General features: G+C 35.0%; 3 protein-coding genes and 3 non-coding genes across 6 annotated transcripts; 3 read left to right on the top strand and 3 right to left on the bottom strand.

Annotated features, from left to right (window-relative positions):
* Positions 1–47,072: 47,072 nt before the first annotated feature.
* TRNAS-UGA (transfer RNA serine (anticodon UGA)) lies at positions 47,073–47,154 on the top strand. The gene has a single exon. It is a non-coding gene; the product is annotated as a tRNA-Ser (tRNA).
* A 1,117-nt stretch (positions 47,155–48,271) lies between these two features.
* Positions 48,272–50,208, bottom strand: LOC149549565 (uncharacterized). Its single transcript, XM_089794339.1, has 5 exons — positions 49,546–50,208; positions 49,000–49,335; positions 48,770–48,906; positions 48,558–48,610; positions 48,272–48,489 (listed from the first exon to the last, which is right to left on the bottom strand). The coding sequence occupies exons 1-5, from the start codon at positions 50,206–50,208 to the stop codon at positions 48,272–48,274; spliced, it is 1,407 nt and encodes a 468-aa protein (XP_089650465.1).
* A 4,984-nt stretch (positions 50,209–55,192) lies between these two features.
* LOC149549564 (phospholipase A2 homolog 3-like) lies at positions 55,193–55,991 on the top strand. Its single transcript, XM_089794338.1, has 3 exons — positions 55,193–55,243; positions 55,360–55,399; positions 55,639–55,991. The coding sequence occupies exons 1-3, from the start codon at positions 55,193–55,195 to the stop codon at positions 55,989–55,991; spliced, it is 444 nt and encodes a 147-aa protein (XP_089650464.1).
* Positions 55,992–57,574: 1,583 nt separating this feature from the next.
* Positions 57,575–57,656, bottom strand: TRNAS-UGA (transfer RNA serine (anticodon UGA)). The gene has a single exon. It is a non-coding gene; the product is annotated as a tRNA-Ser (tRNA).
* Positions 57,657–59,618: 1,962 nt separating this feature from the next.
* Positions 59,619–60,970, top strand: LOC149549562 (putative phospholipase A2 homolog 2). The gene is made up of 3 exons (XM_089794337.1): positions 59,619–59,705; positions 59,818–59,857; positions 60,621–60,970. The coding sequence occupies exons 1-3, from the start codon at positions 59,619–59,621 to the stop codon at positions 60,968–60,970; spliced, it is 477 nt and encodes a 158-aa protein (XP_089650463.1).
* Positions 60,971–68,375: 7,405 nt separating this feature from the next.
* Positions 68,376–68,457, bottom strand: TRNAS-UGA (transfer RNA serine (anticodon UGA)). Its single transcript has one exon. It is a non-coding gene; the product is annotated as a tRNA-Ser (tRNA).
* Between the last annotated feature and the right edge of the window lie 3,632 nt (positions 68,458–72,089).

Here is a 72,089-nt window from a genome sequence, read left to right as displayed (position 1 = left end):
ACCATATTCAAACTGAACTCCCTAGCCATAGCGACAATATAAATTGAGTTTAATTTGAATATTGAAGACTTCAGTTGTGAGGGATGGATATAGTGACTACGTATCTATTTGATCATAATAGTGGCAGTTGAAACAAGTTGTTGGTAGCATGGTGTCTGCTTATGCTTAAGGAATAGATACAGTGCCCTCAAAGCAATATCACTGAACTGCTACCCACAAACATATCTATTCAAGATTTGGTTGCAGATAAGGTGATGCAAGAAATAGGTTGTATGCTTCTAGAAAACATGGAATCCATACCTAAAAATTTGAGCTCTATAGATATCATAATGAACTAGGGGGCCCTGAAATGAAAAGTAAAGGAGGAAAAGAAGAAAAAATGATTAACTACACATTCTTTGCTTTAATAACATTAAAGACCTGGTCTTGCGAGCTACAAAATAGACTGACTGAATAATTCAAGGCATGTAATTTTAACTACAGTTGAGTGTCATGCATGCAAAAGCATATACTAATCATGGGATCAACATTAAAAAGGTATTCTATTGAAGATAACTAACTTAGGTGCCTATTAATTGTGTGAGATAGATGACAATGCATGAGACAAAAAAATGCATTTATTTTGGAGCATTGCTCCATAGGAGAAGCCTATCGGCTTAATAAAGAGAGTAAAACAAAAAGTTCTATTCATTAATGATAATTAAGTTGATAAAAATATGAGATAAATTAAGGGGTATTTGTTTCTTATCACCTATATTCCAATTTGCATATATTATGGAGTCTATTTAGTCAAACAATTAGCAATGCCATTTGAATTTCATGGGATGTGTGTTAAAATGATAGAATCAAGACATTTGTCTAACTAGAGAGTCTAATTAGTTATTGTTACCCATGTTTTGGCTTTATCCTTTTTATGCCCTTGCCTGTTTTTCATGAAGTCCTTTATCACACTTTGAGCCTTCAACTTGAACCACAAGATTCAAAGTTGCCTCACCCATGTTAGGATGTCTTGGTCATGTTTTAGTCTTGCATTGTGTAATGCCCTGCCCAGAGATCCTTGGAACAAGGGTTCAATACAAGCCAAGATATTAAAAAAAAAATTTAAAAAATTACAACTATGGATGCACATGACAACATCATACAAGGATCACAAAAATCGCAATGGAAGACTTCACCAACAATCCCAACAACCAATAAATCTCCAAATTCCACTACGTAACTGACACAACCGAACTGAAGAATGAAAACCAAAGATGACATTAGGACATAAAAACTCTGATTTGATGAAGCATGAAACCACTAGCATTCCTAACAAGTACTCAAAAGTCCAAATTATGTTCTCCAAAAAATAGTGGAGATGCCTCATGTTTTTTGCATGAGAGAATAACAACTGACAGTCTCAAGTGAGAAAGTACCTCTTCGCGCAAGAAAGTATACTAAGCCATGTGAGGAAATACCATCTCACACAAGAACATGCTTAGCCCAGAAGCCAAAAACACCCAAAATTGGTGTGGGGCTTCGCACAAGGATTCACCATAAGCCACGTGAGGAAACCCAGCACACCACGTGGACATTTGCATTTTTGCATAAGAAAGTACAATTTTGTGTGAGGATACAAATGAGCAAGCCAAAAAATATCAAGGTACAAAGATAGGAAATGAATTTCCTACACACTAGGGAGTATTGAATCCACAAATCGAAGCTTAGGCACTCGAATACCATAATTGCAAGACAGAACTACGTCTAAACATCTAAAAACATGGTAGTAAAAGAACATACTAAAAGCAACATCATAGTATATAGAAGCAACATCGCAATGCACAAGAATAACAAAACTCATGCACAGTTCCTCCCAACCATAATAGCATCATGAGACCTCAAAGGTCCTAGCCATCCCTTGCACATAACATCCCAAACTACTAACTAGATTGTTGGAGTTGTCTTATGAGGATGTCACTACTAAAACATACTACATCATAAGAATAAGAAAATCTAACATGCTAAAAGTAAAGCATTAGATATTCCAATAAATCTACCATATCCTCTATCATATGCTAAACATCATATGGATAGGAAATCTAACATGCTAAACCAATAAGCAATAGATACTCCAACTAAGAAATTTACACCATCTATTCATATGTTAAACATCATAATATAAGAATACTTCAAATAAACTAACATCGTCTAAACATGATAACCAAGCATTCCAACGAAAGCATAAATCACCAGAAAACATACTCCAGAATCGAGGCACCAAGTGAAAATATCCAGCAATGGTTGCACTAGGACAATAGATCGTCTCTATATACTGGTCCCTAGTAGTGGTGAAGGTAGCTATGTAGTGCCTAGCCCTAGTTTACATTATTGCCATTATTGCCAAACTATTTTAGGCCAGTTTTATGCTTAATGATTAGTAGCATTACTTTTGAGATAATCAGATATTGTTTCAGATTTAGCTAATTTATTTTTTTTTTTTTAATTTTATTAGACTGGAGGATTTAGGTGATTTATGATGAGATTACTTGGTACTCGATACTTCATGTATGCATGATGATTATTACAGTGTTTTTAGTTATTGATAATGATTAGTTAGATGGATTATCATATGTGTTTTCTTATGGATACTTACCCCATACTGCATGTATGGTGTATGTGTGTGTGTATTTTCTTTATGTATGGTATTTATGATGTGGTTAGGGAAGGGAGTCGTAGTCACCTGGTAGTCGGGATCTACACAATGCACCACTTTCTTCCATTGTTTGTTTAGCTTAGTATGTTTGTACATGCATGGATTTTATGCAAATTGCAAGTACTGGGTATCGACTTTCTTGAATTGCCAGGATGAGCATACCCTATCACATTATCTCAATGGTAAGAGAGGGGAGACAAATTCTTAAGTCCAAATCCTAAACCTTTAACCCATTTGTCCTAGAAAATTAGGATAAGTATCTAAGTTGATTACCTTCCAAATGTATCGTATGACATTAATTCATGATTATAGCCCTTTAGTTTGATCTTGTATGTGTTTTTCTATGATGGGTTTTCATATTTTGTCCTATGAGTCTTTGGTGATTTTTCTATTAATTAAATCAAATTAAATGATTTAATTTAATAGAAATTTGTTATGATATTTTCAAATTTTAATTATATTTAATTAGTTTGGAGAATTAATTAAATAAAAATAATAAAATTTAAAGATAAAAGTTATAAGTTTAATTTTAGAACATGATAATATTAATTTAATTTAATAATAATATATTTAGAGTTCATTTTTAAATAAATGCTAAATACTATTATTATTTAGGTTAATAAATATTTGATCATTTAACTTTTTGAAAATAAATTTAAAAGTGAAAAAAAGATATTAATTTATTAAAAGTTTTAAGATTGCATAAAGTGTGCTTGAGATTAAAATTTAATAAATTAATTAAAAAGAGAAGTCAAATGAAATTAAATAAAGTAATAAAGTTATTTTATAATTCAATAAATATGCATGAAAAAGATAAAGAAACGATAATAAAGAGTTAAAGACGGATAAGCAAGGAGTCCTCTCGGTGATCGCACATTTAGTGCCCTAATTTTAGGAGAGAAGTCCATATCACAATTAAGGGGTCATTTTGGAAGGGTGGAAAATTTTGGAAGGAGAATTTTCAAAAGAGAGAAGGTTTTGAGAGGAGAAATTTCTCTTACAGATCTTTTTGGGCATTGGGTTGTTAGCATCAAAATCTAGGTAGATTCTTGTGATTGATTCATACAGTTAATTATGCTATTTCTTTTCATGTCTTCTTCATGTTTGTGAAATGGTTATCTGAATAATTCTTTGTGATGAATATTTCAATTTGAAATTACTGGTATGCATGTAGATTTCTTCTACATACGTAGAGATTAAAATATATTAAATTCCCTATTCAGTAATTTGCAAATTAGATATTAAACCCAGTAGGGTTTTAGAATTTAAAAAGGAAAAATTTAAAGAGAAAATTTAACTGGTTGGTCATATTTTCCCTATCAGATTAATGTTGGAATTGTTATTATATATATATACCATTATATATAATATAACGGTGGGGAGGTAGGCCACAAAACCCCACCTCCCACCATGACATACACTGCCACAGTAGTGTACTGCCAACGGCCATTAATGGTTGCACGGCAGGCCACTATCGTGGCAGTGGTTGTAAGCCCGCACTATGGCAGTTGTAGAGTGTTATAAAGTTGGTGGGCTTTTAAATATATGCAGGGGGGTTTAATAAAATTTGTTAACTTTATTTTATATTAAATTTTATTTTATTTAAAGTTTTAATTGTTATGTATTATTAATTTTAAATATTATTTATTAAATAAATTTTATTAACTATTTTAATTTTAATAATTAATTAAAATATAGTTATTTTATATATGTATAATTATAAATTGATATTATTAATTTGTTTAATAATGGAAATTAGTTAATAGGGTTGTGATTTTACTTAATTACTAATAATTTTGATTTTAATAAAATTGTAAATTATTTTATTTAAAATCAATGAGAATTATTTTAATAATTTAAATAAATAAATGATTATCCTTAGAGTATTTTAGGAAGTTGATTTAAAATATAATGGGGCAATTCTATAGTTAATTCAAATAAATGAATAGGTTAATTTGTAGAGTAAAATGAGAATCTCATTTACTTGAAACATACATTGAAAACGAAAACTTAAACCTTACATTTAACTTAATGATATATTTTTAAAAGAAAACCAAACTATGAAACCTACACTTTGTTATATGTATGTTGTTTATGTTTGTGTTTGGGTTGATTGGAGTGTTGACCAGTTTTAAGATGTCTACCAAAGGCTTTGGAGTTCTATGATTGTAGTATTATGTTGATTTGATCTTGATCTTTTTAACTCAACCATGGCAATGTGTTGGTATGCTCTATAATGAGTGTGATTATATTGTTGGTTATTGTTTTCATTGTCATTGTGGGATAGTGAGATGAATGCTATGATATATTTGACTTAACCATTTTGAGTCTTTGATCAATATTTCTGGGATACTTTCCAGTTGCTCATAGAGAGCTGATGAGTATTGTGATTTATCATTTGATTCTTTCTAGTCACTTGTATAGGACTGAGGTGATATTATATGATTCTTTTATTTTTGATTTCATGAGCTTAGGGTAGGTTATCTATACGTAATGTCAGTAAGTGACTTGCAATGGAGGTCGGGCCCTAAGAGGCTACTAGGATAACCCATTGTAAGTTGTTTAATAAGTGAAAACATTACACTAAATGAGTGCTAAATGAAACTAATAAGAGTCTTTATATGTTCTTGCCCATGCCTCGATTGCTAGTACAAACTAGGATGGGAGTGGAGAGAATGCTTGGTTGTGACCACGCATCATTAGCATGCCTTGTCAGTATGAAAGGATACTAGTGCCGCATAGGGTCACTAGGGGGATGGGGTCCTGAGAGACTACTAGGTAACTCTAGCATTGATTCATGCAATGAAACTTGCCTACTTAATAGTTGATTCTTTGTGTCTTTGTGTGCCTCTGGGTCTAGATGTCAATTTATCTTGGAACCTTTGAGTTAGATTACTTTTAGGGTTTCCTAGACTAAGAGATTACTTTTGATATTTGGATTGCTATCCTATTTGGGACTTGAGACTATCTCCTTAGCATAGTGGGAGTGGCCCTTTTTGGGTTACCACGCGGTCGACTGGTAGTGCTTTTTACTCTTACCATTGAGATCCGTCTATTGATACTATGGCTGGAGTTCCTTGTTTGTATTTCATTTCATTCTATCTCTATGTGTTATGATGGATGGTTTTATCATTATGATAGATAGTTATATCTTTATAATGGATGGTTTCATTTATTGTATTATACATTGTATCATGGATCCGAAAGGGATGATGTAATCTATTTTTATAAATGTATATTCTTTTAACCTTTTATACCCTGTGAGATGTATAGTGGATGATTGAGCATTCCAAATTTTATTGCCAAGTGGCATTTGGAAAAAATGTATATTATTTAAATGGACTTCAAACTTTTATTTATTCTTTCATGTGGATCTGGTATTTGTTAGACTTAGTATTAATTAATTCAAGTGTGATTCAACGTCTTGGGATCCTTAAGGAATGTAATCTATTATGTTTGTTTCTATATGATTGTATGTTATTGCTTCTGCTAGTTTATGATTGATGTGTATGTTATTCTTTGTTTAAAAAAAAAAATTTGGTAAACTTAGTAAAACTTTAAGTTAATTATTTTGGATCCCTTGGCAAGGCATCACATCTAGTGCCAGAGCCTGAGTTCTACATTGGGAGCTCTACGTATATTGGAATGCCACTAGTTGTAACTAGTTGAACTAAAATGAAATTTAAACTATTATGTATATCTATTTCAAACTAAAATAGAACTTAAAATTTTAGTTGTATACTTTCAAACTTGAACACTGATACTTCAAAATTGAAATTGTACATAAATCTGAAAATAGGCAAAACTGAAAATTGAACTTATACTGTTTTCAAAACATGTGTCTTTTATCTATGCTTTACAGTAGTATGTTTTATGTTTATTATAGCATCTTGCATCTTGGATCTTATTCTAGGATGGTATTTGGGACAAGATCTTCTGTTATAGGTTGTAGCCTAGGCCATGGTAGACGCCATGGACAAGGCAAAGACAACAGTATACATGAGTCTATCCATGAAGGGCCTATTCAAGAAGGGAATAGGGAAGAGCATGTCATTGAGCATCAGGAAGAGAACCATGGTAGGCTGACTCTAAGAAGGTTGACTTGAGGAAAATGATGAAAACAATCATTGATCACCTACCTTCTACTCATGGCCAGGATAGAGCACATCAAACAGGACCTGAGCATAGACCCAGGTCTAGGAGCCCTCTGAGGGATCAACATAGATCCACAATTGCTACTCAGATGAAGGACCTTCAGAGTTCCAAGGTCAAGCCCTCTAATGGCCATGGTTTTTACTATTCAAAACTTTGACTCTAATGTTAAAGCCAGGTTTTCTATTACCGACTGGGAACTCTTTGGAGTCACTTGGTGGACTATCAAAGAGAAGAAGTTGGGCATAGACATGAACAATGTTACATGGGATTTATTCTTGGAAAACTTTTGTGAGCAATTTCTACCAAAGGAATGGAAGTGGCATAGAACAGATGAGTTTGATAACCTAAGACAGTTCACTATGACTGTAGTAGAGTATGAGTGCAAGTTCTATGAGCTCATGACCTTTTCAAGAATTAGTGATAACCCAACATAGTTGGCATAGCATTTCATTAGAGGCTTGAATAACCATCTATTTGGGGGTGTTAAGCTATTTGAACCTAAAACCCTCAAAGATGTGGTACATTGAACCATCCTTGTAGAGCAAAGTGTCAACCTAGGACATGGGGGTTTTGTGGGAGCTCCTATAGCATCAAGATATAAGGGTAACTGCAACTCAAGTGGTGGTAGGAAACCTCCTTCTGGAGGTAATCAATAGTAGGGAGGATCTTATCCTCCAACTCAGAGTGATGATGGTGGTTCTATCTCTAAGAAGTATCACAATGTGCGGTGCAATAGGTGCAACCAATATGATCGATCATCTCAAAGTATTCATTCTTATCCTAGTGGGGTTAGTGTTCATCAATCTAGTGCACCTAGATTGAAGAGGAGTTTCAATGGAGAGTTTTTCTCATGTAGACAATGTGGATAGAAGTCATCCCATTTCCCTCATGGGAAATCATAATTCTTAGATCAGAGACCTGCAGCTTCAGAACCTACGGTTGGAGACGTGGATAGGTCCCAAAGAGTGTTCTCGGTAGATTCATATCCTCCTATAGGGGGAAAGGGTCTAATGGGATTTGCATGATGAGTTCTTTAGTTTTACCTTTCTTGTAGGCTTCTAGGTGTAAGCATAAGCCTAGGGGGGTGGATGTAGTGCCTGCCTCTAGTTTACATTTTTGCTATTAGTGCCAAACTCTTTTAGGCCAGTCTTATGCTTAATGATTAGTAGCATTTCTTTTGAGATAATCACATATTGTTTTAGATTTAGGTGATTTATGATGAGATTACTTGTTACTCTATACTTCATGTATGCATTATGATTATTACAGTGTTTTTAGTTATTGATGATGATTAGTTAGATGGATTATCATATGTGTTTTCTTAAGTATACTTACCCCATACTACATGTGTATGGTGTGCATGTATGTTTTCTTTATGTATGGCATTTCTGATGTGGTTAAGGAAGGGAGTCATAGTCACATGCTAGTTGGGATCTACATGATGCACCACTTCTTGCCATTGTTTGTTTGGCTTAGTATATATGTGTTTGTACATGAGTGAATTTTATGCAAATTGCAAGTACTGGGTATTGACTTCCCTGAATTGCCAGGATGAGCATATCCTATCGCATTATCTCAATGATAAGAGAGGGGAGATAAATTCTTAAACATTTAACCCATTTGTCTTATAAAATTAGGACAAGTATCTGAGTTGATTGCCTTTTGAATGCATCGTATGATTTTAATTCATGATTATAACCCTTTAGTTTGATCTTGTATGTGTTTTTCTATGATGGGGTTTCGTATTTTGTCCTATAAGTCTTTGGTGATTTTTCTATTAATTATGTCAAATTAAATGATTTAATTTAATGAAAAATTGTTATGATATTTTTAATATTTAATTATATTTAATTAATTTAGATAATTAATCAAATAAAAAGAATTCAATTTAAAGATAAAAGTTATAAGTTTAATTTTAAATGTTATAATATCTATTTAATTTAATAATAATATATTTAGAGTTCATTTTTAAATAAATGCTAAATACTATTATTATTTAAGTTAATAAATATTTTATCATTTAACATTTTGAAAATAAATTAAAAAGTGAAAAAAGATATTAATTTATTAAAAAATTTAAGATTGCATAAAGTGTGCATGAGATTAAAATTTAATAAATTAATTAAAAAGAGAAGTCAAGAAAAATTAAATAAAGTTATTTTATAATTCAATAAATGTGCTTGAAAAAGATAAAGAAACAATAATGAAGAGTTAAAGACTGGTAAGCAAGGATTCCTTTTGGGTGATCACACAATTAGTGCCCCGATTTTAGGAGAGAACTCCATATCACAATTAAGGGTTCATCTTCGAAGGACAACGAATTTTGGAAGGAGAATTTTTGGAAGAGAGCAAGTTTTGAGAGGAGAAATTTCTCTCACAAATCTTTTTGGGCATTACATTATTAGCATCAGAATCCAGATAGATTCTTGTGATTGATTCACATAGTTAATTACACTATTTCTTTTCCTGTCTTCTTTGTCTCTATGAAATGGTTATCTGAATAATTCTTAGTGATGAGCATTTCTATTTGAAATTACTAGTATGCATGTAGATTTCTTCTATATACGTAAAGAAATGGTCCCACAGGAAGCCGCTATCATGATAGTGACTGTAAGCCCTTACTGCGACAGTTGCAGAGTGTTATAAAGCAAGTGAGCTTTTAAATATATGTGGGGGCAGGGGGGGTGGGAGGGGGGGTGTGTTTAATAAAATTTGTTAACTTTATTTTATATTTTATTTTATTTTATTTAAAGTTTTAATTCTTATGTATTATTAAATTTAAATATTGTTTATTAAATAAATTTTATTAACTATTTTAATTTTAATAATTAATTAAAATATAGTTATTTTATATATGTATAATTATTAATTGCTTTAATTAAATATAATATTATTTATTTATTTAATAATGGAAATTAGTTAATAGGGTTGTGGTTTTACTTTATTATTATTAATTCTGATTTTAATAAAATTGCAAATTATTTTATTTAAAATCAATGAGAATTATTTTAATAATTTAAATAAATAAATGATTATCCTTAGAGTATTTTAGGAAATTGACTTAAAATATAACGGGGTAATTATATAGTTAATTTGAATAAATGAATGGGTTAATTTATAGTGTAAATGAAGAATCTCATTTACTTGAAATGTACATTGAAAAAAAAACCTGAAACCTTACATTTAACTCAACGATATGTTTTCAAAATCAAACCAAACTATGAAACCTACACTTTTTTATCTGTCTATTGTTTGTGTTTGGGTTTGGGTTAACTAGAGTGTTGACTAGTTTTAGGACATCTACCAGAGGTTGGGGAGTTCTTTGATTGTAAAATTATGCTGATTTGATCTTGATCTTTTTAACTCAACCACGGTAATATGTTGGTATGCTCTATGATGAGTGTGATTATATTGTTGGTTATTGTTTTCATTTTCATTGTGGGATAACAAGATGAATTCTATCATATATTTGACTTAACCATTTTGAGTCTTTGATCTGTATTTTTTGATACTTTCCAGTTGCTCGTAGAGAGATGATGAATATTGTGATTTATCTTTTGATGCTTTCCAGTCAGGATTGAGGTGATATTATATGATTCTTTGATTTGTGATTTCATGAGCTTAGGGTAGGTTATCTATATGTAATGTTGGAAAGTGGCTTGCAATGGAGGCTGGAGCCCTAAGTGGCTACCAGGGTAACCCATTGCAAGTTGTTTATTAAGTGAAAACACTATGCTAAATGAGAGTAAAATGAACCTAATAAGAGTCTTTGTATGTTCTCACCCATGCCTCAAGTGTTACTACATACTAGGATGGGAGTAGAGAGAACACTTGGTTGTGACCATGCATCCTTAATATGCCTTGTCAGTACGAAAGGATACTAGTGCCACATAGGGTCACTAGGGGGTTGGGGTCCTGAGAGACTACCAGGTAACTCTAGCATTGATTCATATGATGACACTTGCTCACTTACATAGTAGATTCCCTACATGTCTTTGTGTGCCTCTAGGTCTAGATGTCAATTTATTGTGGAACCTTTGAGTTAGATTACTTTTAGGTTTTTCTGGACTTAGAGATTACTTTTGATTTATGGATTACTATCTTGTTTGGGACTTGAGACTATCTCCTTAGCATGGTGGGGTGGACCTTTTTGGGTTACCACATAGTTGAGTGGTAGTGCTTTTTATTCTTAGCATTGAGATCCATCTATTGATACCATGGCTAGATTTCCTTGCGTACTTTTCTTTTCATTCTATCTCTATGTATTATGATGGATGGTCGCATCTTTATGATGGATAGTTATTTCTTTATGATGGATGGTTTCATTTATTGTATTGTACTTTATATCATGGATCTGAAAGGGATGATGTAATCTATTTTTATAAATTTATATTCTTTTAGCCTTTCATACCCTGTGACATATACAATGGATGATTGAGCATTCCAAATTTTATTGCCAAGTGGCATTGACTTAGAGATTACTTTTGATTTATGGATTGCTATCTTGTTTGGGACTTGAGACTATCTCCTTAACATGGTGGGGGTGGACCTTTTTGGGTTACCACATAGTTGAGTGGTAGTGCTTTTTATTCTTAGCATTGAGATCCATCTATTGATACCATGGCTGAATTTCCTTGTCTACTTTTCTTTTCATTCTATCTCTATGTATTATGATGGATGGTCGCATCTTTATGATGGATAGTTATGTCTTTATGATGGATGGTTTCATTTATTGTATTGTACTTTATATCATGGATCTGAAAGGGATGATGTAATCTATTTTTATAAATGTATATTCTTTTAGCCTTTCATACCTTGTGACATATATAATGGATGATTGAGCATTTCGAATTTTATTGCCAAGCGGCATTCGGAACAAATGTATATTATTTAAATGGACTTTGGACTTTTAATTATTCTTTCATGTGGATGTGGTATTTGTTAGACATAGTATTAATTAATTTAAATGTGATTCAACATCTTGGGATCCTTAAGGAATGTAATCTGTTATGTTTTCTTCTATATGATTGCATTTCATTGTTTCTGCTACTTTATGATTGATGTGTATGTTATTCTTTGTTACAAAAAATGCTTAGAAAACTTAGTAAAAATTTAGGTTAATTCTTTTGGATCCCTTGGTAGGACGTCACAAGATATATCTCCCAACCACATGGAACCCATAGGTCCACTCTCACCGTGTTGATGGAGATAATGATCCAACTCCCAAACACACATAAAGCACAACATCCATGGCTAACACTCACACCATATAGTAATGATCAATAAAACCAAGATCATGAGTCAATGAAAGTAGTATAGGTCTTGGTTAGACACTCCATGGGTTACTATATAGGGGGTAACATCATGTAAATTCACTTGGCATTGAAAATCCCAAGCTCAGATCATGTAGATTCAACTCCTCAATAGAAGGCTCTAGCACAAAAAATTTCATTATCTTAAATTTTATTACAACCCAATATTTTTATATTTAATTATCACTTGATTAAAGCTTCATTCCCTTATCAAAGATGCACAAGTCTCTTTGGCCAACTTCCCTGAGAAAAGAGTCAAACTGACCATTCAAGTTGTAAATACCTCAACTATTTATGGGATGATGCTAAGTCAAACCTTTTGTAGGGATATAGGTGGAGAAATAAAATTTGGTTGTTTTGAAGCTACAATACCCATTGGTAGTAAAAAGATCACCCTGAAACCTAAAACCAACTCAAAGTACTCAGTCTTCCTCTCAAAAGATCCCAGGTCTCATATCCTATACCACAAAATTGATTTTTCTAACTATGTTATTTTACCTGAAGAAGATGTAGCAAGATCTAAGGAGTTAGTTGACAAAGGGTTGTGGGTCCTAGATTTTGATGGTAGTTGCACCTTAGTAGTATCTGGAGTAGGAGTTGTGCTTCTCTCACCTTCTGGTAAAATTATCCCACGTGCTTTCAAGAATATGTTTGAAAATACTAACAATATTGTTGAATATGAGGCCTTGCTCTTAGGGATTGAGGAGGCCAAGAGGAGGGGAGTCAAGCTTTTAAAGGAAAAAGGAGATGCTAAATTAGTTTTCAAGCAAGTTAGGAATATTTTTTCAAAGGTTGAAGTATTATAGAAATAGGGTATGGGATGAGCTTGAAGGATTTGAGGCTTTTGAAATAGAAGTGATACCTAGAGAGCTTAATACAAGAGCGTATGCACTAGCAAAGTCAATATCCCTAATGACACCACATCTTTATTTTCCAGAGGATCTCTATACCACAAATGTGATTCATTAGCCTAGTGTCCCCAATAATTCAAAATCCTAGTAGGTTTTCAATGGTGATGCACATATAAATGCATTTCTACAAGGAATCGAGAAGTTTGGGTTTGTCTTCTTTGAAGGCTCTAGTTCAAAGTGTCATGAGTTTTTTTCAAATGCTAAAGGTGAGAACAATGATGGAGTTATTAAATTGAAAGGTAACTATATCCAAAAAGGGGTGGTAGCTTTAAAAACACTATTTGACAAAAAGGATTTCCACCTCAACAAGATTACTAAAGAAAAGGAGAAACAATCTAAAGAATGTGAGAAGATCAACATTGGGACTAAAGATAACCTTAGGCTAATTAACTTGGGAAAATGTTGCATTGAAGTTGTAAAGGAAAGACTCTCTAGATCGCTAAAGGAATTTTGGAATGTATTTGCATGGTCTTATGAAGACTTCAAAGACTTCAGAAGAGGGAAATTCAAACATCAAATCTCATTAAAACCTATGATGACCTCTTTTTGGTAGAAGTTAAGAACTATAACCCAAGAATGGTAGATGCAATTTTCAAAGAGGTTGACAACATGCTTAAAGCCCATATAATATATTTCATCCACCATTCCACTTGGGTGGCTAATATAATCCCAGTATGTAAAAAGAGTGGGGAAATAAAAATCTATGTCGATTTTAGAAATTTGAATCAAGCAAGCCTGAAAGACAACTTTGTTCTACCCCATATGGATCAAATTTTGTAGACCATAACTGGCTTGATGATGATGTCCATGCTTGACAAATTATTTGGATATAATAAGATCAGCATAGCCCCTAAGGATCAGCATAAGAATGCCTTTACTACTCCTTGGATAACTTTTTCCAATAGTTGAATGCCTTTTGGGCTCATAAATGCAGGAGCCACCTTTCAAAGGGTGATGAATTTGGCATTTGGGAAATTCTCAAAAAAAATAATTATCATTTACTTGGATGACATGACTTTTTTCTCTAGGAGAAGAAAGAAGCACCTGTGTGACCTAAGGCTAGTTCTTCAAATATGCAAAGAACACAGAGTACCCCTTACCCTAAAGAAATCCATATTTTATGGCACGAAAGGGAAACTCCTAGGTCATCTAGTGTCAAAAGATGGAATCAAGATTGATCTAGAAAAAATTTGGGCAATTCAGCAGTTATGTCTACCCTCAAACCATAATGGAGTATGATCCTTCTTTAGTCATATCAACTTTTAAAGAAGGTTTGTATCTAAATTTTCTAAAACTAATAGACCTATAACTAATCTTCTAAGTGAGAAATTAACTTTCAAATGTAGAGACAAAGCTATGAAAGCTTTTGAGGGAGTAAAGGCTGCTATTGCACATGCCCCATTTTTAGTTCATTTGGATTATAAGAAGGATTTCATAATCTATTGTTGTGCTAGTGAGCACACCATGTATGTTGTCCCACTAAAAAAGAATGAAGGAGGTGAAGAAGTTCTAATCTCTTTCATGAGTGTGTCATTGGAAAAACATGAGTTAAGGTACTCTCTTACTAAAAAATAAGCTTTCCCAGTGGTGAAGGCAATGAAAAAGTTCCTTTACTATATCATGCACTACCATTCCACACTATTCGCCCCTAATGCCACAATTAAAAGCATCCTTACTTAGCAAGAAGTGGTTGTGAATAACAGAGCAACATGGGTATCAAAGGTGTAGGAATTTGAGCTAGAAATTTACACCAACTAAGCTTGTAAGATGACAAGGCTTATGTAAGTTGTTGGTTAAGAATCAGAAAGAGGTTGCTAAAGAAAAACCATTAGTATTACTGGTAGGTCCAAATGATAGCTGGTTTTCACATTTTTTTATTACCTCACCTATGATGAGTGTTCTAAGCATCTCATTGGTTAGGCAAAAAGGGCCTTGAGGTTGAAATCTGCCAAATATGTGGTTGTTGATGATGTTATGTGCATGAAAGGTTTATATGGCATGTTTCTGATATGTACTGGTAAATACCAACAAGAAAAAGGCTTCATGGATTCCACAATTAAGCATGTGAAGGACATTCCTAATCCATAGTCATAGCTTTAAAGATACTTAGGAGTGGTTTTTATTGGCTTGGTATGTTTGTAGATGTGTATATGTGGGTCAAACAATGTGAAGAAATCAAAATGTTTTGAAGAAAGCCTAAGTTAGCAACACTCCCATTAAGACCTGTAGTGATACAAGAACCCTTCAAGCAATGGGGCCTTGATTTCATTCGACCACTTAACCTAACTTCTAGTGTTGGATACATACATATGTTAACTGCTACTGATTATTTTACCAAATGGGTCGAATGGTGCCTGTCAAGAAAACTACTTCTAAGAATATATGCAACTTCTTGAAGGAGAATGTCTTGGTTAGTTTTGTGGGCCAGAAAAGAGTGTGACGCATAATGCTCAGAAGTTTTGTTCAAGAGAATTCAAGCTCTTTTTCTATGATAATGGGATATGGCTTTCACATTTCTCTTACTATTTCCCACAAGGAAATTCTTAAGTAGAGTCCTCACACAAGAACCTAGTTTCTATCATGAGGGAGTTGGTCAATGAAAAAGTAAGAGACTTGCACAAAATATTGTTTGAATCTTAGTGGGTTGATCAAACAACTCCCAAAAGAGAAATTGGGATGACACCTTTTGAACTAGTGTATGGTGTGGAAGCTCAACTATCATTGCCCCTTGTACTCGTAGCAGCCAAGCTTCAGAAGACATTGGAAGATAAAACTTTCCAAAACACTTCAGAAAAGAGAATTTTTTACCTCATGAGGATAGAAGAGGAGTGAGAGAATGAGAGAAGGTAGTGGATCATATTAGTAAACATCAAGCACAGATCATAAACATTAAAGTAATAAAGTTTTTTCTTATTAATTAAATCATATTGGTTTAATTATTAAGTTCCTTATTATATCTAGTTTACCTAAACTAAACTTTGGGCATATAATAATTAATTCTCTTATTAATTGTTATCATGCAACCTAGGTTAGTTACCTATTAGGGTTTTGATCTCATTTATATGGACAATGTCTCTTTGTAATTATTCAATCATTTTTTATTATAGAAATTTCTCTTTTTGGTCATCAAGAATGTCTCATCTGTGGATCTAGGATTTTAAGCCTCCATACCTTTGCTTCTCTCCTTTTGTGAAAAGTGTTTGCATGAAGGTGACTCTTTGGAGCTCTGGGGTTGATATTTCATCAACTTCAACATGGTATTAGAGCTCCAAATCTTCATACCCATGTTCTATTAATGAGAGGTTTGGCTTGGCTTTCATATCTATATTTTTTCTTTTAGAGGGGTTCATTTTATCAGAATTTTTTTGTATTGAATCTAGAGGGGCACCTTTTTTGCTACACTATGATCCCAAATGGACCTCATCGTTGAGCTTAGAGCACCCAAAAATCCCTATTTTCATATTTAAAAAATTCCAATTTGGACATGGGTGGAAACTATGACAAAAGAAAAAAATTACTCCCTAATTAGACACGTTTCCTGAGGCAGCAATTTTGTGGTTTTTGGCATGGAAATCAATTTTTTTTTGTTTCAAAATTTGAGGTTTTCAAGCATTGAAATCAAGATTTTTCCCTCAAAAATTGAAATTTTTGGTGTAGAAATCAAGATTTTTCGCACACAAGTTGAGATTTTATGGTACACAAATCAAGATTTGTTTCTTGAAAATCAATATTTTTTTGCACATAAATTGAGTTTTTTGTACACAAATCTAGATTTTTTGGCAAGGATCCTAAGATAATTTTGGTATTGTTGGGCATGCTTATTGATGCATTTTTGCATGGATCCTGAGGCAGTGATTTCTTGTTTTGCCCTTCTAGCTCTTTTTTTAACCTATGTGTGATTTTTTTGTCATAACTTGCTCATCTAGACTATGTTATTCGCAAACAAGATATCATCAAAAAATTGATTCTAAGCCCATCATGATGGTGTAGTTTATTTGGAATTTCAATGTTGTTTGGTTGTCAATTTATGCAGTCAAAGTCAAATGTTCTATTTTACACTTCAAGAGACATCTTGAGCATCTGATATCTGATTTGGAAATTCTTTATATTGTTGGAAAGGTCTTTCAAATTTCTTTCTAGTGATGCGTGTTTTTTTTCTATATTCTTCTCCAGGCACATTCTATTCAGTCTTTTGCATTTTTGCATTCTAGTGGATATCTTGGTTGTTTCAGGTCTCGGGATCAATTTCATTACTTTAGATGATTCATCATGGGTTGTACTATCTATCGTATCATCCTTATGACTCTTCTAGTCTATTTAGACATAATTTCTATAAATTATTGCAAATGCACTATGATATTTCATCTATATTTTCATTTCAGTTGGTTTGCCTTGTTTTTCCTTCTTATTCGAGCAGTATCATCTAAGGGTACTCATACAGATTATTGTATTCCTGGGATTCACCATATCTTGTTTCTTATTATGCATGCACTACTCTAATTAAAATGCCATTAGGGGTTGATGTTTTTCCTCTATTTTTCATCTTCCTTTGTCTAGTGAGTGTCCCTTATGTGACATTAGCCTCATGACATGTTTGAGATTGATCACCTCAATACACACATATGTACTCTTTTGTGCATCTTGATCATGGTTCCTTGACATGTAATTATTTTGGCACACTTTTCCAATAGCCTGTCACCTCACCCATGTCTACATTAGGTGGGGTTCTTATATTGGTTCTCATGCTTTCTTGGTTCAAAGTAGTGAGATATATATTCAATATTTGTTCCTATGTACTAGGTGGATGTAGTGGCTAGGTACCTATTACCATTTTTTTCCTCCCGCCAAAATTTGAACTTTAAATGCTTGCCCTGCCCAATGGCTATTTCCCATCTTTTATATTATTTTAATGCCACAAAAATATGAAAATTAAAAAGCATTTAAAATTTATGGTATTTCTTATTTTGTTTCTGTCAGCCTGCAACTTTCTATGCCATCAGATCTTGCCTAGATCTACGATGGGCGCATTCCCGCATTATCAAAACAAGCAATCTTTAAACATTATGGGAAATCCCCTTAGCGATGTGTGGCAGGTGGGTACATGTTCTCTTGTGGACCGTAGGGTGGACAAGGTAGCTGGCTAAGCTGGCAATTCTATTGGTGCCCACTTTCCCACATTCTGAGCTTCATCAGACTTTTTGACAGTGCAGGCAAGCACCTTGGTGACGCGTGTTTGGATGATATCATGACGGATATTTGCAAAGGTTTAGAAGGTACAGGTAAAATAGCAATGTAGATTCAAATCAGATCAACGACTGGCACATACCCACAAGATGAAGATGCAAGAATTTTAAGCAACATGGGTAAGCGCCCTTGCGACACATGGTTGGTATGACCTCATGGGCCCACCCTTCTCAAAGAGTCCTGTAGAGCTTTGATCGTCGTAGATTCGAACGAGACCAGGGGTTGGCAAATGCCCGTAATATGAAGAAGTAAGGACTTTAAGTAATGCGAGCAAGCACCTTGTTGCCACATGTCCTTGTGGGGCTAGGCTGGTTTCATATGATGCCAGGGTGGTACTAGTTGGTTGCCAGATTAGATGCCAAGTGTTTTGTGGGCCCAAGTTTTCATGGACAGGTGTAGTGAATGGAGATTCTTTCCCGATTGTTGATCTTGTGAAAATCGACGATTAGCGCTTGCCCACAATATGGAAGTATGAGGAAGTTAAACATTATGGGGAAGCACCTAAATGACACGTGTCCTTGCGGGCTCGAGGAGATATGTTGTGGCTAGGCATTGACAATTAGAGGTTGGTGGTTACATCTCAGTTAGTTAGAGGATGTGGTCAAACTCATAGAGACTCTACAGAGTGGCACAATAAAAGAAGATCGTTGGTCCACGTGGCTCATCCTGGTGCCAGAGTTAGTTTGACTCACTAATTTAACTGATTCAAGAGCTAGAAATAGGGGATATCAAGGTTTGGTGCGCGTCCTAATCCTTGTGATCAATGCTAACCACTCTTGGATAAATGTTAAACTTAGTGAACGCAAGAAAACACTCCAACATCTCTAATCCGATCCATCTACTTGGTTAGAACTATTTAATGGCACTATTTCTATCTTCTCAGGGCCCTATTCCAACAAGATCAGATATCATTGCATCTAGATATGTACTCAGATCGAATTTTCTTCAGATCTCCATGATTATTCTCTAAAGGGCTTAATGGCAGTGGTCGTAGAGTAATTTTGGTTGGAAAATGTCTCAATTATGCCTGAACTATAAAGGCAGTTTTTGTAAATTTTGTAAAGGTCAACTTTTCTCTGACTTCTCTAATATTGCTTTGCAATTTCATGTGTAAATTCCCTTTGCCTCTAAACTATATGGCATTCGGCCTTATCTCCTTTAGCCATTGATGTAAAGTGCAAGAACTATTTTCCTCCCATTGGTGTATTGTGGATATCTGCAACCTTACATGACTGTATCTCTTTTGGCCTATGAATGGTATATAAGTGAATCTTCTCTTTCCTTGTGTCATTCATTTAGGTTTTATGATCTGAATGTGATTGTCAGATTAAAGCAAGTCTGGATGTGTATATTTTTGGTGTCATGATGGTCCAATAGTACATGTATGGGCAGAGATTAGTTTGAACACTCTATTTTGGTGCATCACTTCCTTAGGTTAGAGTAGGTAGATTTGCTTTCATGCATTTCTTCTCCCTTTTCCTCTCCAAGAGTAGTTAGGTGCACCTTGATGGTAAAGGAAGTTGGCCTTCTCCGAAGACTTAACCTCACAGTTCAAATCCCACAGCTTGGAGGTTGTTTCCATGTTTCACAAGGTTGTCCTTAGGTAAAAAATTTGGACAAGGGTGCAAACCTTCATGACATTAGTACCTATGCATTTTGGTGAGATGGATCATTTACCATATATAGATACTCTTATTTTTGTTCTTACTTTGGTTATAGCCTTCCATGTTCGATCAATCAACTCTTCAAGCTTTGGTTTTTTATGTCATCTATATCTTCAAGTTCAATTGTTTACCTTTGTGTGCCTCTTGATTTGATGCAAGTTATAGTCTCCTCTACTTGGCCAGTAACTATTTTAGTAGAGGTTTTTTAGATGAGAAGTTACTTTTGACAGAGTTTTGTAGCTTCTACATGCTTTATTGGTTTTCTACATGATCATTTTTTATTTCTATCTTATGGGACATTCCCTATTTTGGAGGATTCTTCAGTCCTTCACTAGTTCTTTCAGTATTATTGTCATCTCTTATTTTAGAAGGGTTTTTCCCATATGCTTTTCTCTATTTCTCCTCTTTTCAAAGATTTGGTTGTGCTTGGGTACCTCATCAAACCTTATTGTTGGGACCCAAATTTTCTTTCAGTAGTAGTTTCTAGGTTGTTAACTACTCCCTAATTTTATCTTAAGGGGGGGTGTTAGAGTAATAATTTTTTTCTTATTAATTAAATCATATTGATTTTATTATTAAGTCATTTATCATCTCTAGTTTACTTAAGCTAAATTTTGCGCATAGATTAATTAATTATTTTAAATTAATTTTTATCATGCAACCTATGTTAGTTACTTGTTAGGGTTTTGATCTCTTTTATATGGATGATCTCTCTTTGTAATTATTCATTCACTTTTGATTATAGAAATTTCTCTTTTTTCTCATCAAGAATGTCTCATATGTGGATCTGAGATTTCAAGTCTTCATAGCTTTCACTTCTCTCTTTTTGTGAGAAGTGTTTGGATGCAAATGATTCTTGGGAGCTATGGGTTGATCTTTCATCAACTTCAACAATAAAGATCTTTGATCACAAAGCTAGGCCCAAGAATTTCATGGAGAATGATAAAGTGTTGTTGTGGGACAAAAAGTAGGAACTAAAAGGTGCCCATGGGAAATTTGAATCACTTTGGAAAGGTCCTTTCAAAATCAAAAAAGTGCTTGGACCTAATTCTTTCAGGCTCAAATACTTAGATGGGACTAAATTGCCTCTATCCTACAATGGACAGGATCTAAAGCTTTATTAGTTGTAATGTTCCTTCTCATTTATCTTGTACATAGTGTATATAATCTTTTGTTGTGTCCTAGGTCTTGAGTTCCCCTTTGTTGCCTTCACTTTGTGTTTTGTCTTGTTAGTTTGTGAGTTGTGAAACCAGAAATCTAAATTCCTTTTCAATCCCTTATGGTCCAAATCCCTAGTTAGAGCCAATGTTACCCATATTTTGTCCTTAGCCTTTTTATGTGTTAGGAATCAACAGATCTATAACAATATAAGAATAAATAGTTAAATGCAGAAACAAAAGAAGAAAACCATAAGAACATGGATAACACATAAATTTAATGTGGTTCACCCAAAACTTGGGCTACATCCACCTACACAATCATCCAACCTTTGTTATTATCCAGTGATTATAGTAAAAACTCTTACAGCTCAATGCTATTGCAAGAACAACCTATCTTATTATACATCGCATTACAATAATCCCTAACCCTAAGCTATCTTATATAATATATTCCCACTTTAGGGTTACAATATGCCTATCTAAATAAGGCTCAATAAAATAGGACTTCTCTGATCTGTCACCACAAACTAAATATCTCCTACTTGGGGATTGATCAAAATCCACCCTAGACAACAATCTCCTACTTTGAGATTGATCCTATAGCAATATCGCTATCACACAGGGCTACCACTAGATAAAAGCCTTTGTTGTGTATTAACTCCATGATCATCAGTCAAGAAGCCCAATAGAAGTTGAGCAAGAAACAAACTTCTCCTCGGGGACTATCTTTGTGAACATGTCTGTAGGATTATCACTTGTGTGAATCTTTTCAAGCCATAGTTGGCCATCCTCCAAAATAGACCGTATAAAATGGTGCCTGAGCTATATGTTCTTTGTACTTGAACGAAAAGTAGAATTCTTTGCTAAACAAATGGCACTCTGGATATCACTATACAATGGGTGATCTTCCTACTTTTGACCCAATTCCTCTAGAAAATATTGTAACCAAATCATCTCCTTGCTAGCTTCTGTAGTGGCTACATACTCAGCTTCAATGGTTGAAAGTGCATTAACCATATATAATCTAGAAATCCAACTGACTGTAGTACCTCCTATAGTAAAAACATACTCTATAGTACTCCTTGTATTAGCTTCTCTTTCTAGATCGGAGTCAAAAAATCCACTCAGAGCATAATTAGATCTTGTGAAACATAATGCCTTTGTAGTAGTACCTCTCAAATATCAAAATATCCATTTTATAACACTCCAATGTTCTATACTCGAATTACTCATATACCTGCTAGCAACTCCAACTGCATAAGCAATATCTAGTCATGTGCATACCATTGCATACATCAAACTGCCAACTACTGATGATTACAGGATGTTAGACATTTTATCTACCTCTTCCTATGCCTTTGGGCACATCTCCTTAGTCAATCTAAAATGACTAGCCAAAATTGTACTAACTACTTTTGCATCTTGCATATTAAATATTTTCAACACCTTCTTTATATACTTAGTTTGGGACAAATTCAAGGTTCTATTTTTCTTGTCCCGTGTGATCCTCATACCAAGGATTTTTTTAGCAACACCCAAATCCTTCATATCAAATGAGCTTTTTAATTTCTATTTAAGTTCATTTATCTGTTGCATATTAGACCCAACAACAAGCATGTCATCAACATAGAGTAACAGAATAATGTAACTCCCATTATACAATCTCTTAAAATATACACAGTGATTAGAATGACATATATGGTAACCTTGTTTAGCCATGAAACTATCAAATTTTAAATACCATTTTTGGAGTGTCTACTTTAAGCTATACAAACCCTTCCTTAACTTGCACACTAAATTCTCCTTACCCTTGACCTCATATTCCTCTGGTTGCTACATGTAAATTCCCTCCTCCAAATCTCCATGAAGAAAGGTTGTTTTCACATCTAGCTGTTCAAGATGCAAGTCATTTGTAGCAAAAAGACTTAGTATACTTCTAATTAAAGTCATTTTAAAAATAGGGGAGAATATTTCATCAATATCTATACTTTTTTCCTATGCAAAGCCTTTTAACACAAGTTTGGCCTTATACCTTTTCTTTCCTCCATCTTCCTCCTTTAGCCTATAAACCTATTTGTTAGGCAAGGCTCTTTTTCCTTCATGTAAAGGGACTAAGTCCCAAGCCTTATTTTTCAACAAGGAGTCCATCTCTTCTTTCATGCCCGATTTCCACTATTTTCTAGCATCTACTTGTATTGCCTCTTTATACTCCTTAGGTTCACCAGAATCAATCAATAAAATAGAGTATAAAGAAGGAGAAAATCTTTCAGGAGGTCTACTCAACTAAGTATAACATCTAACACTTACAAGAGTTTTTGGAATAACCTATTGTTGTTGAGCATCAGGTACCAATGGCATTTCTTTTTCCTGAGTCTCATCCAAAACCACACAGTCTTCTTTGACTTGTTCATGCTTTCTTTCCTACAACTGTTCTTTGTACATGATCTTCTTATTGAATATAACATCTTTGCTTCTAATTATTTTTAGATTTTCAAGATCCCATAACTGATAACAATAGTCATCCTATTCCATATTCAATGAAGGTACATTTATGATATTTAGCATCAAGCTTGGTTCTATTTTCTTTATCAATATGGACAAAAGCTTCACAACCAAAAGTTTTCAGAAATGAATAAGTTACCTTTTTACCAATCCATGATTCCTTTGGAATACCACCATCCAAAGGAGTTGAAGGTCCTTTGTTTATCAAATAGTCAGCAACGTTTAGAGCATCTACCCAGAAATGAAGTGGCAGCATAGCATGCAATCTCATGCTCCTTGCACATTCCATGGTTTTCCTATTCATCCTCTCAGACAAACCATTTTCTTGTGGAGTTCCTGGAATAGTCTTCTACCTTCTGATTCCGTTAACAGAACAATAATCTTCAAAGGACTTGTTGTAATACTCACCTCCTATTGGTCTCAGATTGGTTTTGACAATTGAGTGACAACACACTTAAGAAATTGCTAATTTGATACCAAGTATAATATAGATGCCAAGCTACAATATGTGTCAAGCTAGAAGTTTAACAAGTGTCGAGTTATTCAAGTGTTGAGCAAGTTTCAAGTGTTGAGTGACAATTGATGCCAAGCCAGTATATGTGCCAAGTAAAGTATAAGTGTTGAGCAAGAATGAATTACTATATGAGCTAAGCAAGATAGAATTCCTATATGTGCCAAGTATCAACAATCAGTAACTATCAAGTAATACAGAATCAACATAAGAATTTTTTCCCTCACAAACTCAGATGTAAACTATTTTTGAGCCAACTCAAGATGAATCTCAAATGATCTAAAAGATAAGATTGAATCTATTACATTCCCTATGCAATCAGCATGCAACCAATTAGAAAAAATGGAAAGAACATGCAACTAATTAGAAAAATGGAAAGATTCGAGTGGGAAAGATGGATGAATCTCGATCATAGATTCATACCTAACCCAAAGTCTCAAAACCTTTATAAGGAGGTTGAAAGCCCATAATTCAATAGTGTGAAAGAGAAAGTTGTAGACACCTAAAAATCCTTTAGAAAATAAAGTATTTTTATTTTCTAAAAAAAATCTCTGATGACATCATCATTTATTAATTAATTAATTATTTAATTATTTAATTTATTTTTATGCCATTAAATCCCTTTATCTTAATTAAAAATATTTAATTAAGGAATCCCTCCCAAAAATGTTTAAATCTTATTTAAACATTATTTCCTTATTTATTAATTATTTAATTAATAAATTAACCAAAAATCTCAAAATAAATAATTTATTTATTTTTTTGTCCAAAACTTGGCCAATTTCCTTAAGACCACTAACCTCTTCCAAAATCTTCTAAATCCTTCTTTAATTTTGATTAAAGGCTAATCCCATCATTTCCTACCCCTAATCCTCATATTTATTAATATTTCCTCAACCTAAACTCTTGAAATAAATAAAACTTTATTTATTTTCTAAAAAATCTTATTTATCCTCATCCTAAAAGCCTAGACTCTTCTAGAAGATGTCAATTCTAATCCTAATCCCCTCCTAACCTTGTCACATTCCCTAAACAAGGTTAGCCAACTCCTAAGCTAATCCTAATCCCTCTTCTAATCATGTGCACAACTTAAGCAAGGGTTAAGACTTGCTAACCCAAGCCAAAGTCAATAATCTCATCCTCCTCCCAACCACCTCTAAGCCAAAGTCAACAATCTCATCCTCCTTCCAACCATCTTTATTTATGACCCAACCATCTCTATTTGACCCAACCATCCCCATTTATGGCTCAACCTCCCTCATTACTCCTTTGACCAACCCATATCCTACCCTCTCACATCCAATCACCTTGTGACATGTGTCACCTCCTAATTGGCTTTAAACAAGCACAATCCATGTGCTCCCCTTTGAGTGCATCCTAGCCCTCCCTTACCATCTTGCCATCCTTGCATCCTGACTGTCCATCCTTCCACCCCTTGGCCTATAAATAGAAGCCTCTCCCTTCACTAAAATCATCCACTTTTGAAGCAAACTTATAATGCTATTTTGAGAGCCTAAAAACTACCAAAATACTATTATAATGCTGAAAACCCTCCATACCTTCATTGTTGAATCATTCATCCACACTCATATTTGATTATCACTCATCCATTTGGAGCTTGAGCACATCGTGAGCATACATCCACTATCCATCAGGGACATAGCTTCGTCATCATGAGAAGCACTTGAGGAGTTTACCATCTTTGGTCTACTTTCCTCAATTTTGTCTTCTTTGGTCCTATCTTAAGTGTTTATTTGTTTTTTAGTATTGAGAATGCTTTTTATAGATTAGTGTTCATTTTACTCTACTAAAATAGGTGATACAAAAGTATGGTATGGGAATGCAAGGAGAGAATGCTAGAAAAGTTTAAAGGGTGTAAAGACTTAGTGGAAAAACAACATTGTAGAATCAAGTTGGTCAAAATAGAGTATCAGTACTACGAATAGAGTTATATCAAATCAAGAAGGATCAAATCAGATTAGATAGAACAAGGATCTAGAATTAGAAATTGAAGATTGTAAGTCATCCGATCAACACATTCTACTATAGTTTCTAACCATTGTATAAGGAGAATGAAAATCCTATGATGAAAGGTTGGTTTAACAACCATATTGTAAATCCTCAATAGGATGCTAAATCCTTTAACAGGGTAACATTCCAAGTGAATGTTTGTAAATCCTATAGATAGGTCACTTTTAATAGGGTCTAAAGCCTTTAATAGGATAGGCCTTTCACAGGGCAGACCATTGATGATGGTCAAACTTTGTAACCTTGACAAGTTACATATTGCTACACTGATAAGTTGTGGGTGTCATCTTCAACCTAGTTTTACCTTCTCATTTTGGAGGGTTTCTGGGTGATCAAATCTTGTGTTACCAATTTTCATGCATGCCTTTACTTTCATGTTTATTAGAGGTGTTAGATGCATGAATTAATTTCAGTTAAAGGTTTTATAGCTTAGAATATTGGTACTTCTAATTCACCCCATAGAAGTAAATCTTCCCACCTGTAAATTCCAACAATTGGTATCAAAGCCAAGTTCTCATAAAGAGAAGCTTACAACTTGGAGAAAAGATCTAGAAATGGAAGTCTACAAACTTGGGAAGATCATAGAGAACCAAGAGATTGAGATACATCTCATTCTACATTCTCTGGAAGAAGCTAGGGAAAAATTAAGGAAATCCTTAACAAGAAGAAGAGAGATTGCCATAGCTGAAAATGATACACAGTACAGGGAGATTGACACCTCAAAAGTGTTTGCTAATGGAGATTCCAATAAGTTTTATGCAAAAATGGTAGATTTGATGGAAAAGAATAAAGCTCAAGTAGAAGAGATCAGAACTCTCAAGATTGAACAAGAATCTCAAGCCATGATGCTTTGTGAAGTGACTGAATAGAAGAAAAGAGCTATTGAAGATAAGGATATGATAGAAGATGACAAGATAAACCTTGCCAAAAGATTGGAGGAAAAGTAAATTGAACTTGCAAGAATTTCCAACATACAGCTACACACCCTAAGCCAGATTATGAATGCACATCATGAGTTGAATGTCAAGGACATTGAGATCTCCACACTGAAGATGCAAAATGAACAACTGCAAAATGACTTGAGATGAGAGAAGGAAATTTTAGAAAGCTTCAAAAAACCTAATAAAGCCATCAAGTATTTTGAATAGCTACTAAAATCACCAAGATCTAGTAATGACACTTCAGGACTAGGATACACTAGCATTGAAAAAGGAGAGTCATCTAAGACTACAGAAGAAAGAATTGACAAAAGTAAGAATACTAAACCCATTTGTCATTTTTGTGGTAAAAAAGGACATACCTCTAATGTGTGTAGGAGCAAGAATGCAAATCTGCATGGCAAACCTAAAAATATGGGTCACTATCACAAGTGCAACAAACAAGGTCATCAGGCACATGATTGTAAGATAAGAACTGTTAGGTCACCAAGATTTGAAGGTCAGTACTACAATTGCAACAAGTATGGACATAGAGCTTTTGAGTGTAGATCAAAGCCTATGTAGACATCTAACTTACCAGCAATAACCAAAAGTCATGGACATCACTACAATTGGGACTACAACACTAGGCAGAGCTGTCACTACTGTCATGAGTATGGACACATCCCTAAAAATTCCATAAGAACACATTTCAATGGAAACTACAATAGATGATTGAGCCAAACCACATGCTTCAATTGTTTGAAGACTAGACACATCAGCAAAAATTGCCCAACAAGGTCAAAGGCACCCAACTTAGAGTTCAACAAAGGAAAAGGTAAGGCAGATGTTGAACACATCAAAGGAGAGATGAATAAAACATGGAAGAAGAAAGGTGGAGGTAGCACATCTAATGAAGGGATCACTTCAGCTAAAAGGTCAAGTGGTCACACTTTATCCAACAAATAAAAAGAAGGTATGTGGAACTAATATACAAAGCTTTATCATACATCAATTACAATAAATTTTGTGAAAATGGAGTCTTGAAAGAAGAGTTCCAAATCATTGAGAAGAAGGGCTCAACTTGTTCCCTAGATTTTCCTACCGTGTTTAAGACCAAATGGATAAGAATTATGTTTAAGATACATGATGGTAGTTTATGGTTAGAAGATGGGCCAGTCAAAAGCTCAAAAAGGATTATTCATAGGGTAATAGGGTATCCAACCCTAGAACGACCCAAAACACTGAGGAGTGATTCCAAAGAAGCTATTGAGAAGAATATTGGAGCTAAGTGGAACAAGAGAGGCATGACCATTGATACCATTAAGGATCATCTTGTTGATTTTTTTGTTAGAGTCATTTCCCATTAATTCTACCAATATAGTAGGCTCAACAGTGTTCCCTATATTGTAGTGGACATTGGTTACAAACTTGTTAAAAAGGACCATACTTATGATCTAGCACAACTGCAATTACAACTGATCAATGAAAATTTGGGAGCTATAAGAAGAACAAAGGGAGCTCAATGTAAATTTGGAGCAATTTTGATATGTATATTCTTCTATGTACAGAATGAATTCCCCTCTTATGGAAAGAAAGCTGGAAGACAAATAGATTTATAGTAGCCCAGGTAAATGAATACATAGAACAAATGGGAGCCAATTTTGAGACTATCATGACCAGTCATTTTGAATATTTCAAGAAATCAATGAAACAAAGACTTAGGATTCTAGTCTCACTTGTGGAGAAGCATATAAATGACATTTTTTTTCTTTTTGATATTGATTACACCTACATCCAAGCAGCCATACCAAGGGTAAGATGGCTTAGGACACTTGGTTATGAGATAAATATTGATGAGGCATTTGTAGCAATAAGAGCACTGCTTGCAGAAGAAGTAGAAAAAAGTGCCCAACACTTTGGCACATATGATGTTGTTAGATCCAAGGTGGATATGGAATTAAAAATTGCCTCAACACTAAAGAAAAAGGATAAATTAGTGAAGAAGCTTAAAGAAAAATTTGGTGAAGGCACTGCAGAAGAAGAAGATGAAGAAGAAGAAGAAGAAGAATAGGGGCAAGGGCCACTAGGACTAACCCAAGGCATGGGTGAAGATTCTAAAGAATAAGAAGGTGCCAAGGAAGAAGAAGAAGAAGCACCTAAGGCAAAGCCTAAGAAGAGGAAAGCACAAAAATAGCTTGTTGGTCAGCCTAAAGAAAAGAAGAAAGCTAAGCCAAGCCCAGCAAAACCTAACACGAGGATAGATAAAAAAAGCTACAACAAAGGTGGCCAAGGAAAAAAAGAAGAAGAAAGCCACAAAGTAGAGAGGACTAGTAGAGAAGAAACAAAGAAGAAAGTATGTGGAACCTCCAAAGTTAGATGAGGAGAGAGCTAAGTCTGATGATAGCAGCTAGTTATAGTGGTAAGTCGCACCACTAAATCTAATTTAGAGAATACATGTTACAACATTAGGGACAATGTAGACTTTTCAGGCTTAAAGGCATTGATTTCAATAAGTTGACAAGAGAGGAGAAAAACATGGTGGAAGAATCAATATACACCATGATGGCAAAGTTTAAGAATACTCCACTTGAACTAGATAATACTATGCCTAAGGAGTTATATTCCATTATAGAAAAAAATTTGGCATTATTGCCTAAACATGGAAAAGGAAATAAGAGAGTCAACATTGGCTTGTGTGATGCCTGAATTGACAAAAGGCCAAATAAGCAAGGCTAATGAGAAGCATGGGAGAAAATTTTCACCCAACTATACAACATTCAGTATATTGTAGAATAAAATTGAAGATGTTGTGAAAAAGTCCACACAAATGTGGAAATTGATTTATGTGCTGATAACAGTAAAAGAAGAAGAAGGTCCTTTTGAAGGAAGAAACAATGGTGAGGAAGAGGAAAAGGATAAGGAAGAATAAGGAGACAAAGAAGAAGTTATAGTAGAGAAAGACACATAAGCAAGTGAAAAGGCAATTGCTGAGCAACAGCAACAGGAACAAAGTGTGCAAGATGCAAAATTGCCACCACCAAGTCTTCCAAATGGAACACCCACACCTGTAGAGACAGTAATTGTAAAGGATGTTCCTAACACCTTTGGTTAGAACATCAACCCATTAACTGCAAAGGATCTTAAAAAGATCCTTTACTAGGCTACTCTACAATCATAGCTATGTACCAATCCAATCTTCATGAGTGTGGAGAAACTTCATAAAGCTATAGCTAAGATTACAAAGGAGAAGGTGAATCCACAAGAACCACCTTCACATGCTCAAATAGCTACAAGTGGACAACCACAAGAGAAAGCAGCACAAGATGCATCAACTAGGGTTGATTCCACAGTCACAGTGACTTCAACTACCCAGGAGTCAGCAAAGGAGCAAATAGGATAGAAGTATATCTCTACTCCTATAGCACAAGGACAAGGTACACCACCTCAGATCACAATTATTGATCAAGGAAAAATTGAAGAGGACAAGGAGAGCCCTAAGGAGAAAGAACAAAAGGCAATTCAAACATTGATAAACTTTCCTACAACAAGGACTCCCACAGGGACAACATAGAAACTGAGCACTAATGTAGTTCCACTTTGTATATCAACATTAGGCTTGAGCTCTACCCAGGTTGCAAGGGTACTTCACTATGGAGACCCTACTCTTGCTGAGGAGATAGTCACTCCAAGGTATGACTATAAAACTATGAACCTAGACCAAATTAATGAAGTCCAAGAGACACTAGAGAAGAAGAAGAAATAAGAGATACTTAGAGATGAGTATAAAAAAAGGTAAGATTTGATAAAATTAAAGACATCTTTTTAGATGCATTCAGCTTGCAAGTACCTAATGAAACCAAGCCCGTAATGGAGCAATTAGCTAGTCTAGTGGACTAGGTACAAAATGAAGACCTAGACACAAATGCAAAATTGCTAAAATGGTCTAAGAAGAAATTCCAAATGAAGGTGAATGAATGCATATCAAGTGAGATAGAACTATCACAAGTGGAGCTAGCAAAGAAAGTTGAAAAGGTAAAAGCAGTACTTGAGAATATATTCTCATTGTACTACAAACTGTGTGATTCATCAATTTTCACACAAGAGACCAGCCAGAGGATTATGAGCTTGGAGAGGAATTTGAAAGTATCAAGCATGCAGCTACCCAAGGATCCAGCTCAAAGTGAGAATAATTTTGCTACAATGCTTCACACTCAAAATGAATTAGATGTGCTCATAGAAGATGAGGCTAACATAAAGGCCAAGTTAATACAAATATAGTCTACTATAACCCCTCACATGGAAGTTTTGCACAAGGAACTGACCTATGCAGAGAATTTCTTGAAGAAAGATCTCAATCTTTTTACATTGGAAGGCCTAGTACACCTTGTAGCAGAGACAACCGTCTAGCTTAAAGCATTGGAAATTGCATTAGACAATTGGGATGTTGCTCTAGAGATCATAATGGAGGTAAGCAAATCATTTTTTTCTAAGTGCTTAATTAATGCATAGAACCCTTTGACATAAGTGTCAAAAAGGGGGAGATAATAAAAATTTTGAGTTTTGAGGAGATAAAGCCAAAAGGTTGCAAAAACTGCAAGGGAAGATATGAAAAAGGGGGAGTAAAAATAGAGAAGAGAGAAATAGGGCAGACAAGGGAAGGAATGACAAAGCAAAGATAAAGAGTATTAGAATAATCAGTATGAGACAAATCTAGCATAAGGAGTTTTGGATAAAGAAATGGCACATCAGCTCAGGGGGAGTTACAAGTTTTAAGGTATATAGTCTTCTACAAAATTTTGAACAAGTTTTTGAAATTTTGTACATATGTCAAACAAGATTATTAGTTAAGTGTTTTTGACACTCATGTCAAAGGGGGAGATTGTTGGTCTTAGATTGGTTTTGACAATTGAGTGTCAACAAACTTAAGAAATTTCTAAGTTGATGTCAAGTATAATACAAATGTCGAGCTACAGTATGTGCCAAGCCAGAAGTTTAACAGGTGCTGAGTTTTTCAAGTGTCGAGTGACAATTGATGTCGAGCCATTATATGTCCCAAGTAAAGTATAAGTGCCAAGAAAGAATGAATTACTAAAGGAGCCAAGAAAGACATAATTCCCATATGTGCTAAGCATCAACAATCAGTAAGTTTCGAGTAACAAAAAATCAACATAAGAGTCTGTGCCCTCACAAACTTAGATGTAAACCATTTTTTAGCCTACTCAAGATAAATCTTGAAGGATCTAAAAGATAAGATTGAATCTATTACGTTCCCTATGTAATCAACATGCAACCAATTAGAAATATGGAAATATTTGAGAGAGAAAGATGGATGAATCTCGATCATAGATTCATACCTAACCCTAAGTCTCGAAACCTTTATAAGGAGGTCAAAACCCCATAATTCAAGAGTGTGAAGGAGAAAGTATGGTATGGGAATGTAAGGAGAGAATGCTAGAAAAGTTTAAAGGGGTGTAAAGACATAGTTGAAGAACAACATTGTAGAATCAAGTTGGTCAGAACAAAGTATTAGCACTATGAATAGAGTTACATTAGATCAAGAAGGATGATATTAGATTGGACAGAACAAGGATCTGGAATTAGCAATTGAAGATTGTAAGTCATAAAATGAACACATTCTACTATAGTTTCTAACCATTGTATTAGGAGAATGAAAATCCTATGATGATAGGTTGGTTTAATAGCCATAATGTAAATCCTTAATAGGATTTTAAATCCTTTAACAGGGTGATATTCCAAGTGAATGTTTGTAAATCCTTTAGACAAGCCACTTTTAACATGGCGTAAAGTCTTTAATAGGGTAGGCCTTTCACAGGGCAGACCATTGATGATGGTCAAACTTTGTAACCTTGACAAGTTACATATTGTTGTAGTGATAAGTTGTGGGTGCCATCCCCAACCCAGTTTTACCTTCTCATTTTGGAGGGTTTCTCAGTGATCAAATCTTGTGTTATCAATTTTCATGCATGCCTTTACTTTCATCTTTATTAGAGATGTTAGATGCATGAATTAATTTTAGTTAAAGGTTTTATAGCTTAGAATATTGGTACTTTTGATTCATCCCCCACCTCTCAAAAGTAAATCTTCCCACCTATAAATTCCAACACCTCCATTATCTGATCTGAGACACTTTAGCTTCTTTCCTATCTCATTTTCAACCAAAGCTTTCCATTTCTTGAAAGTTTCAAAGACATCAGATTTTTGCTTCAGAAAATACACCCATGTCTTTTGAATCAAGTCATCAATGAAAATAACATAGTAAGGAGAGCCACCAAGAGATAATACCTCAGCCAGTCTCCACACATCTAAGTGTAGTAGCTCCAACTTCTCACTCTTCTTCTCTTTTCCAACTTTGAGAAATCTGACTCTTCTTTGTTTACCATAAACATAATTTTCATAGAATTCTAAATCAGTATTTTTCAATCCTGGAAATAGATTCTTAGAGTGAAGGATTTTCATCCCTTTCTCACTCATGTGCCCAAGCCTATGGTGCCAAACAATTGAATCTTTTCTTGCAACATTTACAGTAGCTTTCACTGCATTATCAATATTAGTAGCAACTAAAGTGGAATAAGTGTTCCCAATACTTAAGTACAATGTGACAACCTTTACATCTTTAGCTACTAAGTTAATGAATCTTTAGTTACCTTTTAGACATTGTCAGTAAACATGACTACATAGCCTTCACTACCCAGTTCTCCTACATAAATTAAATTTCTTCTTAAATTAGGGACATGCCTTACCTCCTGCAGCATCCATTCATTTCCATTTGGCAACTTGATCTTTATTTTTCCTTTTCCAACAATAGGATAGGGTTCATCATCCCCCAAATATACCTATCCAAAATCACCTTGAACATAATCTTGAAAATATTTCCTATGGGGTATAGCATGAAATGAGGCCCCAGAATCTATTACCCAAGAATCATTAGCATTATCTAAACATAATATTAAAGCATCTTGTAAATCATTACTTGTAACATTAGCTTCCTTATTGTCATCATCATTTTTGTCTCCTTGTTTGTTTTTTCGAGACCAACATTGTTTCTTTACGTGACCAAGTTTTTAGCAATCTTTCTTTCCTTTAGACTGAGAACTTCCTTTCTTTGACTTTCCTCATGACTTGTCATGCAAAGGGCCTTTTCCTCTTTGAGTTGTTCTTCCTCCATTCTCCACATTCAATGCAAAACCTGATGAGGTTGAAGTTTCACCTATGCTTTTCTATCACATTTCCTCGCTTAGGTTAACACCAACAACTTCATCAAATTTCAAAGAATTTGAACTAGAGACAAAGTTACTTACAGCCATAACCAAGCTATTCCATCTTTCTAGAAAAAAACATAAAATTAAGAGAGCCTTAACCTCTTCATCGAATGAAATTTTTATGAATGACAATTGATTGGTGACTTTGTTAAACTCATTTAAATGATTTTCTATAGATCCTCCCTCGTCCATTTTCATATTAAATAAATGCTTCATAAGAAATACCTTATTCAAAATTGAGGGTTTCTCGTATAACTTAGCTAGTGTCTCCATCAACTCTACAATCATTTTTTCCTTTAATATATTAAATGTTACAAACGGAGCAAGGAAAAATCGAATAGATCCTAGTGCCTTCCAGTCCAAGATCTCCCAATCTTCCTATGTCATCATTCCTTGTCTCTTAGCTTTCCCTTCTAATGGCTTTCATAGATCCTTCTAATACATTTCTATCTGGATTTTCCATAATTGAATATTCTGGCCATTGAATTTTTTAATCTTGAATTTGGAATCCTCCATTGCTCCCAATCAAATCTAAAAGTCTTATCAATCTATAGCAACAAACCTCACTCTGATACCAATTGTTAGGAATTGATAGATCTAAAATAATATAAGAATAAATAGTTAAATGTAGAAACAAAAGAAGAAAACCATAATAACATAGATAACACACAAATTTAATGTGGTTCACCCAAAACCTTGGCTACGTCTACCTACATAGCCAACCTTTCTTATTATACAATGATTACAATAAAAACTCTTACAGCTCAATACCATCGCAAGAACAACCTATCTCATTATACATTGCATTATAATGATCCCTAACCCTAAGCTATCTTATATAGTATATTCCCACTTTAGGGTTACAATATGCCTATCCAAAGAATTATGAAGTATGTATAGTACTTCTCTAATTAGTCACCACAAACTAACATTATGCCCTTGCTTGTTTTTCATTAAGTCATTTATCATTCTTTGAACCTTGAACTTGAACTACAAGGTTAAAGGTTGAAAGGTTTCAAGTTGCCTCACCCATGTTGGGATGTCTTAGTCAAGTTTTAGTCTTGCATTAATCCCAATCTCAAACTCGAACCATTATTGGGGTACATACCATAAGACAACTCACATTTAATCAAAATTGTTTTCATAGAGAGAGTGGATAAGTTAACACCATGTCAACCAAATGTCCCACATAATAAAGGAAGGACCAATAGGCTGGACAATTTGAAGTAAAAAGCTATTAAAGGAGAATACTCCAAGTGAACCCAAAATTTAGATGGGGGCTTGATCATTTGAGTCACTAAATGAAATGGTTTATTTGAATTGTTCTCAACTTTTCTAAGTTATAATAAAATATATATTAATAAAACTAATTTAATTTAAATTTTAATACCAAAATATTCATTAAAAGAATATACATTTCAAATTAAAGAAATGTGATTGTAGCATATATTATATTTGTCAAAATCAATTGTAGCATTTTATTTTGAACTATATATGATTATTTATGCTTAAGTGTTTAAAAATTTATATTTGATGTAACATAAATATATTTTTATTAATAGTTAAATATGATTAATAATTAGGTTAGGAAACATTTTCTATAAAATAAACTTTATTTCTGTGGGTATTATTGTCAATGATATAAAATTGAATTGTTAAAAAAATTATCCATATTCTAACTAGATAAATGCATGCAGAAATATTTCAATTTAGAATTTGTGAGAAGATTGTTTGATACAAATATAGTTTTAGGAGGTAGATTAATAAAAATATAGATTTTAGTCTAGTAAGAACTTTTTTTAATTTAAAATTTTTCTTTGCAAAAGTTTAAAACTAATTGACAATTATATAAAATAGTTTTTTATTTTTATTTATTTGTAAAATTTATAATAATTTGCACAGAATAAAATCTTTACTTATTTAATTAGTTAATATATATTAATTGTTGGAAGTCTTATTGGGTAACAAGATACTGAGAGGGGGAAGTGAATCAAGATCTATAAAACTTTTCACAAAATAATAGATTAATTGAATTTACTCCTAGTCCATCTCATATCTTAGATCTAATACCATGTACTTATAAACTATAAAATTAAAATGAAATATATCTAAACATAACATCCATCAACCATGAAAATGTAAACACATAACACAAAGATTTTGGGAACTCATAAACCCTCCAAGGTGAAGTTGAAAATGGGGTGGGGATGACACCCACAAATCTTTAGTGCTGCAACAATAAAGTTTGCCTAGTAGGGCTATAATTTGATCACTTTTGATGATCTACCTAGTGAGGGTTATGCTTGGTTAAAAGCATTACAAGACTATTAGGTCTACCTTTGTCAAATGATTTAAACTTACAATGAAGTAAGCACTATGTTAGGACATTTGAACAAGGTGTGTTAAAACCACTCTATTAAGAAATTTGCCCTGATTCTTTGGTTAGAATGTCTCAGTACCTGATCCTTCTATTTTCTCTCGCAAAGCTAATTACTGAGATTATTTCTTCAATCTAAATCAGGTCTCCTTATTTGATATGTTATGTTCTTCTCTTCACTACTAGGTTTCTCTACCTGGTCTCCTTATTTGATATGTTATGTCTTTAGCTCGTTCGCTCCTTCACATTTTTATCCCATTCTCATTACACTCTCATCATAATTTAGGGTTAGATCCCTTCTTAAATAGATAATCATGGAAATTTCTAGATCCTTATAATCAACGATCCACAATGCATTCTTTTATCATTTAACCCTTTTGATTTTTTGATTGGTTAATCTATCTTCCTAAGGAATAATGCCTTCTAAGAAAACTCATAATTTTCTCCTTAGTTTTCTCTACAATCCGTAAATGTTGCATAGAAGTTGGCCAAAATGATTTACATAAGTTCAAAATTGTTTTACTCAGTAATTAAATGATCTGATGCTCAATCATAACTAACATCAATGTTTTCTCTCGGCTTCTATAGACATGGAAAATACTGACTTGCTCAACATAAGTTAATTGTACATCACTAAGTCTCCATAAGCTTTTCAATTGGCATGTATAGTAGCTTGGTCTCTACTAGAGTGGTTGGAAACTTTTGACTTGCTTAACCTTCTCTGGATGGCTCGGTCGCAATGATGATCGAGAAATGTTGCCTTGAAAATGACTAAGTATTAGACACTAATAGGCAACAAGGTTTAGAGATTAACAATTAATAATGTATGTTAAGTAGATAATATAATAAAAATTGAAACACTAATTATTTAGCAATAATTTTTAATATATTTAAAATCATTTTTATTTATTTATTCAAATTACACATATGACTAAAATATCAATTAAACTCACATTTTTAATTATACATTATATTTATTTAAAATAAGCTCTAAAATACAAATAATACTTGTCTAAATAATCCATCTACGTTTGTTCATAATAGAATATGACAGACAAGAAATTTAATTATTGTAAGAATTATTATTCTTTGTTTTAAAGAACAAATCAATTAATAAAATATGTAGATAAAACTATAAAATTAATTTTTTCATTCTTAAAATAAAATAATATAAACTAAATTTGGATCTCATTTATTTTAGCTATACCATGTTGTTGTGGCAATGACAATTCTAGAGACTTCTTTTATTTTTCTTTTACAAAAGTGTCTAGTTTCTAGACACCTATTTTCTTTTTCTTTTACAAAAGTGTGTAGTTCATCTTATATGAGAGCTAAACAACCCAACACATTTAATATATTTTTTTAACATTTTACAACTATTACATTCAATACAAAGGAGATCACTTATATATTTTTCTACTGGAGGAGATTTACTGTAAACTTATTGAATGCTGGTAGTTGTGATCCAACATCTATAATAGAACTTATAGATTCACATGGCCTAGTTCCATATCCTATTTTATATTAAGAGTCAGATAAAACTTATCCACCACCATCTATAAGTACAACATAGAGATACAAAATTTGTTTGAAAAGCATAAAGAGTCACATAAGAAAGAAGAAAGATTGTGTTGCATCACAAAGGTATTGGTATCTTTTTGGTAATACTTAGTTTCTAAGTTTTCATTCATGAATTGGAGGGGTTCCAATTAGCATGATTTATCATTGTTTATAACAACTTTTTCTATACGTAACAACACTAGTATTAGATGTAGAAATACTTGCAAAAGTTGTCAGTATAAGCTATAATTTTTCAAGATTTTGATACAAATTTGGTTTCAATAGGATTAGTAGTTACAGAGCACCACTAAAAAGAATTACAAATATCATCAAAGACTAACAGAAGAAGAAAGATTATGCTAAACTACAAAGACATTGACATATTTGCCCCAAATGTGTGTTTTCTAAAACTTCATTCATGCATTCGTAGGGGTTGTGGTGAGCTTAATGAGTTTTCTCAAAAAGATCAAAGTGTCAAGAGGTCGATCTACTACTATGAATAGCAAATATATGTTTTCAATGGGAAGTTTCTATGATCTAAGAATATAATAGAACTTTATCTCCAATTCTTATAGGGATGTTTACATAGTCTAAAGTCAATATTAGTTCTTACACTTGGCTTAACCACTCATTGGTGTAATGATGAATTTTATGTTGATATGGATATCTTCTTCTTAATTCCTTTTAATCTTGATCATTAGAATTGATGATATGGCAAAAAAAAAAATTGTTAAGTATTTTTAGCCTCCATTTGTATCACTTTTATATGGCATCTTTTGACATTCTTCTATTTTTCTTTAATCAATTTGACAACTTGAATTAAATTATAAATCTACTTCTTCTTCTTCTTTTTGAAAAAAGAGGTAAAAACTTTATTGAAGATTAGAAAGCACCATTACAAAGAAAGCAAGGACCTAAGGTCCCAAGGAAAAACAAAAGCACCACCCCACACAATGAAAAAATAGCCAACACCATCATCTATCATCATTCTTAACCCTGTCCTCATGAAGAATATTCATTAAATCAAGAGGGAGCTCTAGAGGGACCAACTCCCACTTCTCAATTTTTCGTCCCTCAGCATGCTTAGAAGCCTATTTCACCAAACAATCAGCTACCCTATTCCACTCCCTTGGAATATGGACAAAAATCACCATTTCCATCAAAGAACTAATTTGCAAAATTTGTTGCACAATCCTAGCCAACTACCCAGTTAACATCAGCCACTTTCTGTTCAATAAGAAGATTGATCAAAACTTGGGAATCAAATTCACAAAGTATCCTTCTCCACCGTAAAGCATGAGATCTCTCAAGAGCAACAAGAATAGCTAGCACTTCCACCAAGTTAATGGTTTGTATCCCTTCATAGATCGAAAAGATAAAAATCACTGAGCCCAAAGAATCTCTACCAATCTCGCAAATACTAGTTGGACCCGAATTGCCCCTTGAAGATCCATCATAAATACCAGCTAGACCTGAATTTCCCCTTGAAGATCCATTAGTATTGATCTTCAAAATGCCATGGGGGGGAACTGCCATTTGCCAACCCTATCAATTTTTTGCTTCTGACAACATTGTCTCTTAGCCCTGGTCAGGGACAAAGAGGACCCCAGAATCCCCAACCTTTCCACCAACTCTATATCTCTCATCCCAAAAGGGAATTCCACTTCACACTTATCCTCCAGAGTCTCTTTAACCATGCCCAATAACCTCTGCCAAATTTTTTGTACTAGTCTTTGTTCTCCTTCAAAAATCCTTTAATTGCGCTTTAACCAAATCTACCACAATAAAAAGATAGGCCCCACAAACCACACCTCCTACAGAAAGGTAGCCATGGAAGGGGGCCAACCCATCCCTTGCCAAAACTCAATCAAGGAAGAAGCATGCACACAAGGATTTATCCAAACACCCCACCAAAAATGCCAAAGATGTAGGGCAAAAGAGAAATGAAAGAACAAGTGGGTAGAATCCTCCTCATTAGCCCCACACATAACACACATAGAAGGTCTGATGAATCCTCTCTTCTGAATGTTATCCCAAGTCAAACACTTATTCCAAGCCAACATCCAAACAAAACATTTACATTTTGGCCAAGAAAGCTTGTTCCAAACCTTTTTCAACCACTACATTTCAAGCCCAACCAACTTATGAGAAAACAACCTACTATAATCAAAGGCTACAATATAGAGACCCATAAGATTGGGAGACCGGGCAAGCACATCATATTCCCAGAGAGAGAAACATCTTCTATTGGAGAGGATATTTTGCAGCATATCACATTCCTCCTATAAACTAGTAACCAGCCATTCATCTGGGGATTTCCATTTAGCCATCTCCATCTAACCACAGAGGAAAAAGGACTTAAAGTCACTCACCCATTACCAACCAACCTCTAGAAACTACTGACAAAGAATCACCAGGTTGGGAAACTAAGAAGTGATGGGAGGATAGCCATCCTAAGAATCTAACCAAAACTGGGCCTCCTCCCCTCTCTTGTAGATCCAAAATAATCCATCCCTACTAAGCATAGCCTCTTTCTTAAGGGTGTCCCAAATCACAGATCCCTTCCCCACAAGCGGGTACCTACAGATATCAAGATGAGGGATCCCTAGGAGATACTTCTAAGAAAGAACCTTGGCCCAGCTCTTATCCTGCTCATTACACCACCACCAATGAAGTTTAGTAGCCAAAGCCTCCCCAGTCAAAGCCAACTACCTCAAGCCTAACCCACCATATTGTTTCAAACTACACACCACTTCCAATCTAACCAAACTCCATTTGGAGGACTCTAAGAAACCAACCCATAAAAATTGGTGCACCACAGAATCAAGATCCTTAAGAAAGCCCATAGGAGCAACCTAGAGCATGCATCTATAAATGGGTAGAGCCTACACAACTAACTTAATCAACTAGATGCAACCAGCAAAGGATAATCAACAATGAGTCCAGTGATTCACTTTCATCCAAAATTTGTCCAAAATAATATACCAAGACTCCCTAGGTAGTCTACCCACCGATATGGGAATGCCAAGATATGTCAATGGAAGACTCTCGATCTAAAATCTCAAAGTGTGAGCAATTCTTTGCTAAATAGGGCCCAGAGTATTGAAGAAGAAGATAGAATATTTTCCCTCATTAATCTACTAACCGGAGGCAACCAGGTATGCATCCAAGACCCTTCATAGATTAGAAGCCTCCCTCATTGTAATCATCCCCATCAAAGCAATATCATCCACAAATTGCAAGTGAGTTTGCGAAGGTAAGGCTCCACCCCACCTCCAACCTTGAATAAGACTAGATTCCACATTCTATTTAATCCATCTCCCCAAGCCTTCAGTCAAAAGAATAAACAAATAAGGGGAGAGAGGGTCTCCCTGACGAAGCCCCCTCGAAGCCCCAAAAAGCTCAAAATGACTCCCATTGATAAGAATCGAGAAAGAAATTGAAGTAACACAACTCCAAACCCATTGAATCCAATCTTCTGCAAAGCCAAAAGCACTAAGAACTTATTGAAGGAAGGGCCACCTAACTCTATTATAAGCTTTAGCCATGTCCAACTTGATAAACATCACTTTTTCTTTTGATCTGGGCATAGAATGGATGACCTCAGTTGCAATGACAATCCCATCTAGAATTTTCCTACCAGCTACAAAACCACTTTGCTCTTTGAAAATCAAATCAACAAGCCCCTTCTTCAACCTATTAGCAATAAGTTTAGAAATAATTTTATAGATAACATTGCATAAAGAGATGGGCCAAAATTGACTTAACCTATCATCCCCCTCATTCTTGGGGATAAGAGCAAGAAAAGTAGCATTTAGAGCCCTTAACATCTACTTATTGTGTTGAGACTCATGAACCACAGCCAAGAGATCAAATTTGATGATATCTCAGAATTCTTGAAAAAACTCAATTGGGAAACCATCCAAACCTGGTACTTTCCCCTTCTTCATATTAAACACAATCCCTTCAAGCTCTTCAAGCAAGATATCTCTCATGAGATATTGATTCATGTCTCCAAATACAAGAGAAGGGATACAAGAAAGAATTTACACTTCCTCTAGAGACCCCCCTTGCGAGTTCTCTCGAAAGAGAGACTCAAAGTACTGCACTACCTCATTAGAAATTTCTGGGAAGGAAGAAAGATGGTCTCCCCTGTCATTCACTAGTCTAGAGATAGAATTTCCATGGCATCTGGCTTTCACAGAGTTGAATAAAAAAGCAATCTTTTTGTCCCCTTCCTGGAGCCACTCAATCCGAGCCTTTTGTTTCCAATACATTTCCTCCCGTAGTTCCCATTCTTCCAATATTTTCATAGCTCAAGCCTCATCCTGAAACAATTCAATTATGATCCCATCGTCCCTTATTCTCCTTGTAATGTCATCCAGATCTACCTGGGCCAACACCTTTGCATGGAAGACATTCCCAAAATATAGACGATTTCACCATTTGAGCTCAAATTTAATATATTGAAGAAGCTTAGCAAATACATACATTGATGTACCATAGGCTGGTCTCCCCTTCCTCACCAATCAGAAACCAAATCATTCAATGATGGGTCCTGTAACCACATGAGTTGGAACCTAAAAGAAGGCTTATGAAGCACCCAAGTTGACTCTGTAACCAGCTTGATAGGCCAATGGTTTGATCCTCTCCAATCCAAGATCTTAGAGCAAGATGACCACATCCCTCCAACCCAATAACAAGAAACCAGAAACTGATCTAACCTTTCTACAATACAAAACTCACCAACCTGACGATTGTTCCAAGTGATCTGGCCATTGTTAGGTTTGATATCAACAAGATTCAAGGCATTAATATTGTCTTTAAGTAGCAGTGCAAAGGGCTCCAATCTTCCAGTACCACCACACTTCTCAACCAACTCACAAATAACATTAAAATCTCCAGCCAAAATCCAAGGATGGAATGGCATCATGCTACAAATCAATCTAATGTGGGATCACACACTTTGTTTACCCTAGAAATTAGTAGGACCATAAATATTTGGAAATAATATGATGTCCCCTATCTCAAGGCTAGTAGCAATCATAGACATAGAGGATTTAGAGGAAAATCCACCAAAGAGGTTGGACTCTTCTAGGATTCCATAAGGATGCTAGAACCCAAGAAGCTCCATGAGCTCCAATGCACTGGCACTCCCCATTTCTCCACAACTTAGGCATTAAACCTTACATACTCTAAATAGATAACTTAGTTTTCTGCAAAAAAAAATAACATCAGGACCTTGCCTTCTGACTAACTCATGAATCGCTTTTTGTCTAGGGCCACTATTCAAGCCCCTTATATTCCATGACAAAACAATCATTTCAAGGGGCATTAAAAATAGAATCCAGAGGCTTAACTACCCCTGAATCCACCAAATTATCACTAGCTAGTTTAATCTTTTCCATGTCCTTTTTTCTACCAAGTTTAACAAATTTCTCTATCCCACCCTTCTTAAAAACTTTCTACACAATGCCCAATTTGGGAGGAGGTTTAGTCTTTGTTGCCGAGTTTGAACCAATGTTCCAACCAATACACAAAGAATCCACTCCTGTTATAGTAAAAATGGCCAAGGGTTCTTGCATCTTAGAAATTCCTCTTTGTTGATCTGCTTCTAGTGCTAACAATCATCCCCCTATGGATCCATAGAAGCATCAAGAATAGGATCCTCCTAAGCTAAGCCCTCAAGCCCTTGATCAAAGTTGATCAAACCCGAGTTCACCTCCTATTGGTTGAGCTCATTCAAAACCTCAAATCTATTGTAGGTATCATCATTATGCCTTTCTTTGAAAGACCTCTTTTGACCCCTATTCTGATTTCAAGCCTTGATCAATGCAAAACCATCAGAAGCCCCTACCTCATCTGGAGAAATACTCTTCCCCTTATCTATTTTAGGAAGATTACGTGCAAGCTGTGAAGGTTGGGTCTCCCTAGACTTGTACCTTGGGCATCTCTACTATAAATGGTCATACTCTCGACAAAGCTGACATCGAAAATGAAGAGTTTCATAATCCAAATGTTGCACTCAAGAATAAGAACCCACACACATCTCTATTGCACTGGGTAAAGGCCTACTTAGATCAATTTCAATACAAATGTGCACAAAAGTCATTACCTTTTTACCCAAAGTCTACGATGACGTCCCTATAGGGTGACCAAGCATAGAGGCCAAATTGTGTAGCACATCCTCATGATAGCACTCCACCAAGAGCCGCGGTAAGTGAACCCACACCAGGACATGATTTGGAAGCTCCTTTGTAGGGTTAAATCTAGCATGTCATGGCTTGATAAGCAACCCTACCTTATTATGAAAATAAGGTGCCCCCTCAAATAACTGATTGTGATTAGTAGTGCAATTAAAAGTAACCATAAAATAATTGTTTACCAACAACATAATCTCCATTTCTCCCTCTGGCTCCCAAGTCCTCTGGGCCCAAACATCCAAAAATTGCAAGGAAACCCTCATCCCCAAAAACTTACAATATAAGGAGTGATGTGAATAATACTCAACATCTTCAACAATCATCCCAACTAGAATAACTAATTTTGGCCTCTCCTTGCACCTCTCGAGATAGCTGTTGGTCTTCATAATCCTTGAGCCATTAGATAGCCCCAAATCAACAATACCAAAATTTGGCACAAACAAATTGTTATCAAAGGTCTTCATCCCTTGATTCAAAGATTTTGGGCCTATCGCTACCCGAAAATCTAATTGAGTGCCCCTCACCAACATCTCACCCTTAAAATCTACCATTATGCTAGGAAAAAATGAACTCCAAAAGGATGAAGAGGGAATCTTCCCCTCACCCTTATACCAAACCCCACCAAATCCTACACCTTCAGTTCTCCCTCCCCACACAAAAAAGAAGACACCAAGGCCACAGAAATGCAGACCACTAGTAGCTAAAAAAACTACCACCCAATATGCAGCAAAGGATATATCAAAAAGGAGTAGGCCAAACCTCATGCATAACCCAAAAACTCACCCTCCAGCAGCTCAACTAGGACCAAGGTACAGGAGGAAGAGACAACCCAACAATACACCCCGTAGACTCAAATCTCCCACCAACGTAGCGCAGAGAAGATCTAATAATAGACAGAGCTAGGGCACAGATGCCCTAGCTCGAGATGCAGCATTTCGCCATCGGCCACACCATATCCACATCAATCCATTTTCTAATCCTTTCATTACTATTTCATTTGTTACATACAACCTTATAAATCTACTTCTTCAATAACCCTAAGTAATTTCAATTTTGAATAGTACGACCCTAAACATTAACAACAATTGATTGATAATTCTAATTAAAGAACACTAGTAACCTTCATCCTAATTAAATCATAATAACAACTCAAATCTTATATGAAATATGTTCTTTTATTAAATAAAATGTTATATACATTTTAATAAAGTTCAATTTTTATATTTAGTGAAATAAAAAAAATTAAGATAGACATTCAAAAAATAACTATTAACATATTTTAGATAAAGTTTTCTATATATTTATATTTAAAAAATAATTAGTATTAGTGTCTCACTTTATAGATTTAATTATAAAACCTCTATGATTATTATTATTTTTACGTCATAGGCGTTTTCAATATGAAAGATGGAAAGCTAAATATATCAATCAATGGTGTATGTCTGCTTACAGGCATGGATGACCATCAAATATATCAAATTCGTTCAAATGTTTTTATTTATTTTTTCTTACTTGTCTTTTTTGTTCTCCATTTAGTCAAAATTTTGCTTTTGATGTCGAGCACGTTTTGGATTATCTTTGATCAATATACCCTCACATGAATTTTTGTTCTCCATTTAGTCAAAATTTTGCTTTTGATGTCGAGCAAGTTCCAAATTATCTTTGATCAATATACCCTAACATGAATTTTTGTTCTCCATTTAGTCAAAATTTTGCTTTTGATGTCGAGCATGTTCAGAATTATCTTTGATCAATATACCCTCACATGAAAGAATGCTTAAAATTAAATTCAAACGTTGTCATTCCCAAACCACAGTCATTGCCAGGCAATAGACAAGACAATTGACTTATATTTTCTTTTAGAAACGCCAAATAAAATTTCATACACATTTTCAAAGAATAACCTTTCATAAATAAAAAGAAGTTCTTTATGGATTTGCTAACTTTATATTGCCCAGCTCTTTAGTGATCAAAATTCTGAATCACTCATTAATATTTTTAATATGTATTTCTTTATTTTTGTACTTTATATTTATATATTGTGAATCTACTTCAAAATATAATTATAATTACATAAAAATGATATAATATATTTTATGATAGAATATAAATATAAATGCATATAGTTTTAAAATTTATTTCTTTATAATAGTATAATTAAACTATATATAATAATGTTATACATAATATAGGTTAAAGCATTAATAGTATCTTTTATATATTATATTCATACAATATAAATTATTACGTAAAATTTACTTTTGAAATCACATATAGTTTTATTTATACATATCATTATTAAATTTCATATACGATCATTTAAATCACTAAGATACGATTGTTAGTTACTTTATTTTGAATCATATTTTGGATAGCGATAATACAGAAGTCATCTTCACCTGAAACTTTAGATTACCAGAGTGCAGAAAATTTTGGGTAACTTGTTTATTAACGCGTTCAATCTTACAGTTCAGAGGAGAGTCATCCGTACTTTTGGCTTTGTAATTTTTTATAATACATCAATTAGATCGTACGACAACACTTCACCGTGGAGTCGATGTGTCCGAGTGGTTAAGGAGACAGACTTGAAATCTGTTGGGCTTCGCCCGCGCAGGTTCGAACCCTGCTGTCGACGATTTGAATTTTGTCTTTGTCGACGCTAAGAAAGTCTTTTAAATAGTTTGAATTGATTGTTCATGTATGAAAATCATAGCGACATCACAGATTGCCTATGCCAAATATTCTCATTACTATTTTCCTTTCCCAATGGCATCAATGCAGGGTGTTTTAGAATATTTTGCATTGTTATTAGGGATTGCAATGGCGTTCTAGTCATTGGCATTAGGAGGAGATTGTTATTTTGAAATGAATAACCAACAATTTTTATCACTGTTATTTTGATATTTGAATTTATTTTTATTTTTAAACATCTATTATTATTATTTTTTTGAAAAAAGAGGGGTAAAAACTTTATTGAATAAGAAATCAAATCAGTACAAAACAGAACAGGGCCTAAACCTCAGGAAACACTAGAAACCATAGAAACACCATAGAGGCAAAGTCAACTCTCCCTGATTCCACTTACATCCTCTGACAACGTTCTCTCCAAGTCTTGACGTAACTCACCTGGCATCTGCTCCCACTCATCAATCCGCCAACCATCTACATTTCCAGATGCCCACTTTGCCAAACTATCAGCTGCCCTATTCCACTCCCTTGGAATATGGGTATAAGACACTTAATCCATCATAGAACTAACTTGTAAAATCTGTTGCACTATCAAAGACAACTCCCAACTAACATCCGAACACTTCCTCTCAAGTAGAAGATTCACAAGAACCTGAGAGTCAGATTCACAAATCACCTTGCGCCACCCCAAAGCATATGCCCTCTGCAAAGCATAAAGAATAGCCAAACCCTCCATTCTATTAACAGTTTGCATCCCTTTATTGACTAAGAATATAAAAACCTCCCTTCCAGAAGAGTCCCTGCCAATCCCACCTATACCAGCAAGCCCTAGGTTTCCCCTAGATGAACCATCAGTATTAACTTTCAAAATGCCCTCCGGAGGGGACATCCACTTCCCCATCCTTTGGACTTTATGTTTCCCCCTTCTGCCTCTCCTCACACAGGCCGAGTCTGGAGAAATTCCTTGAATTCCAAACATGTCAACCATTATAGCATCATCCCTCTCGAGAGGCATCACCACCTCACTTTTAGCTAAGACTGTGTCTTGAATCATTCCCAAAATTCTACTCCAAACCTACTGAATCCCCAAAGCTTCTCCCTAAAATATTCTCCGATTTCATTCCAGCCAGACTTGTCAAAGCAAAAAGGTAGGACCAGTATACCAAACATCCTGCAAAAAAGAAGCCAGGGACGGGGGCCTCCCCAATCTCAACCAAAACTCCGTCAGAGAGGAGGCGTGAAAGCACGGGCGTTTCCAAACCTCCCACCAGAAATGCCATAACTGTAGAGTGAAAGAGCACTGGAAGAATAAATGCATAGAGTCTTCTTCCCCACTACTACACAGGATACATCTCGACGAACCAGAAAAACCCCTCTTCCGTATATTGTCCCATGTCAGGCACCTGTTCCAAGCCAAGGTCCAAATTAAGCAGTTACATTTTGGCCAAGAAAATTGATTCCAAACTTTCTTCCACCAATGAACCTCCCCTCTCACCAGCTGCTAGGAGAGCAACTCTTGATAACAAGAGGAAACAGTATAAATGCCCTTGGGATTAGGGGACCAGGCCAACACATCCACACCCCTAAGGGCATTATAGTCCCGCCCCGAAAGAATGAACTGGAGCTCAGCCCGCTCCGCTTCCGAACCAAAAATAGGCCACTCCTCCGAATTCTTCCACCTTGCCTCCACCAGCTGACCCTAAGGGGAAAAGGATTTAAAGTCGCACACTCTAGACCATCCAGCATCACAAAAATTCTAAGCCAGCCTGTGCAAATGAGGATACTAAACAACCAAGGGAGGATACCCATCCCAAGCATCATGCCAAAATTGAGCCTCTGAGCCACTCTTGCAGATCCAGTGTAAGCCACCCTTAATGAGCGTCGCTCCTTTCTTGAGAGTACTCCAAATTATAGAGCCTTTCACACACAAGCCATACCGAGGAATATCATTATGGGGGATCCCTGGAAGGTACTTCAGAGACAAAATCCTAGCCCAGACCTGTTCCTTTTCCACACACCAACGCCAATACAATTTAGCAGCCAGAACAATACCAGTCAGCACTGATTGTCGTAAGCCAAGACCACCAAACTGTTTTGGACTATAGACAACCTCCCATTTGACAAGACTCTACTTGTTTGAAGATAGATTACCAGCCCATAAAAATTGTCTTGCTAAGGAATCCAATTCCTTAACAAAGCTCAACGGCGCCACCTAAACCATACTCCTATAGAGAGGAAGAGCTTGAACCACAGATTGAATCAATTGGACCCATCCCGCAAAGGATAGCCAGCGGTGAGTCCAATGAGTAACTTTGGCCCAGAACTTATCAAGAATAACCTGCCATGATTCCTTAGAATGCCTACCACCAGAGATAGGAATGCCGAGGTAGAATATCGGAAGACTTCCAATTTGGAATCTAAGAATATGAGCGATTCTCCTCTGAATAGAAGGTGGAGTATTAAAGAAATAAATGGAAGATTTTTCCTCATTAATCATTTGACCTAAAGCAGCAAGATAAATAGCCATCACTCTTCGTATATTAGAAGCCTCCCGAATGGTAGCCATACCCATGAAGGTTGTATCATCCACAAACTGTAGGTGAGATTGCACAAGGAGACCTCCACCCCATTGCCATCCCTGAATAAAGCCCCCTTCCACATTATTATTTATCAACCGGCCCAGACCTTCTGCCAAAAGAAGAAAAAAATAAGGAGATAGGGAATCACCTTGCCGTAAACCTCGAGAAGCACCAAAGAGATTAGAGTGTTCCTGATTAATCAAGACTGACAAAGAAGTCGAATTTACACAACTCAAAACCCACCGAATCCATTCCTCCTCAAAACCAAAGGCACCTAGAATCTTTTGGAGAAATGACCATCGAACTCTGTCATATGCCTTAGCCATGTCCAACTTAATGAACATAGCCTTGTCTTTAGAATTGGCCATAGAGTGAATAGTCTCAGTTGCCACAACCACCCCATCCAGGATCTGGCGCCCCATCACAAAGCCACTCTGTTCTTCAGAAATTAACTTGGGAAGCCACTTTTTTAACCTGTTAGCTATCAGCTTAGATATAATTTTATAAACAACATTTCATAGAGAGATAGGGCGAAATTGACTAATCCGATCAGCCCCTTCCTCCTTGGGGATGAGAGCAAGGAAAGTAGAATTCAGAGCCCGAAGCATTTGCTTGTTTCTCTGGGATTCCTGAACAACTGCCAGTAAATCTATCTTGATAATATCCCAAAATTCTTGGAAGAACTCAATCGGAAAGCCATCTAGACCTGGAGCTTTTCCTTTCTTCATTTGGAAAACAGTCCCCTCTAATTCCTCCAAAGAAATGGCACTCATAAGATGCTCTTTCATTTCCAAAGAGACTAAAGAAGGAATGCAAGAAAGGACCTGGGCCTCTTCAATCGAGTCCCCTTGTGAAACCTCCCTAAATAAAGACTCAAAATATTGTACAGCTTCGCTGAAAATATCCTGAGAAGAAGAGAACGTCTCTCCCCTAGCATTCACCAAGGTTGATATGGAGTTACCATGTTGTTTGGCCTTAACTGAATTGAAGAAGAAAGCAGTATTCTTATCACCTTCTTGAAGCCATACAATTCAAGCTTTTTGTTTCCAGTAGATTTCCTCTCTCAGTTCCCACTCCTCCAAAGTTTTCAGAGCCCTAGCTTCCTCCTGCAACAAATAATCTGACACCCCCTCTTCCCTTAACAACCTAGTAATATCATTCAATTCAGCCTGGGCCGCATATTTCTCTTGAAAAATATTACCGAAGCAATACCTGTTCCATCTTTTAAGCTGAAATTTAACATATTGTAGGAGTTTAGCAAAGATATACATTGTTGTACCAAAGGCAGGTCTACCATCCTTCCACCACTCAGCAACATAGCCATATAGGTCAGGGTCCCTTAACCACATAAGCTAGAATTTAAAAGGTGGCTTCTGAGGCAACCAGTTGGAGGAAATAACTAACTTAATGGGCCAGTGATCCGACCCTCTCCAATCTAAAATCTCAGACCTGGATGACCATAATCCACCCACCCAAAAACAGGACACCATGAAGCGATCTAGTCTTTCCGCAATGCAATTATCTCCTATTCTTCTATTATTCCAGGTGAACTGGCCATTACTAGGCTTGATATCAATGAGATTGAGTGCTGAAATGTTATCCCGAAGAAGCACAGAGGAGGGCTCAAGTCTTGCGATACCCCCCCATTTTTCAGAGAGATCTAGAATAGCATTAAAATCTCCAGCAATAATCCATGGCAGATAAGGAAATAACCGACGAACAAAATGAATATTATTCCATGTAAGGATCTTACCTTGGAGCTCAACAGGGGCATAGACGTTGGAGAGAAGAATAGACTCTCTAGATTTGTAGCATAGAGAGACCAAGGAAATAGAAGATCTAAAGGATATCCACCACATAGGCTGGATCTTTTGAGGGTTCCATAGGCAAGCTACCCCCCCTGAAGATCCCTGCGCTCCAATGCACTGACATTGACCATTCTTCCACAATTTAGGAGCTATACTCATCATACTCTCAACAGAAACTTTGGTCTCCTGAAGAAAAAGGACATCAGGAGAATGAATTCTAACCAAATCTCGAATAGCTTTTTGTCTAGGGCCGTTGTTCAAGCCCCTTGCATTCCATGAAATAATGATCATTTTTGGGAAGCTGGGAAATGAGAATCCAAGGTCTTGATAGCTCCTAACTCCACCAAATTCTCACCAATCAACTTAATCTTCTCCATATCCTTCTTACACCCACTTTTACCACTTTTCTCAGAAACCCCCTTCTTGCCATCCTTCTGAAGAATACCCAAGTGAGGAGAAGACTTGCCACGCTTATCCATATCTGAAACTACACTCCTTGCAGGAAGGGCCGCTCCCCCTGCTTCTTGATCCCCACCAGCATTTAACCACATAGACACTTGAGCCCCTACCTGCCCATCAGTGACCATAGGCATAGCAGGTTCAACCTGTGGAGCAGGAGGAGGGTCGGAAGAGACAATCTCCTGATCAGGCTCCACAACCAATTGAGCCAAGCTACTAGATCCCGGAATAACTTCTTGCTGCCCCAGCTCATCTAGGACTTCAAATCTATTAAAGGTATCCTCCTTCTGTCTCTCCATCAAAGTCCTCTTTTGACCTCTATTACAGTTGCGAGCCTTGACCTGTACAAAGCCCTCAGCATCCTTTTCCTCTCCTGAATTTGGCTTCTTCCCTTTATCAGCCCCAAGATTGTGACGAGGAGGGGGTGGAGGCTGCTGATCAACTAGCTTGGCCTTCGGGCACCTACGCAGCAGGTGGCCATATTCATGACAAAGTTGGCACCGGAAGGGAAGGGTCTCATAATCGAGTTTCTGCACCCAAGAATGTGAGCCCGCGCACAATTCAACTTCATCTGGCAATGGTCTACTCAAATCAAGCTCCACACAGATTCGAGCAAAAGTCATAACCCTTTTCCCAAGGGTTTGGGTTGAGGACCCAACCGGTTTCCCCAACATCAAAGCGAGCATATGGAAAACATCTTCTCAACAACACTCTTGGAAATCTGGGTAGCCGAACCCACACTGGAACCCGATTCGGAAGCTCCTCAGAGGGGTTAAAGCCTGCATGCCATGGCTTAACAAATAGTCCAACCTAGTTGTAAAAATAGGGCCCACCCTCAAAAACCCTACTACGATCTGCCATGCAGGTGAATGTAACCATGAAAAAGTTGTTTGCAAGCAACGTGACATCCATTTCACACTCTGGCTTCCAGATTCTCTGAGCCCAGTTTTCTAGAAATTGGAGGGATACTCTTAAACCCAAAAATTTACAGTACAGCGAATGCTTTGAATAGTATTCCACATCCTTAGCAATCAACTCGTAAGGGATTACCAATTTAGGTCTTTCTTTACACCGCTCCAAGCACCCATTAATCTATGTGATCCGAGAACTGCTAGACGGATTTGATGCTATAACTCCTGAACTCTGAGAAAAAAGGGCATTATCAAACACCCTCTCCCCTTGATTTGGCGGATGCATGTCCTCCGCATCATGCAAAACAATGTCAGGAGAGACCCCTGATGGCTCACCCCTCGTCATTCTACCCCCGGCCTGGAGAAAACACAGTAAGGGACCACAAACCAGGTGTCACGCACCCCACCGTCCTCACAGCCCGCAGACCAACCCAAGACCAGAGAACAACCTACAAAAAATGGCGCAAAAGACCAGGCACCCACCCTCACGACAACTGGAACACTTTCCTCCGCAGACGCACGCACAGAAGACTCAAAATGGAGCTAGGGCACGGCAGCCCTAGCTCGTCAAACTCGCACAGAAACCCATCACCAACATATTTCAATTTCAGACCATCTATTATTATTTTCAATATAATTAATAATTTGAAATTAACTATGTGCTTATAAATTGTAATAATTTAATTCAATATCAAAGATATTATAATGTTTTTACAAACAATAATATTAATATACAAATGTTTTTAAAAAGTTGTGTTAAAAAATTTCATAGATATTATAAGATTTTGTTTTTTTATTTTAAATGGACTTCTCTTTATAGCGAGTGGATAACCCATATTACAATTTTTTAATTAAATTAAATAATAGTATATCATTGTTAAATAATTTTTAAATTAATTATTAAATTGAGAAAAATGGTTGGTTGTGTAAAAAAACAATTTAGATTTAACTTCTACTTTTATTAAATAAATCAAATTCAATTTATGATTTATAAATAATTTTATTTTTTGTCTCCCCTAAAATCATTGCTTTGGCACTTCACTTTTTACTTTTAAACACTTTCAAATATTAGAAAAAAATGAAATACATTTATCAAACTTTATTTTTTGTTTTTCTTACACAAATAGGATACCATGTTGCAATGACTTGTTGTGATAAACAAGAAACATAAGCATGTCTTTGTTCATGCATAGGTAAAAAAATCTTCGTATTTATAAAACAAGAAGATAATAGTTGCAAAAACAAGGATAAAAGTATTGTCAAATTGATAATTTTAAAATTTACCACAGAATTATTAATTTTATTAATTTAATTCTATATTAAAGATAGTATTTTTCTTTTACAAACAATTTAAAGCATATGTATATATTCAGATAGATGTCATTATTAAAATAGTTTAAAATTATATAAATTGCTTTATATAAAAAATTTAAAACTATTTTTTTTCATTTTTTAATAAATCAAATTCAATGCCTAATTTATTGATTTTTTTTAAATTTAATTAAAAACAATGGTTTTGCACCAAACATTGTCAAAACCCTTTAGAAACTGCAATATGTATGAATTATCAGAAGTGCTCTTTGTTTTTCTTATATACGACACTTGGGCACAGCACACATAGGGAAAATAGGCTTTTCACCATTGAAACAAATGATAAGTAGATAAGATAAGATAAAACAAAAGATCACAACGTGGGTCTATTGGACTGAAAACTTATACCAAGAAGAAAGCAGACAAATGAAGCACCAAACAATATCTTAAAAAAATACTTTTAAACAGACAAATGGAACACCAAACAGTATCTAAAAAAATTACTTCTAAAGACGAATGAAATCAGACAAAGTCATGATTAAAATATTGCAATCCCTCAATACTGACAGCTATATTTCATTATCGGTCACCACCCCATATTTCATTGGTAACAACTCTAATTAATTCTATGTTTCGTCGTCAACTATATAGTCATTTTCGAAGAATTAAAACTATACTTAATCATGTCAATTATATTCCGAGTAGACATATATTGCCAAGCAGTGGCAGCATTTATACAGATAATTCTTCGTTTGCATCAAACCTAGTTATCATTTTGGACATGACGAGGCTTGACAGGCGTTATTTAAAAACCAAGCAGACCTCACAATCTCACACCAACAATAACAGTTATATCTTGATAACTCAAGAAAAGGATCATCATGGGAGCATTCAGCGCAAACTTGTTTGCTATGGTTATGTTATTGATTTTGTTTATAATGTCTCCCAGCTGCTACGCCCTCTCATGGGTAATCTTTACTGCTCTCTTCTTTATGAATTGCCCATTTGTTATCTTCTCACAACAAATTATATTACAATTGATTGTTTTGATACAAATTGCCTTGATTGGTTTATGTGGGTGTAGGGGGATTGCAGTACTACATGCAAATCCGAGCACTGTTCATGTGAGATAGCTCATCTCTATTCTTTTATCAGTTTATTTTTGCAATTTTCTATAGTTTTTTATTATCGTATTGTCCGATGCTTCGCTTAGATCTAATGAGTGTTAAGTGTTCCATTTATTTTCATGAGAGATGGATTCATGTGTGAATCACTGATAATCTTGATAGCAATATCATAAATAATGATCTGGTTAATTACTAACCACTTTGAATATCTGACTGATGTACAAATGTTATGGCAGTTGCACCATTGTTGAGGTATGGGAAATACTGTGGGATATTTTACAGTGGGTGCCCTGGAGAAGCTCCATGTGATGAGCTTGACAGTTGTTGTATGACTCACGACCATTGCATTGGAGATTCAAGCTATCTGAACGTGGAGTGCAATCAGGCTCTGCTTGATTGTGTTGCAGCTTACCAACAATCAGGAGCAGGGCAGTTCCCAGGGAATACCTGCGATATAAGTGATGTGGAGAACACCATTAATTATGCCATTCAAGCGGGTGTTTGGATTGGAGAAGGTATTGGCGACCCTCCTCCTTCTTCCTCTCTGGATCACTCCTTGCTTCCCACACCATCTCCTTCTCTTCCCTGATATCACTAGGGCTTCTACTTGCTTCTTAGATCAATTGCATTCTACTTCCTTCTTTGTATCTAGCTAGTGTGATAATAATGTTCCTCTACCCAAATTCCCTTGAGTTGGAGGACGTTAGAGCATTTCAAGTGGAGAAATATGATTAGAGATTTTTAGGGTTGGTTATGTTTTAGGTAGTATGTGTTTAATTTGGGCACTACAGATTGTGAGTTTAATTTCTGATTAGTTTCTAAAAGAGTGGGAATTTATTGTACATTCTTCAAAAGATTATAGAATAGTGGTCTTTGTTTGACCATCTTTTTATCTTTTAAGGTCAGGAAAATCAATTTTAGTTGGGGTATTAACTATGCTTCTTTAAATTTGACAGTGCAAATTATTGGTTTTCTTAAACTTGTTTCATGCTATCAAGATTTTATGTATATTTTTTTGTTTTGTCAATATTTGAAATCAAATTCTATGATATATAATAATAAGAATAGATAAAAAAGAAGAGAATTATTATTATTATAAATTCTAGAAATTTGTTGAATTTATTGTATCCTACCACTCAAAATCAATAGTACAATTTCTTTGAGTTAGAGTCAAAAAGAGCATTCCATGTACAGAAATATGATTAAAGATTTTTGGGTTTGGTTCATTCAATCTTTGCTATGTATTAGACAGTCAAACTGTTTCTTCAATTTTGATTTGTTAGTAGGGATATGAAGGTCTATTGCACATTGTTCAAGAAATTTATAAAGCAAATTTATCATAAATTTCAGGTTATTTGGCTAATCTTTCAACATATCTGAATAAATAATAATAATAATAATTAAATAATAATTGATAATTGATACCGATAATAATAATAATTATAATCGATAGTTGATACCAATAATTATTAGAAAAAATGACATTCAATATTTATGTTAAAAAATACACATAATTGATAATAAAAGGCATTCACATTGACTAAATCATCATAAAAAATACACATGATTATTTAAAACCATTATAAAAAATACACATAATTGTTAAAAGAGGGATAAAAATTTATTAAGACAAGAAGAGATACAAAATAGAGAGCTCTATAAGGAGCTCCTGTAACAAATAATTCGGAGGGTAATTGTCCTTATCTGTAACATTCCAATTCTGCACATGATCACAAGTCCATTTAGTCAATCAATTCACAACTTCATTCCACTCAAAAATATAGCCCTCTATGCCTTTTGTATTTAAGAGAGGTAATCCAAGTTCCAGTTTCCTATGTTTACATTAGAATCTATATCTGAATGTAGGCTTCTGCCTTCAGTTGTTATAGACATTTCATTTATTAGCATATACAAAAATAGTAGACATACCAATGCTCTACAATTCTTTAGAATGATTGAAAATTAATTTTAAAATAAAATTGCTAAGAATGGTGTGTAAACTAGTGAACTCCAAAAAAGACATCTAAAACTTACTGATATACATTATAACTTTTAAAACTTCTATATAATGGAAGTTAACTACATTATAGTTTATTGTCAGTCAGTGACAGACCAAAATAGTTAAATGTATCAAAGTTTATTGTCCGTCGTGACAAGACCAAAATGGCTTAACGTCGACAGCAGGGTTCGAACCTGCGCGGGCGAAGCCCAACAGACTTCAAGTCTGTCTCCTTAACCACTCGGACATATCGACTTGATAAAATCGTTTTCATTGTCGTCTTTCATATAAAAATTCAAAATATTTTATTCTAATTCGCAGCTGGAAATTGTATGCGTTTTCTATGTTTTATTTTTATACCTAAAACGTACCCTTTCTCAACAAGTCCTCGTGAACTTGCTTTGAGGACTATGTTGCTGAGTAGGAAACCATTACACTTGGATGTTCATGGTCTGTGTGTGACCGTCTGGCTTTTAGTGTGTTTTGACACACAAGGCAACGCCAAGAAGCTGATTGAAAACGATCGTTTTATTCTCTGGCACATGTGCCCATGGAAACGTTTACCTTTCATTACTTTTCATGTACAAACAAATTTTGTGTTTCAGAGCACAACATAGTCCAGTGAGAAAAGAGCATAAGAAAACAATGGTGGACATGAAAGAGAGGAAGAATGTGCAGTCCTACAATCTCCCTTTTTCAAGAATTCCTCCCATCTATTAGCTAAAATTATTCCTTCTATCTGTAATCCATAATCATTGCTTAGAATATAGCTGACTTAACAAACTATGGTATTCTAAAACTCCTAGAGATAATTTCTTTGTATTCTCTTGTACGATAATATCCACTCTTAAAGAAAAACTTAGTAATTGATGAATGCAATTTCATTGATTGTACCTATTTTCCTTAACTTGGTGGTAAATACATAGCTATTCATGGGATTGTCTCCATAATGTAAATGAGTTCCTATTCGAAAATAGATCATGTGAAAATACATCCTTTCTTTGTGTATTCTTTATAGAGACAATGATACAATATGTGACCATCAAGTTCCTAGCATAATGACTTGATATTATCTTTTTTCTTGATAATTCACATGGTGAATATCAAAGAATTGCTCCATTTGGTAAAAGATTTTTTCATCAAACAATAACAATATTTAGTGTGAAGGACTGATCCATACAATGATTGAAAATCATTAGAACTAACTCAAATGAAAATACATCTTTCCCCTTAGGACTCCTATTTCTTATTAACAAGGTCATGTGACTCCTCATTTTTCATCCCGAATTGGTGGGATGTTGACCATAAAAAAATACACCATCAAATTCTTGATATAACTTGTATTAGCCAACCATTACATCTAAGTTTTATCATAATAAATAAGATTAATTACTTTATCAATATGGTTTCCTTTTATGTATCTACTTACAGATTTGTTATCTTTATAAACAATCAATTCTCGATTTCCACATCCCCACTACTTATAGATTTTTTAGGCCTGAAAACATTCTCTAAACCTCTTGTTATAAGATCGATCGTATAATAATTTTATAAAAAGTTCACACAAAATCTGTCTAAATAATCTATTCTTTCTTACTTTGACTTTCAAGGTTTTGTCAATTCCCAAATAAATATTCATTAAATTAATGAATTTGACGAAAACTATAATCTTATTATTATTCCTCACATATGCCCCAAATACATTGAAAATATGAGTATAGACGTATCATTGTTTCCATTTTCATTTGTCCAAAAGTCAAGAAAAACATCATTAAATTTCAGCCCTAATAATAACTCGCTTAATTCTTCCCTAATTTATTTGAAATTTGTGTTGTCAACTTAAATTTGCACCTTAGTTTCTAACCAAAGATAATTCCTTCACGGTAACGTTCACTTGGGTCAACACATGCCTCTCTCGCTCTCAACTCTTGCCAGTTCAGCAGGGTCTTAGTTGATCTTCGACGCATGAATAGCTTGTGAAAGACTGTACCTCATTTTGAATTCAAAGAATTCTTTGAGTGACGTGCATCCCCAAGAATTCATTGAGCATCGATGATAAAAGTATGATGATTTTCAAGAAAACGTTGAATTTAGTCAGAAATGGCAGTCAACAAACATGGTATTGAAAATAAATTCCTCAGCATAGGCTACAAAGATAAATGACTCATCTTATTTGAGACAACAATTATATCTTGATAACTCAAGAAAAGGATCATAATGGGAGCATTCAGCGCAAACTTGTTTGCTATGGTTATGTTATTGATTTTGTTTATAATGTCTCCCAACTGCTACGCCCTCTCATGGGTAATCTTTACTGCTCTCTTCTTTATTGCCCATTTCTTATCTTCTCACAACAAATTATATTACACTCGATTGTTTTGATACAAATTGCCTTGTTTGGTTTATGTGGGTGTAGGGGGCTTGCAGTACTACATGCAAATCCAAGCACTGCAAATGTGAGATAGCTCATTTATATTCTTTTATCAGTTTGTTTTTGCAATTTTCTATAGTTTTTTTTATTATTGTTTGTGAATTCAATTATATGTGGTGTTTTAAATAACATTTTACATCACATTTATGAGAATGTTAGAAACTTCAAAGTGTAGAAATTGGTATAATGGTAGATCTAAAATGACTAAAAAGGATTTTGAAAGACGGAGAAGATGGGTCAGAGCTTATCAATATGTATTAAATCTCTTATGTCTTTTCTCCCTCGTCCATCTCTTTTTAGACTTTCTGGATTTGCAATTACCCAAACCTCTTCTTAGATGTGCAACTATTCTAATTTTCTATTTTATAGATCTTCAACTATTCTAATATTGTAGTACTCAAACTCTCTAAATCACTAAAATGTAATTCAAAACATTGATTGAGAAACATCTTCTACTTTTTCATTGATGAGCTTAAGGGGATTTCTAATGAATGGTTCATGAGGCACAATGCTTGGTGAAGGTTTTTCAAATGGGTTACAAGTGGGTGTAACCATGGAGGAAATTGATCTGTAGTTAAGCGTGTATAGTACTGGGATGAGTGACCTCCCCGGAAGTTCGGTGCTTCGCCTAGATTTAATGAGTGCTAAGTGTTCCATTTATTCTTATAAAAAATAGATTCATGTGTGAATCATTAAAAACTACACAGTTAAATCTTGATGACAGTATCATAAATATTAATCTCGTTAATTACTTTGAATATCTGACTGATGTACATATGTCATGGCAGTTGCACCATTGTTGAGGTATGGGAAATACTGTGGGATATTTTACAGTGGGTGCCCTAGAGAAGCTCCATGTGATGGGCTTGACAGCTGTTGTATGACTCACGACCATTGCATTGGAGATTCAAACTATCTGAACGTGAAGTGCAATCAGGCTCTGCTTGATTGTGTTGCAGCTTACCAAAAATCAAGAGAAGGGCAGTTCCCAGGGAATACTTGCGATATAAGAACTGTGGAGAACACCATTAATTACGCCATTGAAGCGGGTGTTTGGATTGGAGAAGGTATTGGCGACCATCCTTCTTCCTCTCTAAATCACTCCTTGCTTCCCACACCATCTCCTTCTCTTCCCTGATATCACTAGGGCTTCTACTTGCTTCCTAGATCAATTGCATTCTACTTGCGTCTTTGTATCTAGTTGCTGTGCTAATAATGTTCCTCTACACAAATTCCCTTTTGTTGGAGGGAGATAGTGGAGAAAAATGATATCGGATTTTTAGGGTCGGTTATGTTTTAGGTAGCCTGTGCATTTAATTTGGGTACTACAGATTGTGGGTTTAATTTCTGATTAGTTTCTATAAGAGTGGGAATTTGTTGTAAATTTTTCAAAGATTATTGAATAGTGGTCTTTTCTTTGACCATCTTTTATCTTATAAGGTCAGGAAAAATAAGAAAAACAATTTTAGTTGGTGTATTAACTATGTTTCTTTAAATTTAATAGTGCAAATTATTGTTTTTCTTAAACTGGTTTCATGCTATCAAGAATTTATGTATATTTTTTGTTTTGTCAATATTTGAAATCAAATTCTATGATTTATAATAAGAATAGATTAAAAAAAAGAGAATTATTATGATTATAAATTTTGGAAATTTGTTGAATTTGATTGTATCCTCCTACTCAAAATCAATAGTGCAATTTGTTTTCCCAACATTTTTCACGGAGAGTTTAATTATATTAATAAATTGAGAAGAGAAAATACTCAAGAAAATTCGAACTTCCTCTCTTCCCATACTTTTCTCTCTCCACGTACTAAAACTTTAGAGAGAAGTACGGGTTAAGGTTTTAAGTTAGAGTTTTCACTCTCTCTCCTCCCATTTTTCTCTCTCCACGTACTTTTCTCTCTCCACGTACTAGAACCTTTTAGAGAGAAGTACGGGTTAAGGTTTTGGGTTTGAGTTTCACTTTTTCTCTCTCCACGTATTAACATACTCTCTCTCCCTGTACTCTAACTTTTTGCCCTAATCTTAACCTTTACCAAAATATAAACGAGAACCAAAGTGTGTACATTCAAGCACACATGAGAGTGTCTTTGCATAAACAAGGGCAGTTTATGAGGTTAAAACACAATGGTGGCAGGGTGTGCAAAGATGTAGAAGCGGTTTATCCAAATCTCCATAAATCATTTCACACAATCCAAATCCTTTCAGGTCTGTTCCCAACTATGAGTTTATGAATATCCTCTATCATTTCTGCTCTGGAACTTTAGAATGCACAACATAGAGAAGAAGGAAGCCTGTTCGGTCATGAAAAGTCGGGCCAAATGAATCTACTGCTCATTTCTATCAATGCCCAAGAGCATTTCAAAAGAAAAATCTGGAGACGAAACGGCATGTAACTCACAACCGACCACGAATCTCAAGATTACTCCGAAAGAAAATCCTGCACATAAAGATAATGTTAAAAATGATATATGCATTTAGCAATCTCATTCTCTCAAAGTTCGATTAAATATGAAATTATTTAACCTTGCATGGCCTGTGGCTTCATCAACACAGACCTACGGCCTTACAAGCAAAAACCAGCATGCAAAACGCTGAAAATGATACCATATAATGAGCAGAATGAATAAATGATAGTTGCATGATGAGTACAGTTTGTTTTCCACTGCATAGTGTATGGTATTTTCAGTCTGCGTGAGACAGACTCTTCATTGAGTCAAAAGTGGACAGCGCCCAACAAAGCGCTTGGCTCAGGAAAGCTGTGCGTGGGGACTGGGGAAGATTTTGTGCACCCCACCATATTTAATATGCTTCTTGCGTGAAACGTGCCTGTTGCAAGACGTGATAAGTGCCAAGGCAATGGGTGTGACTTGTTTGACAAAATGCGTTGTCTCCAGGTTGTGGTGCCGTGAGCAGCATTAAGCATGAGAAGATTATGCACGAAAATGAATGTGCAGATCAAGAATAAGCCGCCCCCAACAAAGCATGAGCGTTGTCAAACAAAAATCGCAGCAAGACGTTCCAAGGCACCCGATACTATCAAAACGATGGTATTTCGGACCTGTCACGGCATAGCAATGGTATTATTATGCTCTTAAGCCGCATTTGGAGTTGAAAGACTGACAATGCATTCGAACGCTGAGTCTAGAATCACGTATGGAAACACAAGGCAATGGGTGCGACTTATTTGATGGAATGCGCGTTAGAGTGTAACTAAAACGTTTGATATAATTCTTCATCTCCAGCACTCAGGTAACCCTCGGCTTTTCTCACCCACGATATCCATAAGAAGAACTTCATGTCACTAATTAGTTCAAACAGTTGGCAAAGCAATGGAGCGAATACATTCAAAGCCAGTGTGCTTATGTGGTTCGACTGAAATATCATCAATTGGTCAGAATAAGCGCAGCGTATGAAAGGCATAAGGGCAGAGGTGCATGGACATATACAAGCACGTGACCATTGACTTCACATTATTACCAAAACAGCATTGACAAGTGATAATATGAGGTATAATTTTCAGGGTAAGGAACCTTTTGTAATACTGAAGAGCATGCTCCCCGAAATATCTGACACAAAGATGGGGCATTTAGAAATTGCAGACTTGTGGAAGATGATGATCAAAGAAGATAAATCACCCCTGGCACGTCGAACGCTGGAAAGTGGTCTGGCCCATGCAAGAGGACATCCGCTCGTAGTTCAATGTGTGAAATTGGTTTTAGAATGTATCAAGGCATATGATCAGAATTCGAGGGACATCAAGACTGCAGGAGGTGATATCGTAGCAAGGTTGGATCCCATATCTATATCCATCACTTTCAGACTGCCAGTAAGAGAGGAGTTCACAGAAATTTCTAAAGAAGGTGCCCAGGCTTATTTTCATCAGAATAAGAAAACTTGTCTCAATGTTATTGCTAAAAGTTGGCTCGATCAACCCAGACGAGGACAATCGCAGTTGCCCAGAATCTTACATAGGAATATCTTTAATGAAGACATTTCTGATATGATAGTTCTTCTCAATAGAGTGGTGGGAAATCAGATGGCTGAAGATTTTCAAGATTGGATGTTTTTGTATATTAATACCATCACCACTAGGAAACAGTTTATAGATTGGGGAGAAATGATCAACGATGCCCTCCATTACCAGTTGACAGGATTCAATGCAAATCAAGGATTTTACATGTCCTCATATCTAATGTACGCAATTGCAAGTATGAAGTCATGGCCCGGTCTAAATCCTTATGGGGAATATAGCTTAACCACTCAAATCTATAACTATTACCCCCAGCTGCAATTTAAACAAAGCAATGCACACTTCCGCAGGGTGAATGATGTTTTTTCTATGCTCACTGCTAGGGAACTACAAGGAAACATAGGGCTTCGAATTTCTCCCGAAGCGGCCAGTCTCATTAGTATTTATGGTAGCTTCTTCATACAATATCCTCGATTCACTTACATCCGCATTGGAGGTTTTCGAGATTGTCCTCTCATGTTGCCTGGCTTCGTAGATGATAAGTTGGTAATTTCAGAAGTCTGCAGGCAAATTGGTCAAGTAAACAAAAAGTGCAGGAACAAAAGATCAATCCCTTTCCCAATTGGCATTGGACATTACAGTTGTTCGTCTTCTTCGGATGCTCAAAATATTGAGAGATCCATGGTGAACATAACTCTACACTCTTTCTACAGTCGCTTTCCATTTGATAGTAGCGGGTATGTTAAAAATAACTTGGCACTTGGACCTGGCTATCTTCATTTCCCCACATTGGAAGATTATTGGGCTAATTGTGAGAATGATTTTGAAGTTAGAAAAAGGGACTGGATGAGATTTACAATACAACAAATCATTGATTACAAAATGGGATGGGATGTGACAGGCATAACGGAAGACGGGTCAGACTTGATTGATCCTTACTTCTTTGAGCGGATACAATTACTAGAATTGCCATATATCAATTGGTCGTTGCCAGAACTAAAAGACCTCAAGGAAAGGACTTTCTTTGTGATTCAACGAACTGAGACTTGGTTAAAGAATAAAGTCCAAGAAGCCAATACTACTAAGTCAACAGGAAGAAGTAGTGTAAATAATAATAATACCTCTCAAGAAGGAATATCAGTTTCAACCATTCCATCTTCTATTCCTACATCCTCAGGCTCTTTGCATAGCACACAAGGGGGAGATGATGGTGAAGATCCAGATAAACGAGTTGATCTAGCATCAGCATGTGAACTCAACATGGTTACCAGGAAGAAGAGATCAAAACCCAAGGAGAAGACCTTACAGCCAATTCAACAAATGATTGATGAAGCTCCTGAGATGAATACTTTACCATCATTTGTAGATGAGATGATTCAATCCATAGCATCTCCTACACGTTCGTTGTCTCCCGAAAGCACAGAAGCAATCCAAGAGGAGCCAGTTGTAGAAAATGTGCATAACTTGAACTTATCATCTATAGTCTTGCAACTTCCTTCAGTAATTAGTCCATCTGCTAGTATCTCAACATCTTGGTTACAACAGAGTTTGGAGAGAAAGAAGAAAAGAATGATTCAATTGGAAGCGCCCAATCTAGATGTTGTAGCTGACTTGATGCACAAAAGTACAAAGATAAAGAAGACTAAAATGGATTCCAGACTAGCAGTGAGCCCCACTACAGGTAATTTATCTGTTGAAATTGCACAACCAATCATGGAAAAGAACATAAATGAGGCAAATGAATCTGACTTTAGCATCACTAAAGTAGATCTAGGCCGGACTACCCGTGAAGGGAAAGAACACAATTTTCAAGTGTCAGCTGCTGTCCTAATAGAGCAATCAAGGAGAGATAAGCAAGTTAAGAACCAAATCAAGTGTCAAGTCCAAGCTCTTTCTTCATGCATCAAATCAATGGTTAGTGACTCCTTTCCAAGCCCTATTTCATCCATAGAAATTATAGAAGATCCGGAGAAGATGTTTGATGAAGAAACCATTCGAAACGTAGGAGAATGCCAAACTTATGGTAAGATGGTGAAAGCATGGGTACAAAGCATGAAAGAACAGGCATCAGGCTTATTTCGAGATGTTCAAGGTATATTCACCAAAGTGGATCATATACAACGAAGCATTCAAAAAGAACTGACAACTCTCAAGGAACAACGAACATTCTGGAAAGAAATTGATGCCAATTTAGTAGAAATTAAAGGCATGGACAGCAATATAGTCAAGTCACTAAAGTTAATCAGCACTAGAGAAGAAGAGCAAATTGATATATGGCTGGAAAATATCCGGTGGAAGAATGATAGTATGAATGAACAATTGAGTGAAGGAGAACAATTCTTAAACTCGTGCAAGTTACTGAAAAAGAAAGCCTTGGGGGATATACCGATGATCGTAGAAGGTATTCCTATTAGTGAGCACACTCAAAATCCAGACATATCTTCCATTTTGTAATGCATAGAGACAAAAATCAGCACCGAACTTGGCAGTAAACAAAGTTCAGATGCTAGTGTTATGATGAGATTGAGCAGTCTCTCAGTAGCATTGAACTCTTGTACTCAAAACTTGTCAAGTTGTGTTACAGAATTGGATGAAATTAGAAAGAGACATGAGCTGTGTAAGCTGAAGATGCACAATTTAATCGTCATTAAGAACAAAACTTTGGCTCAAGTCATCAAATCATTCAGAGCATACAAGGCAAACTTGACTCAGTTGTTGGTAGCGCCTACAGATCAAGGAGCAAATTCAAAGAATTAAAAGTTAGAAGTATTTCTATCCAAAGTTGTCTTAGAATTTTGTTGATGTATTTTGTAAGAAGGTCAACTTTAGAATTAACTCTAGTTTTCATTTTTCTAACCATAGTTAAGCTTCAAGGGTTACAGTTGGTTATGAATCGTCTTCAAGTAGTCCAAACTCTAACTTTTTGGGTAGTTATGAACCCGAAAAGTTGGTTATTCTAGATTGGCTATAAATTCCTAGAGATCAATGTAATAAGGGACTTTTGGACTTGGATAAAGGGGGGAACACTGATGCTCTGATCATAAAGCAATTTTTGGAAAGTGGGTACAATTGTTGTTTTTGTGTAATCAGTTATTTCTTTCTTTCTTGGTGCAAAAAATAAAAGAAAGTACATTTAGCGTTCTCTCTCCAAGGAATCTGGACTGTTAAAGTGTTGATTCACCTATGATTACTTTCATGGTATGATGCAAGTATTTGTGGATGTTTGAATTAGCATTGTGTTGGTGAAAGTTCTCAAGCGTAGTCCTTGATAGCTCTCATTAATAGTTTACGTCATTTTATGAAAACGTTGAAGGCGTGTGGTGCATTCGCTATCAATGGTTTTCCGTCCTATTTTCTAAGTTCTTCTTATCCTTTTTGAAAAATCTAAAATTTCATCTTACAAGGGAGCTGCCCCTCTAAACGCAGAGGAAGGCCGGATATCAAGGGCCTATCCAACTGTTGTAAACAATTTGCCACATACACTCCGTTGGGCAATTTCTTTACTGACAAATCTGTTTACCAACACAATTTTAGTGCATTTTCTTTGAGTTGGAGTCAAAAAGAGCATTCGATGTAAAGGAAATACGATTAAAGATCTTTGGGTTTGGTTCATTCAATCTTTACTATGTATTAGACAGTTCAGATTGTCCCTTCAATTTTGATTTGTTAGTAGGTATATGAAGGTCTATTGCACATTGTTCAAGAAATTATAGAGCAACTTTATCATAAATCTCAGATTGTTTGGCAAATCTTTCAACATATCTGAATAAATAACAATAATAGATAATTGATACCGATAATTATTAGAGAAAATGACATTTGATATTTATGTTAAAAAATATAAATGATTGATAATAAAAGGCATTCACATTGACCAAATCCTCATATAAAATACACATAATTGTTAAAAGTCGTCATTAAAAATATACATAATTATTGAAAGAGGGATAAAAAAATTATTAAGACAAGAAGAGATACAAAAAGGAGAGCTGATCAACAAGATCATCAAACTCACAAGATAATTCGGAGGGTGATTGCTCCCTATCTGTAACATTCGAATCCTGCACATAATCAGAAGTCCATTTAATCAAGCAATTCACAACTCCATTCCACTCCTTAGGAATGTAAGTAAAACAAACCTACTGGAAGAGTACTACAAATCTCAAAATGTAGATATTTGCACATCATTTGTTAAAAATAAAGCTCCCTATGCCATTTGTATTTAAGAAAGGTAATCCAAGTTCCAATTTCTTCTGTTTATGTTAGAATCTACATCTGAATGTAGGCTTCTGCTTTTGGTTGTTATAGATATTTCATTTATTAATATATACAAAAATAGTAGATATACCAGTGCTCGATTGAAAATTAGTTTTAAAATAAAATTGCTAAGAATGGTGTTTAAACAGAATCTCTACCCTAGTGAGCTCCAAAATACATTATAAGTTTTAAAACTTCTATATAATAGAAGTTAAATACATTTCAGTTTACTGTCTGTCGGTGACAAGACAAAAATAGTTAAAAATATATTATAGTTTATTGTCAGTGGTGATAATACGAAAATGGTTAACGTCGACAGCAGGGTTCGAACCTGCGCGGGCGCAACCCAACAGATTTCAAGTCTGTCTCCTTGACCACTCGGACATATCGACTTATGAGTTTTAAGTGTATTGTTCACTTTCACCTAAAAATTCAAAACAGTTTATTCTAATTGGCAACTGGAAATTGTATGCGTTTTCTTTGTTTTATTTTTATACCTAAAGCGTACCCTTTCTCAACGAGTCTTCGTGAACTTGCTTTGAGGAAAATGTTGCTTGATAAGGAAACCATTACAATCTCCTTTTTTTAAAGAATTCCTCCAATCAGCTAAATATATTTCTACTATGTACAATCCATAATCGTTGCTTAGGATGTAGAACTTAACAAACTATGTGTACCTCATATGTAATGTGGTATTCAAAAACTCCTAGAAATAATTCTTTTTTATTTTGTTGTACGATAAGGGTCCATTTGGTTGTGGGAATAGGAATAGCTATTCTAGAGTACGTATTCTACAATAGAAAATGGGGCTACATATTCATGTTCTCTGTTTCCCTTTTTTCTATTATTCGGACCCTGTAGGGGTAGGGGCCCTTTATAATATAGGGAGCCCCTACAATTTTATAGGACTCCACATTATATAGGGAATCTGTTCCCCTTTTAGATTATTCACATCAGCAACCTTGCCGCCTACTATTATAAGGCCTATGGACTGATCAAGATGTGTGAGAAGGATCTTCAAAAAAAGAGAAGGATCTTTCTTGCTGCTCGACTCACGCTGACATGACTGTCAAACCTACCGGGGATTAGAAGACCCAATATTTGATGGGGAATTTGCAGACCCCAAAATTTATGTTTTCTAAAATAAATAAAAGTGGAATACGAATACATATTCTAATAGCACCTATTTGGGTGGAATTGCAAAACCTCATTTTTGGGCCAAAATTGGAATACGTATTCCTATTTTACTTTGTATTCCAATTTCGATTTGGTGCATCCAAACGAAGAATTCAAAATTTTAAGAATTTACATATGCCTATTCCACTTGTATTCTCGTTGCCAAACAGGGCCTAATATCCATGCTTAAAGAAAAACTTTGTAATTGACGAATGGGATTTTATTGATTGTACCTATATTTCTTAACTTGGTCTAAATTGGCCAATGTAGCTATTCATGGGATTGTCTCCATGATGTAAGTGAGTTCCTCTTAGAAATAGATCATGTGAAAATACATCCTTTCTTTTTCTATTCTTCATAGAGAAACTAATACAATATGAGACCATCAAGTTCTAAGCATAATGATTTGATATTATCTTTTTTCTTGTTAAGGCACATGGTGAATATCAAAGAATTGCTCCATTTGGTAAAACATTTCTTCATCAAACATTTTATAACAATATTTAGTGTGAAGGATTGATCCACAAAATGTTTGTCCATCATTAGAACTAACTCAAATGAAAATGCATCCTTCCCCTAACAATTCCTATTTCTTGTTAGCTAGGTCATGTGACTCCTCATTTTCATTCGGAATTGGTGGAAAGTTGGCCATAAAAAAAATACACCATCAAATTCTTGATATTACTTGTATTAGCCAACCATTACATATAAGCTTTATCATAATAAATAATATTAATTACTTTATCAAAATGGTTTCCTTTTATGTATCTACTTATAGATTTGTTATCTTTATAAACAATCAATTCTCAATTTCCACATCCCCACTACTTATAAAAAAATTTAGGTTTGAAAACATTCTCTAAACCTATTATAAGATCGGTCATGTAATAATTTTATAAAAAAATCACACAAAATCTGTCTTTAAAATAATCTAATTTTTTTTACTTTAACTTACAAGGGATTTTTGTCAATTTTCAAATAAATATTCATTACATTAGTGAATTTGATGAAAACTATAATCTTATTATTATTCGTCAGGTATGCCCCAAATGCATTCAAAATATGAGTATAGACATATCATTGTTTTCCTTTTATTTGTCCAAAAGTCAAGAAAAATATCATTATATTTCAGCCCTAAGGAATAAAATGGAAAAAACTATAACAATGTAATATTAACTTGATTCATTCTTCCCTAGTCTATTTGAAAGGTGAACTATAAACTTAAATTTACACCTTAGTAAAGAAAAGAACTTCTTGCCAAAGATAATTCCTTCATGGTAACCTTCACTTGCAGATGACACGTGTCGCTATGGTAGATAATTTTTGTGCACCTTTGCTTTGTTTCCCAACCTCCCCTATTGGGTCACCACATGTCTCTCTCACTCTCAACTATTTTTTTGTTTATTATAACAGTGTGAGTTTTGAACTTAATACCTCTCAACTCTTGCTAATGAAGCATGGTAGAAAGAAAAGGGTGGTTCCCACTAACAATCTATCTTCTCTGCACATGTCCAACAAGAACCTTTCATCCCATAGGCCAAAAGAATGCACCTCATTTTGAATTCAAAGAATTATTTGAGTGACATGCATCCCCAAGAAGTGGTCATCTTTAGAGTACATCTACACACTATAAGAGTTCATGGAGCGTTGATGATAAAAGTATGATGATTTTCAAGAAAAGGTTACATTTAGTCAAAAGTGGTAGTCAAAAAACATGGGTCTAAAAATAAATTCCTCAGTATAGGCTGAAAAGATAAATGACTCATCTTTTAGGAGACAACAATGATAGATACTTATCAGTTCTATTAAGGTGCTAGTATCATTCTCATGACTATGGTTCATTTTCAAAATCACAATTTTTCCTCCTCTCTAGGGCCATATACACTCACCTCATCCAAAAGAAAGAAGGTCTTAAAACTCTAAAAAGGAGAAGGAGAACAAGCAAGATAATGAATAAGAGGATTACGATGCCTTTTCTCCCTTGGAAGTTCAGTTGGAGTTAATGCAAACATTCTTGCATCTACCTAATCACACATGCTACTACTCTTCCTAGGTTGTAACTTTGTCCCAAGAATTATGAATAATATTGATTGTGCACTTGGCCCTTTGATTTATTTTGTGATTTGATTCACTTTGTATAGTTTAAGTGCAAAAAAAGCTTTACATTATCTTCTAAGATATTTATTTCCACACAGATTATGCATGTGTTTCTTCTCTATTCATGAAATGGATGCTCTATAATGCCTACCCCTAGTTGAATTTTCTGTTAAATTTCCAAATTCTTTTAGGCCCATTTTATGATTGCTTCATGTTTAGTGGTACTTGGTTGCCAGATTTGATTAGATGTTATTTCTTACTTAGCTGATTTATGTGATGAGTTAATTGGTTATTTCATGTGTTCATGATTACTTTGATGGTGATATATGTATGGTCATTTAGTGATTTTTGTTATCTCATGGTGTTAGTTAGATGAATGATTTATGTGCAGTTATATGGATACTTACCTCATGCTTGCATGTATATGGTGTACCTATATGTTTTACTTTATGTTGTAGTCACCTACTAGTCGAGATCTACTCGATGTATCATTCCTCACCATTGCATGTCTAGTTTAGATAATATGTGTATGTACATGCATGAATTTTATGCAGATTGTAGGTACTAGTTATCGACTTCCCAGAATTGCCAAGATGAGCATACCCTATCACAGTATCTCATTGGTATAAGTGGGGAGATAATTCTTGAGTCCCTAACCTAAGCCAATTGTCCTAGAAAGAAGGAAAAGTATCTGAGTTGTTTATCTGTCTAAATTCGTCAAGTGAAGTGAATTGGTGATTTTGACCCTAGA

Source organism: Cupressus sempervirens, chromosome 7 (assembly GCF_028749045.1).
Source record: "Cupressus sempervirens isolate cs-2001-9-10 chromosome 7, ASM2874904v1, whole genome shotgun sequence".
In the NCBI taxonomy this organism is placed as follows: Eukaryota; Viridiplantae; Streptophyta; class Pinopsida; order Cupressales; family Cupressaceae; genus Cupressus; species Cupressus sempervirens.
The sequence above is the reverse complement of the archived record's forward strand: the minus strand, read 5'-3'. Positions and strand labels throughout refer to the sequence as shown.

Excerpts from the sequence above, each read along its gene's own strand:
- LOC149549564 (XM_089794338.1), top strand. The coding sequence starts at position 55,193 with ATGTTATTGATTTTGTTTATAATGTCTCCCAGCTGCTACGCCCTCTCA. Across the intron at positions 55,244-55,359 it reads GCTGCTACGCCCTCTCATGG|GGGGATTGCAGTACTACATG; the intron begins GTAATCTTTACT and ends ATGTGGGTGTAG. Across the intron at positions 55,400-55,638 it reads CAAATCCGAGCACTGTTCAT|TTGCACCATTGTTGAGGTAT; the intron begins GTGAGATAGCTC and ends ATGTTATGGCAG.
- LOC149549562 (XM_089794337.1), top strand. The coding sequence starts at position 59,619 with ATGGGAGCATTCAGCGCAAACTTGTTTGCTATGGTTATGTTATTGATT. Across the intron at positions 59,706-59,817 it reads ACTGCTACGCCCTCTCATGG|GGGGCTTGCAGTACTACATG; the intron begins GTAATCTTTACT and ends ATGTGGGTGTAG. Across the intron at positions 59,858-60,620 it reads CAAATCCAAGCACTGCAAAT|TTGCACCATTGTTGAGGTAT; the intron begins GTGAGATAGCTC and ends ATGTCATGGCAG.
- LOC149549565 (XM_089794339.1), bottom strand. The coding sequence starts at position 50,208 with ATGGGGCGCCAGATCCTGGATGGGGTGGTTGTGGCAACTGAGACTATT. Across the intron at positions 48,907-48,999 it reads GGGATGGGTATCCTCCCTTG|GGTCAGCTGGTGGAGGCAAG; the intron begins GTTGTTTAGTAT and ends TTTTCCCCTTAG. Across the intron at positions 48,490-48,557 it reads TTTTTCTGGTTCGTCGAGAT|TTATGGCATTTCTGGTGGGA; the intron begins GTATCCTGTGTA and ends TTCACTCTACAG.